This window comes from Bombus pascuorum, unplaced genomic scaffold (genome assembly GCF_905332965.1).
Source record: "Bombus pascuorum unplaced genomic scaffold, iyBomPasc1.1, whole genome shotgun sequence".
NCBI lineage: Eukaryota > Metazoa > Arthropoda > Insecta > Hymenoptera > Apidae > Bombus > Bombus pascuorum.
This window is the reverse complement of record NW_026869772.1, coordinates 3,721-75,809: the sequence shown is the minus strand read 5'-3', so window position 1 is coordinate 75,809 and position 72,089 is coordinate 3,721. Positions and strand designations below refer to the sequence as shown.

The following is a 72,089-nucleotide window of genomic DNA, read 5'->3' as shown; positions in this document are numbered from 1 at the left end:
AGAATCAAAAATGTACAGTATTGGGGACTAACCATGCTCCAGACATTAGGGTACATAGCATTAGGCATACTAGGTATATATGGATTAAACAAAATAGGGGTAACCGAATGCATCAGGAAATGTATACCGAACAAATTATGTGTCAATCTATTGTGCTGCCGAAATGAAACCGTAATCAATAGCCACAGCCCCACCAGTACCGAGCACCCTGGCCTCGACACCCAACATCCATATTCCAACCGATACATACCACCTCGAGGAAGAGGAGGAACCAGCTGTAATTTTCAAGCCACGTCAAGTCCGATTCCACGAAAGTCTTCTGAAGACAACTTGAGGGACCAAGTTCAATCTAGGAAAGGGGGAATGTCACAGGTGAAATTCGAGCAGCTATATGATAAACCAAAATTCCGAGCGCCTTATTACGTGTGACCGTCCGGTCAGCATCCTTTCTCAGCCGCCTGGGTGGCATTCGGTCACTCTAGCCCTTCTCCGAAATATATGATAAGTAAGACCAAAGCCTTCTCCCACTCCAACGAATAAAGGAATATAAATGCTCCCTTCCAAATCATCCAGCTCAGTCTAAAAGAAAATTTCTTAACTAACTTAAGTACTGAAAAAAATTGTATCATCGCGAACCGAAAACGATATTGTATAAATTGAAAAAAAAAAAAATAAAGAACTCGATCTCCTCTTCAGAAAAAAACAAGTTTCTTGTTTTTTTTCTTAATTTTTACGTGACACTCTGATTGTAAAGGCAGCCATTTGATTTTCTTATGAAAATAAATCCTTTATGATTATCGAATAAGATATTGATTTGTTAATGCCATTATCACGATCGACCAGCTCATCGAAAACGAAAGGACCGAGGAAAAACTGGAGCAAGAAGGAAGAAAGGATAATCCGAACTTATTTAGTAATTAAGCTCAATTATGTGGCTCAATGTAACAGAATCTTTTATTTTGTTCTTTATTTTTTAAAATACTTCTAATTTCACAAATAAATTCAAAAGACGTACAGAACAACTATATTTAAAATAATATAAGTTGATAGTCTCGTGATTATCACGTTCTCACTTTAGTTTTCGATATGTTATAATATATCGATTTCTCCAAAATCTGTACTTTAATGCGGGCAAACTTCACTTTAGGGCAAATAAAATTATTGTCATATAATTACTATTATTCTCATTTAATAGTCTTCGACTGTGGAGGAAAGGGGCCGCGCCTTCGGCAAGCTTAAGAAGAGCTATCCAGCGGATACTAAACGCATGCAAATGCCTCGATAGTTACAAAAGATGAGGTTAGAAAGGAGGTAAGAGTGAGGACTTCCCCCTGGGAGAGTGCGAGACGTAATACGGACAGAATGTTGTCGCAATAGGGACGGTCATCGTGGTGGTTTTATATTGATACTCCAAGGTAAAGCAACAACATGATTTGAATTGTCCTCTAGCTCATGCGCCGCTACGTGTCCTTTTATTTTTTCGGCAGTTACGATACCATGATATGACTTTATAATTTACAGTTTTATTTAACTTTGAATGGGCCTAAGCCCCAAAATAATAACTACTTTAGGATAAAGATAACGCAGATACATAGATGTTTCGATGATAAACGATAGCGATATGAGTATTTAGTGTTTTGGAAAGTAAATGCGCCAGGGAATTTCTTAGATTAGAAATTAACAGTACAAACTTAAAGATTGTCTTTATGAGATCAAAACCGTATTACATGTTATGGACATTTCTTTTCATTACTTTCTATCGTACATTAAAATAAATATAAGAAATAATAAAAACAAACATTGACAGTGAAGCGATATTTCATACACGGTTCTTACAAGAATTATTGTTATTTGAGACTTAGGAAAACGTATATACAGCAACGTTTCCATTCAGTGACGGTACGTCGGTGGACTGGACTGCCGAAGCGAAAGGGTTAATAGCGCTTCAACGCATAGACTGGTGTTTCGTATCTGATATACATTGTGATTATATTTGTGAAATAATATAAAATATTAATTTGACATTTTATAAAAACTGTTGAAGAGCCGGCTATAAATTTTTCGATAAATATTCACTTTTCACCACAAAATGTCAAATTAATATTTTACATTACTCCACAAATATATATAGTGAAAATGTTTACTTAAAAATAAATAATGAATGCGATAATCGTGCTTCTAATCTATGTTAGAGTTATCTCAGAGTATTCACGTTACCATTATAAAAACTAAAAACCATATCTCAATATTTTTATTGTTTTATTGGCTATTAATTAAGGCTCGAAGAAATGATATATTTCGGAAACCCACCTGGTAAGTAGAAAGTCCACTTTTCCAATGATCATCTGGTAAATATGAAATATGAATAAATCTCTAATTACGTAAAGTTTGAAGATTATACCAAATAGGTTTGTGCGTTTTTAAACACATCGGATTGCCTGCCTATTCGCTTTCTCAATACCATACACTTGCTTTCGACTGTTGCTAGATAATTTCGAGTTATACAAAAAAGGTGAAAGCATTGGTAATGAGTATCGTAAATTTTTCTTTTTAAATGAACTCTCCATCACTATATTGCCGTATTTTAACTGTTTTCAAGCAAGAGGCTAGAACAGTTTTTGAGTAACAGAATCATTCCAATAGTCGAAGAAGAGCTTTCAAAGAACTGGAAATATTCAGTTAAAGCGTTACTTGGGTGTATTTTGTGTATACAGTACACGCACTGCGTGGTGTGCGTTTTTACTAGTCACATTTATTATAAAATGTGATTATACTGTATAATATTATAAAATATTATACATTTGCAGAACTTTCGGACATGCACTTTTGCTGTGATACGGCGGTCGACAATAACGCAAAAGTTTATACGCCGAAAAATATCCCAATAGGACTATACCCATCGCAAAGGTATTTTGCAAAACGTCGCGTGGGGTTATTCACGTTTCTGAATACCTAGATCTTTTCTACGGCTTGTAAGAAGTAAGCTACCGCTAATGTATCGTTCGGATTGAGGATCACTGTGCGTCCCGCTGCATAGGTTGACCACTCTTCGTTGGTATAAGGAGGATTACTCACGTGCAGGGTATTTTTAACTGTCAAAATAAAAAAAAAAAACAAAGTCGAAAACGCAATTCTTTTATTCTTGATTTTCGTCTTATCTCGGTGTCAAGAATCATCTCTTAAATTTTCGAAAACATGTAACCGGATACCCTGTATACAAAGGTTGGTATTATCTTTTTTCAGGGTCGGGCTTGCTAGCTAGGATCGAGCTAAGAATAATATTTTGTTTACAAGAATCATTTGTTATAGCACTAAGGACATTCTCAAGGAGGGAAAGTGTTAAGGGAATGCTTTTCGTTCTTATCGAATGTCAGCGAGATATGCATACCTAACACAAATATCAAGGCCTAAAATTCCGCAGTCTATTGAATAAGGAACAAGGAATAAAATTTTATCAACTATGTTATAACTACTCGATTTTTATTCCTTATGCGTTTTTATTTCCTTAGAAAAATCATCTAATCATCCATTTTTATTTAAATTTATTGTTTGCAATACACCTTAGTGAAAAACTTTTTATTAGTCTATTTGTAATAAAAAATTTTTCCCTCTTATAAATCGATTTTCAATTGACAACAAAATATTAATAAGAACGATTATTAATAACGAACGATTAAAATTACATTCATAATGTAAAATATTGTACAAATATTACATATTTTGAATGTGTAACAGTTTGAATATTATATTTTGCATAGGCATATAGCGTCTTTGAGATTATTTGAACGCTCAATACTGAAAATGCTAAAAATACATAATCTTCACTTTCGACAGGATATAGATCCGAAACATTGAACCTGAGTTGTGAAAAAATGGATACTGTACAACACACGCCATCACAGAGCCAATATATAAACCCAATATGATATTTATGGGATGGAATAGGTAGAAGACTAAATAATTGTAAAATAAGTAAGGAAACGATATGAAAACAGATAATTACTTAAATATGGAATAACATTGACATAAATGTCACAATGTCCTAGAGATGTTATTCGAGGCAAAAGCGATCGAACTAAATATTAAAATGAGGTAAGAAATAGAAATAGAGAAACTTTTATAACTCTGTTTTTGCGTGTTACTGTAACGAGTATTCTCTAACTTTTACAAATATTATCCAATTCAAATTTTACACGCATAATGTTGATATCTGTATCTTACTGTAGTTATGAGAATACTTTGAAATATCAAGAGCATCAGACACACACACATATATGTCTTTAATATTTCAGTAGCGAGCTTTCAAATACCTTCGTGTGCCGTTGTACATAACACATACATGTATTTCATATATTTTGCTATACTATAACCATATAAAAATTCGGAGTATAATAATCGTTATTTTCGGTATTAAAATCGTTATTAAACATTTATTTAATTAATCTTCAAATTGAAATACAACCATGGAAAATTAACAAAAGAATAACATCTAGATTTTACAAGTGTGCCACAAGGTGACTTCTGCGCAATGATTGTGTACATATTCCACCGGTAGTCCTAAAGCGTAGCCAATCAGCAAGTAGCACCACTCCTTTGTCTTCACTGATATTATAGACATCGGTGCTGTTCAATCGTCTTTCGTATTCGAGTCAAGGTAGAATGTACATGGTATAAAAATTTACTGAACGTTATAATTTGTTAATTTACCAAGCATTACTTGGTAATGAGTATTAAGTGGAGAATTGAATTTGATTAGAAACTTGAGCTGCAAAGTTTCTATATAAAGAGATTTAGCGAAGGTAAATATTTTGTACATACAATTTTATAAAATGAAAAGATTCGTATACATATTAGTTTTGTATAAATAATTTTAACCTAAAAATTTGTTCCAGGATGAATGGGGTAGTACAGTAACCGGATAGGAAATTATTCTACATGTAAAAGTAAGTCGTAATAACAAATACAGTTTTCTTCTTTTGTTTTTTGTATTTTCAATACATTGTTGATTTTCATATACATAACCATCTTTCCTTTAAAGAAAAATTTACTTTCTCCTAATCCTAGCTATATGTCCATAGATATATATATGTCGGAGATGAAAGGACACCGGGCCCCCCCGTTGGAATTATTTAGAAAAGCCCGAATACTGTAGCATTTACGAAATAACCCAGACACAGTCATTCGAAACTTGAGACAATGAGTTTAGGCTCGAGGCGACAACCGGTCGCCGAGCGTAGCCACGGTCACGGGATGAACGTTTCACATAACAGAGACATAAAGTAACATAGCTTTCCTTTAAAGAATTGGCAGTACAGACACTTGACAATAAGACATTCCAACAGCCCCGCAGCTCGCCACACACAGACCCCATTCTTTGGGCCAGATGATCGCCAGATGCCGATGCATCGTTTACAGTTTATGTTCAGATAACCTGAGGAACCGTTACAAATCTTAGGACTTAGTTAACTAAAGTCCTTCAGATTGACAAACAGTCTTTGTTCCATCAGCCTGTAAATCTGTCACCTATTGCGGGAAGTTACGGGAAAGCCTGATTTGGTCACGTACGACGTTGCCTGCTAGGAACTCTCTCTCTAGGGCGGCTAGCATCCTTTTCCAACCGCCAACATAGAAATTGACCAATTAACAGCAGCGTCTATTTCCCTCACCCTCCGAGTGGAGGCATTCTTTGACGAATCCGATGATCTCGTGCCCTTAGGCACACCCCATCATAGTTTTCCTCTGCAGCGTCGTCGCGACGGAAAGTCATTCTTTTCTGGCAATCTGATTAGCTAAGAGTCAATCAAGCGTTCCTAGTATCGCGAGTAGTAAGTTGAGTCCGACTTAGACTTTGAAGCAAAGTATATTCGTTATCCCGTTGACCGTGGATTCGCTATATCGAACCTAGGGCCATTGTCATTAGCGTCCAGTTACCGCGTCCGATTGTCAATCTTGTATCAGCCATACTTGTGTAATAAATATCTGTGCGACAACCATGAACAACACTGGTGAAGGTTCATTATACGCCCCTGCCGTCAACCCGACATATATATATATATATGTCCTGTATATGTGTGTATGTGATTTACTTTGTTATTACTTGGAATGTGTCTGTTTTTGTAAATATAGCTACGCCCTAGATATATCTTCATTGAATTTCATTTATTTCATTCTTATTTCTCTATTTTCTTCCTTTTTGCTCTATATTAATATTTTTAGCTTATCTATCTTTTCAAGGAGGTTTTGCATACAATAACTTTAAAATATGCCGCCTTTACCATGTAAATGTATTAAGTTTCCTGACCTTCTCATTACATTGTCTGCAAAATACACATCTATAAAGTATTGAGTCCAATAATAGTGTGCTTTCCTTTCACCATTATTCCTGTTATATTAATCTCCGACACTAGAAATATTGTAGTCGCAGAATTTGTTAGTTTCGAATCATGCTTGATCCTCTGGCAGTATATTGTTATACACTTCTAGAATGTTATACCACTATACTTGGTTAATAGCTTAAAAGTATCTCTTCCTTCTGTAGAACTGTATTCAAGAGTTGCAAGATTATTCTCTTCGTATTTTCCATTAAAGATTTAAGTATTCGTTGAGTAAAACTATAATTCGAGCTTAACAGTGTTAAAAGCCATTTTGAAAAGTCCACATATTAAAAAGAACCAAAAACAGAAAGGGGTTATATTCGTACTATTTATACTTAACGACGAATATAATACAATAGCGATATTGGTTTCGTTACTACAGGATATCCTACGTAAAATCGGTTATTGAAACATTGCTCACTTAAGGAATGTTTTAGATTCTACTTCCGTATTATACAGATTTACACTTGGTAGCGTGCAGTGCAATATCGCTTTCAGAACATCGCCTTCTTGCAAACATTTATGTGTTTTTTGGTAGTACTTGATGGATAAAGACTTCTATGTTTAGGAATCCATTGGTTCAAAAGCATGCATTGGTTGTGTATTTTTGAAGTCTGACATAACTTGCATAAAGTTTAGTTACTAGTTAGTAGTTACTAAAGTTTAGTTTAACGTGAGAAAGATTTAGGCGGTACACTGTTTTGTTTATTTAAATACATACAGTGTTTAACGTATCGTAATATTGCTTTAAGACGGTTATATTAGTAACGTTTATATAGGCAAAGTTCAATGTACACTATCGAAAGTATTTTTAATAATATTTCGGAAACTACCTTCAAAGATTTCCACTTTACTGATTTCGATGATTTCTGAATATGTTATAGAAATTAACTTTTTGTATAACTTTTGTCTATATATATAATTGCCGTTTGGCCATAGTTTCCCCAATATGCGCAAAAAGTTGTCGAGACCGCTTCAGTGAATTCTGCCTATAATTGTGCGTCTGTGACAACGTACGCGTCGGAATTAATTGCCGGCAGCCTTATAGCGACAGGTACAATGATTCAAATGAAATCTAACTCTTATCTTTTGTTTATAGTATATTACTACACACACAATTACACGCGCGCGCACACACACAAAAGTAACTTATACATACCAATCGTTTAAGAGAAATAATTAAAAATAAAGAATATCTAACGAAATACTAAAGAATTATACCGGAGGCATAACTTTTACTTTGTAACAAAGTAATAAAATGCCTCAAATTTTTGTGATATAAAATTTTGCATTTTTCTGATGTTTCTTGAAACATATGTAATAAATCAGTCGTTTTGGTATTCATAGATTTTCTATATTATACTCTAGCATACTTCAATACATTTTTCTATATAATTGTACACTTACTCAAAATATAGAGCTTAAAAGACAAAATTATGCTGGTGACCCAACATCTTTGTAATCGACTTTATATATGTCATCGTCACATAAAATTAAGAGGAAAGGGAGACATTCAATGGATACTTCAGTTCATACAGAAACAATTAGATGAAAAATCCCGCATTTATGCCCCTGACATGAACGGGACGATATTTTTTTCTCACTTTTTAATTATATTATCAGTTAATTTGATTTTTGTCAATGAACACTTACGCATCCTTTCGCATGCAAATCTTCCCTTATTTCTGTTTCTTTTAATATTAGTTTTCTTCAAGCTCTTACTTCGACAGTTACTTCATTCTTCTAATTGACTATAATATTTTAGGAAATTATTTGAAGAGTCTACTGATTGAAATTGATTTCTGAGCAAGTCAAGACTTTATAAATTCTTCGCCATGCTGCCACGGTAAGTCCGTTTCTTTTATCCACTCTTAATTGTAGAATGCGCTATTCCATTTAAAAAAGGTGATGAATTCCATTTATTCATTACCTTTCCTAATTATTATTTACAAATTTCAAATGCAAAAGACAAATTTCATGCTTGTTTAATTTTATATATAAATACTTCAGTATTTATATTAATTAACTAGATTCTATTGTGTTCAGTATTGTGCATGATGTTAATACTATACCAAGTGTTATAAGAACAAAATTATCTAAAATCTCTCAATTTTTTTATATTGCTATATATTTCTATATATCAATGTGATATGGAGCAAGGTATACCATGTTTGAAATCATATTAACAGTTTAACCTTTTCAAAAGGAATAGATGATATTCATTATTGAAAAGGAAAGCAGTAGAAAACCATTACAATGGTATTTGATACCGAACAGCCGGCATAATTCGTCGAATAGTTTTGATTCAAATTGACGTCCTTGATCGGTTCTTATTTTCGAGGGTACGCCAAAACGCGGTATTGCATCAAGATAATGACTCTGTGTATATTGTTGATTGGTTAATATGTTTTTTGAATGTTACAACGGGCGTGGATATGTGCCTGGTGACCTTACATCGCTGGCACGGGATACATTGCCGTGTCCTATTTCGACAATCCTTGTTTATCGACTGCCAAACGAAACGCGTCGTCAACAGATTTTGCGTGGTGCGTATCCCTGGATGGGAAAGCCCGTGCAAGGAATCAAATACATTGCATTGGCTTGGTCGGGAAATTGTATCTTTTTTAGCTGAAATGCGCGTGTGGCGGAGTTGACGATTCCGCGTAATTCGGTATCGTTCTCTTGCACGGCTGCTAAAGTGTGGTGGTCGACTGATTTCCCTATCGCCTACATTGTTATCTAACCCCTTCATAAACCGGATATCGGTTGTAAATTGACCAATATAGTCTAATCGAAACTGTTGTGGTGGCACTTTTCTAGATTTTGGTTGGACGCATATGTCAAGGTCTTATGATCGGTATATATTGCAGAATATTTGCCTTCTAACTTTATTACTTCTAACTATACTATAACTTTAGTATAACTACAGTATAACTTTAAGTACAACTTTCATTTAATACTATTGTGATAATTAAAGTTTACTCATTATTGTACAGATAGAATTATATTAAATTAAAAATTATATTCAAAAAATTACCTCAATAGCATCTGTAGTCGTCGTTGTACTGAATGGCTGTATTCCGTTATTCTGGTAATTCTACTAATTCTGGTAATTCTGGTTATTCTGAACGTCGTTTTGCACCAACTGAACATGATTAAGAACATTATTTGTGAACTTCTGAAGCATTCGTAAGCATTGTTCTTGACCAATTAAGCGGTCTTTTATGACGTTCACGCCTACTGATAACTAAGGGTTTCAATTTTGATAATAATTTAAATAAAAATTTATTCAATACTGCTCAATATTACTCGCAACGGAATAAATGCCGTTCGTAACATTTTCGGAAAGATAAATTTTATTAATAAAATAAATAAATTTTAATAATAAAATGAAAATAAAAATGAGTACGCATTGCAATATTTGCTCGTAACCTTATGCTTGTATTCGCAGTATTTTGGAGATAAAAATTAAAAATATTTTTCGTATTGCTCTGATTTTAAGTGAAGCTCGCTATATAAATTATTCTGGACGTAATTATTTCATCGTAATCGCCTGTAATTAATTTTAAATGATACTGACATGTGAAAACGCGGCGACTGAGATTACGTATAGAGCTTGTATTTTCTTCACAATAGATGTTTCACTCATTTTCCATTATTTAATTGCATTTCCCCTTTTTTTGCTTAATATTGATTATAGTATAAGTTGTCACTTCATTTGATGCAAAGTTCAAGAAGAAATGAGAATGCACTTAATATTTATACAAATTTCACGAGTTTGTATTTTCTAAATTTTACATTTTGTAAATTATATATCTTCTATCATACGTAAACATACGGAAAATCGTCGTCGTAAATTGTGAAAAATCTAGAAAAATTTACCGAATGTCCAGCTGGACAAATTGTTAAGTACAAATTAAGTAATAAAAAAAAAAATAAGTTATGAAAGTTATAAAAGGAAATCTGAGTAAAATCTTGCTATATTTCTTACTAATTTGTGTCAAAATGTTTTAAAAGCAAAGTAATAGAGTACAGGTCTACTCATTTTTTTTGTTTTATTTTTTACTAAATTTTGGAAATCAAAAAAGTGTTAAATATTAATCACGAAATTGACAGAATTCTGCTATTGCAAAGAACAAATAATTATATCGTCATAGAAATTACAAAATTTTTTAATAAAAATCGGAAGATAGCAATATAATCATGAGAAAGTTTTGCAAAATATAACGCAAGAATGAATAGAGAGCGATCGCCGGTATTAACAAAGCAGGATTTGCTAAAATAGTAGGTCTTGCAATAAAATGTTCCACGTTTCTTACTACATGTACATAATGTAAACATCTGAGACATCCAATTCTGAAACCTTGCATATTATTCACGTCTTATCATAGAGAAAAACGTATAGAATTGGCGAAGATACGAGTACCGTGTACGGTGTAGAAATCGAAGAAAAGTTGTATTTAGTGATGAAAAAAAATTCGATTCCAATGCGTTAGTTGGGCGGAATTGCAGAATATCCAAGAAGTTCTTATTTCATAATGTTCTATGAATTATATAATATTTGCACCGCATCAACATATGTCGAAAATATTTGTAACATATCTGAAAATATGAATATTGGCCACCATATTGTCGAAAATTTGGCGCAGATTGGTCACTGCCACCATAACGTTTAGAATTTGTAATATCTGCTTACATGATGGGAAAACTGAATAATTTAAAAGACTTGTACTCATAATGATCAAATAATAAAAATGAGTGGTGTAATACAGAATAATTATTGACAAAAAAGAAGAAAAGGGGAAGTAGAAACGGAAACATGGAAAGATTAGAAACGATGAACTTCATTTCGAAGTTGCAGTCGAAGAAGCGGAAATCGGAAGAAGATCCATGCGATGCCAGTGTTAGAAAAATGAAAATGAAAATGAGAAATATATAGATATATAAGAAGAAGAAGAAATTATAACGATTCCATTCTTTCCTTCGTGTATTAAGTATGATGACCACGTGATTAATTTGTAACTACGTTACTGAAAGTATTAGACTCCAATCTAATTCTAATCTAATTCTATTGGATTGTAATGCTAATTATTCCTACACAATGTGTAATGCAGTACGGTTAATTTTCTGATAGTTGAGATGAGGTTGTCTTCATTTCACAGACGAATACATTTGTATACTTCGAATACAGAACATATGCTTCATATGTAAAAAAAACTGTATCGAAAATTTTAACTTCAAATTTTTAAAATTTAATTATTAAAATTAAAATTTTAACTTTAACTTAAAATTTCTCTTCACATAAAGATTTGGCAATGTGATGAAGTAACGATGATAGATAGATTTCATTATGATTCCAATACAGAAGTGCTACTATTTGAGTAGAGCTATTTCATAATCTTGTAATGTAGCTATTACAGACAATCTGAATTTATACAACTATTCACCTTCTATACTACAGCTCACAACTCATAACTGACGACTAACTTACTTTCTCCACGTCCTTTTATACCACAGGCTTCGGCTACCAAGCAGGAACCGTTTTGCAGCTGTTGTCGGACTATGATGGCCACGTACACGTTTTTCGATCACTTATTGTCCTAGAGGGCCTATTGCGGGCATATTGCTGGGTCCACACAGCCCATTTTGATTTCCCATCCTTCCCGACCCGTCAGCACATTCACTTTTCTTTACCTTAGTTCAGTAGGATTTCCTCAAATGGCTTTTCCACGATACTACAATATGAAATAATATCAACTTTTAGTTTAACTGAACGAACGGATGAAACATCTTTTGTATACTCATAAATAAAATTATGCAATAGTGAGATCGTTGTTGGAAGGAAGGAGCGTCTAAGTCACGTAGCGTTATGCTAGACTTCACAGCATCGACTCTACTGTTTTTTTAGATCCTTCATGAGCAGTACAGAATCAGACGAAGAAAGAATCTCGACGCGTCTTCTAAACGAGAAAAGGCAACTAAACCTGAACGCATATCACAAGTCGTCATCCGGGATTTGCTGGAAATGTTATCCAATTGAATCTGTGCTGCATTGCGCTTCATTTTCCAGATAGTGTGATAATTTATAGATTCGTTCAATTTTACAAGTATATCCAGATAATATGTACAATATTGGTATTATGTTCTGAAATAGATGCAATTACCCTCTGTTTATGTGCCCACCGGTTACAACGAAATAGCTTGTCCTTATAGGTGATTGGGTCAATCCGCAATTCACCTACGTCGTAATACTTCATAGTGAATGCGCAAGGAAAATCTGTATTTACATACTTATAGTGTACAAAATGTAGAATGAAATCAAAATAATCAAATGAATTGTCTGGGGAGATATCCTGCATATAAACGCATGAAACGCATTTATGAAGAAGTGTGATTTTTATTATATAATTTCTGCAGATGCATTTGCGTTTTCCTGCAAAGAAGAGGGTAATTCAAGTAAATGGATCTCCAGTTCCAAGATCTCCAGATCATCAGCACGAAGCTTCTCCGTTTTGGCAACGCACTCTTCGTACCATTGACTGCCAATCATAGTCACAGAATAGTGGACAATAAAATCAATACAATACAGTGCAGCCATACGTACTACTGTCATAAAAAGAAGACTGAAGAGAGAACACCCCACTGATCTCACTAGAGAAATAAAATCATACAGACTCGAAAAAAATAGACAAACTCGAAGATGGTATCCAGCTAGGAGTAGCCATCCTCATGTTATTTAGCAACTAAGTTAGAAAAATTTGTCATATGTCCAGCTGGACAAATTTAAAGTACAAAATAAATAATAATAATAAAAAAATACGTACTGTCAACAGCTGCTTTTCTCCCTAGAGCATAAGTGTCGAGCTTACTCAAATTTTATAGCCAATAGCAACGTTATTTCAGAAATAGTATAAGTAAACAGTATAAAAACTTTTTAATACTAGTAATCATACAATGGAAGACTTGAAGACACTCAGTTAAAAAGGTTTTAAACGAAAGCATGTAGTGTTTTCACCCAAGATTGAAATCCTTCAAGAAGTTATTTTTGTAAGAAAATTGCAACTGCTCATGAATGCATTTTTGACACGGATTTCAAAATCTTACAAGATATTCTTTTTAAGATTTGAGTCTATTGGAACAACCGTCTCAAATAAACTCCCTTCAAATACATGGAGTATATTGTTCCGTATATCGAGAACGTTTTTGTGAAGAGGGAGTGCCGCCAAATATTAAGCACAGACGTTTTGTGGAACTAAGTTTTTGGACTAAGTAATCAAACAAAATTAAAAAATAAGAATTGGAAGTCAGGGAACAATTGTGGCCAAACATTTTGAATCTGTAACTAACACCACAAAAGAAACCGCGAAACCGAGAAGCAGGGATCGTGTACCAGTAACAAGCGCATCCGAAATGATATTTGACTCTGACAGCGATAACGATGAAGAATACCAAGGCTACGATGAACCGCGACAACACCAGACTATGTTATCAGCGAAAGACGCGATAAGTTACATTCCATTTTAAACGGTGACGATGATGTTGGAGTGGAAGATTTCATAAAAGAAGTACATGCTATGCGAATGCGTTGTTCACAAAATGATTTGTTATTGAAAGTCATTAAAATCGATAAAATAATTGGTAAATCCAAGTATTCGGAACATACCTATTGAAAATTATGCAGATTTTCATGACGCTTCGAGATCCAACGTAACAGTTTAAGTAACATCTGACGAATACGGTGAACAATTACGCGATTTGAAACAAGGACGCGGCGAATCTGTTCAAAGTTTCAATATCCGATTCCGCCGCATATTAAATAAACTTGCGTATGCCATAGCTAATGTAAATCCACAACCACTTACACGACGAATAGTGATTGAAGCCACCATGAGAAAAGTAGGTCGAATTCATTTGAAAGGACTTCGACACGACATAGGACGCATACTGTTAGCAAACGAACTAGTTTCATTGAGTGAAACAAAAGAAAGCTGCCTACATTGAAAAATACCTACGAGAAGAACAAAAGGAATGGAATAGGACAGCTACTCGACCAACAGCAACGTATGTATAACCGACTTAGTAACAAACCAATGCAGACAAACAACCGACCACTACCGGTCACGCGTAATAATCCAATCAACAAAAATGTTTTATCATTTTATAAAACGGTACGTATACCATTTGCTGAGCGACAAGTAAAATGTTTTAAATGTGGTAAACGGCTGGAACATGTTGCACCGCAATGTCAAAATTTTCAATTAACCAGCCAAAGAAACCTTTCTTTTTTTGTACTTGGAGAAATCCTCGTGGACACTCCGCCGCTGTAAGCAGCAGCAGAGCAGTGTCGGACTCTTACCGATTAAAACTGCACGATGGCCTGTCTCGGTCTCTTGTGAATTACTACCGGTGCACTCCCTGCGTCCTCTTGATCGAGCCGGTTCTAAAATCTGCTAACTGATGAATTGGCGCCAGAGGAGGTCATTGCCCCTGGCGCCACCCTCCCCCCTGCTAGTCACAACCCGTCGTGGGTGAGCCAGAGAAACCTACCGCCTCCACGAGTAAACCAGGTCGGAACAAAACGAGAACGAGAATCAACAGCAGCAGAAAGAAACGACAACGGAATACCAGAAATACCAAGGGTATTATTAACACAACAACCAGACGACTACTTACAATACCATTCAGAGGAATTGCAGGAGAACGAGCTCATCTAATTGATACCGGAGCAGGGATAAATTTGATTAAAGAAAATAAATCGGACACTAAGATATTCAAATCAGATGAACCTCACACTTTTTATATGGGACAAGAGAAATATTTCACTGATAGATTTGTTAGAATCATTATTTTTGGTAAACCTCATAAATTTTACGCAGTACCTAACGATTTTCCTCTGATTGAAGACGAAATTATAGGATTACCATGCCTTGAACATCAATATGAAATTTCAAATGATAAAATCAAATTGGGCAATAATATCTTGTAGTATCAAAAACCTAGGGTTGTACAACCAGAAGAAAAAAGTGTTCAAACCATCTACCTCGAAGGCAAACCGACGCGAGTATGCTTCCTCAATTCTAGTGAGACAAATCAAGAAATCTTTAACGAAATTGGTAATAGTAAAGACCTAGAACAAATTGCTAAATTGAAAACCATAGTGAGAACAGAACATATGGAACTCGAATTCCGTATACCGATTGAAAATATTTTGATTCATTATATCGATGTATTCAATTTAGAGACTGATTTTTTACCTTGTACAAATTTAACACAACACACGATAACTTTGAAATAAGACAAAATCATAAATACTAAATCATATAAGTACCCGGAATGCCATAAAGCTCAAATCGAGAAACAAATGGAAGAAATGTTAAGTAAAAATATTATTGAAGAATCAAATTCGCCTTACAATTCACTTGTTTGAGTAGTACCTAAGAAATCAGACGCTTCAGGTAAACAGAAAGGGAGAATCGTAGTAGATTTCAGAAAATTAAAAGAAACTAACCGATCAAGACGCATATCCTTCACTAGATATTATTATCAAGACATTCTTAATCAGTTAGGAAACACGAAATTCTTCTCAGCGTTAAATCTGTCAGCAGCATTCCACCAAATTCCTATAAATTCCAACTCAAAGAAATACACTGCATTTTCCACACCACAAGGCCATTTCCATTATAATCGCATGCCATTCGGATTGAAAAACGCACCCGCAACTTTTCAACGAATGATGGACACAGCATTAAGAGGGTTAGTCAATGTTAATTGTTTCGTATATTTAGACGACTTAATTTTCGGAGACACAATTCAGAAACATAATCAAAATTTAGCAATAGTTTTACAAAGACTTAAAGAATTAGGATTCAGGATACAGCCAGACAAATGTGAATTCCTCAAACGTGAGCTTGAATATTTAGTAACAGTCGATGGAGTTAAACCGAACCCAGAGAAAATCAAAGCAATGAAAGATTTTAGGACGCATAAGAACCTAACCGAGGTTCAATCATTTTTAGGACTGACAGGATATTATAAAAAATGTATACGTAACTTTTCAAAGATAGCCAAACCATTGATCGAATTAAATAAGAAAGATATTAGCTTTTACTGGACGAACAAACAACAAGACAGTTTTGAAACGTTGAAACAAAAATTATGTGAAGCACCGATTTTAACTTATCGAGATTTTACAAAGACCTTTACGCTAACAACCAACCAAGGAGTAGAAGCAGTTCTTTCACAAAAATGACACCCATGTTGTTTTATTTCAAGAACTCTCAACCCATCTGAGAGCAACTACATGACAACTGAAAAAGAACTTTTAGCAATCGTGTGAGCAATAAAAAGGCTAAGACAATATCTGTTAAGACGTCAATTCATAATTAGGACAGACCATCAGGCTTTGAAATGGTTGAACAGTTGTAAAGATCATCACGTTTAATGAAATGGAGATTAAAATTAGAAGAATACGAATACAAGATTGAATACGTAAAATTTACGTAAAGGTAAAGATAACACGGTAGCCGATAGTTAATCCAGAGTTCACACGATCACAAAAATAAAAATCCTCAAGAATTAGGTGAATACAATGAAACAATTTAGCTCAAGAAGACCCATTCGATTATTCAAAATCATACCAAACTTGGAATAGGTGACAACACATTTTCAGAACTAGAAAAAATTTTACGGAGGCGCGTAAAGCCGCCAGCGACCTTCGAAGAGGAAGAAAGTTAGGTGCTGAACCTCTTCTTCCAGCACCCGGGAGGCAGCATGCAGTCCGGTTGGGGATCCGGACGACGGCCCCTGGGAGAGGGCGAAAGAGACATAGTATGGACGGAATAGTGTGTGGGGGGGGGGTGTCGCCATAGCGGTTCCCGGGCATCCCTCGGTCGTAATGGGACCGGTCATAGTGGAGGTTTTAGTCGATTGGAGTCCGACACTACCACGCCGCTCTTCCCCCTAGAGGCGGCGGGTGTCCGTGCGAATTTCCTCCACGTTAAAATAAAAAAAAAAGGACACCTGGGAGTACAAAAAACTTATCAAAGAATTAAAGAAAAATAGAAAATACCAGGTTTAATGGAAAGGGTAGAGACTTTTATAAAAAATTGCGATGCGTGTCAGAAGGTAAAGCTAACGCGAATTGGACTCAAGGAAATGCCAGTCATTTCAGATACACCTTTGCAAACAAACGATAAAATAGCAATGGATATCATTAGATCAATGACGAAAATGAAAACGGGAAATTAATTCATATTTTCCATTCACGACGGACTGACGAAATATTTAATATTAGTACCTTTAAAGACCCAACAGAGAGAGTCAATTATTAACGCTCTTTTGGAACACTGCATTTATATTTTCTCAGCACCAAGAACAATTTTGACGGATCAAGGACAGAATTTTGTAAGCGAATTACTGATTAAGTTTGACGAAGCTTTTAAAACCACATGCTTTCATACTTAATCCAACGGATCCTTAGAAAGAACACATGCTGTAGTAAAAGATTTGATACGAAGTAGTTTACACGATAAGAATAGAGAATGGGATGAAGTTTTGAATTTTATTTCTTTAAGATATAATACATCGATTCACGAAGCCACAGACTTCTCGCCATTTGAATTAACTTTCGGTAGAAAAGCTAATTTGCCCTCCATGATAGCCAAAGCTATGGGTTTAAGCTATAACGACATGTTTTCACTTTCACTGCAGAAACAATTGAATAAATATTAGAGAAATCGCGAGAGATGCCTTGATGTAAAAAGAGATATCTTCGAGATCAGAAACGAAAGATTGTTCGAACTCAAACTGTGTTTAAAGAGGGAGATTATGTTCTTATTCATAACGATCATAAGAAAGATAAGTTGGACACTGAATGGTTAGGACCATACAGATTCCACCAAATTAAAACTCCATATTATGAAATTCTGATTGACAATGTTATTAAGAAAGTAACGGTAACCGTTCGAAAAATTATTTTTCAGGACGATCACCGCAATGTTAGATCTAGGAGTAAGTTTACAAGTTATACCATTAGAAGTCAATTTCCAACAGTAAAGGAATCAAATTATAAAGTTAAAACTATTAAACTGAGTACGTCAAAACATTATAAATATTTTACAAGGGAAATAAGATATGAAATATTATAAATAATGAATCATTTATTCACTGCACGACATATTTTGCATGATATTTCGCATTGTCTTTTATTTATATTTTCTTACATAATTTTCATAACACATTCATGAATTAAAATGTGTTTTCGTAACTTATGTTCTACTAACGATTTTCCATATGTTGAATGAGATGTGCTGTATATAATATATATGTTTCTTATTTATCTCCAGCTATAAACCAGAATATTGAGTGTACTCCAATTCCAATTGATAAATTGATAAATTGTAGAACCATCGTAACTCATTTTATTAGCGAAGAAACTATACAAAACTTGTCTATCTATATTGCGTAGTGCAAGGCGCAAACGGTTACGGGCTTTAGAAGCTAAGCTTAGCTGGGGTCCTCGGAGCATGATATATTATATATTTTATACGTAATATGTAATATAAAAATTGATATATTATATATATTCTATATTTTATGCAAAGCAATTTTTAAAATGATACCAGTATACGTAGAGTAAAAATATTTCCCAAAGGATTGTGCAACGTAAGTGACGTACGAACAAGATATTAGAAACAAATAATTAAATGGCGCGTGTATAGCAAGGGAAAGTAGACATACTTGGGATGCGTATTTGATTTCCACTACAATAGAATCTACGTTTGAATATAATTTTGTATACACATGTATTACTTCGATAATTATTCCAAGATTTCTTAAATTAATAATAAAATTAAGTAGACAATAAATTTAATAAACATATATATTATTCATTACTGTTAGATTATCATTAAAGAGAAGCTTGTTATTTTCTACAAAAATGTTAAATTTCCTTCGTTGTATTATATGCAAATTTTACATTAGAAAACTAAATATTTAATTTTATCAGCAATAAAGTAATAGCTTTTTCTTTTATCAACAGCTCCGTCTCAAGTTCTCAAATAAATTTCTGCAATTATTAACCATTTAGACAAGATAATATTGCTTAGAAAGTTAATTAGACGTTTATAAATAATGTTAACATCAAAATTGATTAAAAAACGAATAATTGATTCTATATTACATACAATATACTATAAAATAAAGTACAATTATCAATCTTCTTTAACAAATCTAATTTTCAACAACGACATATTATTTGCGTATTATTTACATACTTGAATAATAACAAGATAACTTCGATAACCGAAAACCGATTAAAATCCGGATGACAGGAAGAACCTGTTTCATCGGAATTAATCCAATTATGTAATAACATTACAAATTCACAGCAAACGTGTTTGCCAGCCGTTTCAATATCGACAAATAGCGCATTCCAGATTAATTAAACTAACGTCATCATTGATCAGTGATCAGTTATTTAATTTCATGTAAATACACATGTAAGTACAGATTCATTTGTTATTCGTCATCCTTTATGATATATAATAATCCGTATTGATTGCTACGAAATGAGGAGAAAAGATATCTAGATCAAAGAGTCTGAATATTTTAATGAATGAAATGCAAATAGAGAGAGAGAGAGAGAGAGAGAGAGAAGGAAAGAGAGAAAGAGGATCAAAAACAAAATTATAAAAATACAGTACAAGATACAGTTATAAAATTAGTTTAACACGTACTCTACTTAATTTTTAGTTTAATGATACATATTTATATCATTCAATTAGGGAATAATTTGCTGGAAAATCTAGTTCTCAAAATCGTTCATATCACAAAAATTACAGCAAAATTGCTGTAACATACTAAATATGATATTTCTTTTACAATTAATACTTTATTTTGCAAATATCAAACACGGTAATTATTTTAAGTAGTTTATCTAATTATTAGGAGGAATATTTTAAAATGTCTCAATCAGATTTTTACATTAATTTTTATTCGTCAGCAGCATTTAGTTCTCTTAATAATTACTATATGTTACAAATATGACAAAAATTAAACAACAGATATTACAATATTTATTTCTTCCTTATGTAATTCTGTACTTATTTAAATAATAATGTAACCTTTAGTTTATTTAAATATGAACAATTTATTACATACAATCACAAAAGATCTATATTTTTATCAAGCCTAGGACTTTGGTTATCCGAATTGATCACGATCTGCTGTCGAATTGAATTTTTCCGAAATATTATCTATTCCATATATTTCATCACTTTTTCTTATTGTAAATAAAAGACAGAAGGTAATTTAGTTTGAACTATTTTATAAATATTAGTATTAAGGAGCGCCAAAGCTTTTCAATAAGAATGTAATAATTTCTTTAACATTCTGTTCTTGTTTCTCAATGTCTTTCAATGTTTCTCAAATCTTTTCTTGCAAGGGAGCATCTTTAAATTTTTGATTACTTGATGTTCTGATCATCGAGTCCGTAATAATATTAGAAAACATTTACTTACGATAAGAAAGGAAAAATATTTTTGAAATTATCACATAGTACATGAACAAGTAACACGAGCATGCTTAGTATCTTGATTGGTTTGGATTTCTATACATGAAAAATACACGAATTCCATTGACCGGCCGAGCATACATTTCTCCAAACTGCATAGAAATCGGCGTAAAAGTGAAAACATTTCACTTAGAAGGTCATACTTGTGTAACTCTTTCCGCGGGTTTGCAAACCGTAGAGAATTGCAGCGCTGCAATTCATTGTTATTCGATGTTTTCTGGCGACACTCTAATGAATACAATTATTTCAATGTTCATGTGTACTCTGTTATTTGTATAAGAGACAAAAGTGAGTCTCATTGTAGAATAAGAGAGTTCTTAAACCAATTTCATATATTTTAAGAAGACACACGTTTTATCTTTCACATTGCATTGTGAATCACAATTGATTTAAAAATGTTTCAAAAAGTTGATTACTATGTTTTAGAAGGATTAAGTTCTAAAGTGAAAGTAAACTAAGATAACCATGTATATGTATAATTCTTTGCAATAAAAGGTTTCCCAAGCTTTTTAAATATCCTAATAATATAGATTGCTTTCTAATTTTGAAGACTGTTTAAAATTTTACACATTTAAAAAATTAAAGAAAATTTTCAAATCAGAGTATCTCATATAGTTTGTGCTTTTTAATTGGTATTTTAAACTTATGTAATTGTAATCTTATTATACTTATATAACTCTATATACGATTTACATTTATATATTAAAACTTAATTGAATCATATTTTAATTGTTATCATGCTAAAACACATTATAATATAAATCGATTTTAATGTTTCTCAGGTTTGATTACCTTGGTCTTTACAGTTCTACTGACGCCCTATAAGTCTCTCGGCCAGAGTTTGCAGATGTGCGCAGACGGAGTTGCCAGTTTGACAGGACTTGCTGGTATTGTTGATGCGTTGATGACGCCGCGCAACAGATTTTCCGGCTTTACCATGGCTTTCCTTGTATTCGACCTCGCTGCCTTTGGCCTTTCGTTTACATCTCTATCTGTGATCGTCGTTCGTATTTCCACAAACGTAGGGATGCCACTGGATGGTGACAAGTCTAATTCGGTACGTATTGTCTGTACTTTCACCGGTACTGTCCTTTCCTATTTCTTTTTCTCTGCTGAACACTATGTTGCACTACTGAAATGTTAATTACTATTTTTCTACGTTACTTTTGTTTTCTTTTCCTTCAGTTAAATTCTTCATTATTTAATAATCTATACAATTATTTATATAGTAAATAACAAGTATTGAAGTAACGATCAAATAAATGTTGGAGAGGACATACATATTTTTATTGAAAACTTTCAATAATTGTGCTGAACTATAGATGATACAATTATAATAATATTTTGTATTACGATTTGAATTATAAGATAACATTCATGTAAGCCAAATCTCACATTGTTGCCAGGACAATGCTAAATTAAATTTCATCCGGATAAAAATTGTATATATTTAAAAATGCTTTTTCATTAAACTAAAATTTATCTATCAAAATAGCTTCGCCTTAGATAAAGTATTCAATGCTTTATTACATTAATTAAATGTTTTTTTTAAAAAGTATTACGAATATTAAAAAAGTAGCTAAAATTGTTATCGAAAATGTACTAATATTTATTACTTACTAATAATAAGTTATTATTGCCTCTACCAGAAGAATTTTAACTAGCTGATGCATATGCACTATTTCATTTGCGAGAAGAGCATAATTCCAGAAAAAATGTCATTTCAGAGCTGTACTGAAAAATTGTTGATCGATCGTATAGAAAAATTCTTAAAGTGAAAACAGAAAGCGATTAACATAGCAAACGTTATATTATATTTCATGCTTAAGCTTGTAGTGCAACGATCGATTCATACGCTAATTAGTAAGCCATAAAAGATATAACTTGCAAGAAACGAAGCTGGCACCCCGCTGGGGGTAGCCACCCACACGCTATACTTATTTTTATTTTAATTTTTTTTTTCACCAATAAGATATAACACTTTACCAAATGTCCTTCAGGACAAATTGTAAAAAAACCAAAATAAAAGAAAAAAGAAAAAAAAGAAAAATTAGTAAGCAACGTCGGTGGCGCAAATTCGTTTCCGATCGTTTTCTCATTCATCGGTCGGGTCGATGAGTTTCGGCGTCGCAAATCAACCAGAACAGGGCTTAAAACCGCTGAAACCGTTCGATCGCCGGAGAAAGTTTCCAATGCCAAGGCTAAAACGCGGTCAGGGCACGCACCATCGTGAAATTTCACAAAATTACTTCGCCTCTAGACCCCGATGGAACGCGTCGCGCCTCTTCCGCTCAATGATCTATTTTTCGAGATACATTTTTCGAGATGCAGTAACCTGAATTTTAAAGGAGGGAATCGATGGATCGGAACTGCAATGTTTTAAAGATTAAGAAATCGTTATAGCGTAATTGGAATGTAAAGAAGCTTGATGAAATTTTCGTATTTTAAATATTTTCTTATTTAATAGATTTTTATTTTCCAATGTGTATATCAGTATATCTTTTCCTGTTTCTTTTAAGAATTTGATGCAGTTTATATGTAAAAAAGCACGATATCTTATTGAAATAGAAACTCAACGATTCAAAATATTTCAATTTCATAAAATTTTAGAAGATCGTACGATGGAAAGAAATGGTAATGAGAAAAATATCGAGGAAATTCCAACTAAATTGGCTGAAATGATATATGAAGGTCTGAGATGAAAACCATGATAATCCATATTATCTATCATTTATGGAAGAGTAATTTAAAAATACGCTGTCAAGCAATTCTATATGAAAATTATACTGTCATTTTATTTTCGAGTTAAATGAGCTTCTAAATCTTGGCTTCTTGGGTAGTTAAAACTTCTTGGACAGTTAAAACTTCTTGGATAATTAAAGCTTCTTGGATAGTTAAAAAATATTAACAAGATCATTTTACAAATAATGTTAATCGTTCCTTACAAATTACTGTGTTTTTGTCATCTATTTTTGAAAGATTCATATCTTTGAATCTGTCAGGTTATTCCCTTTTAACTGTTTCATACTAAACTGTTTCATACTAAAATATTTCTTAAAAAAAAAAAAAAAAAAAAAGAGAGAAGAACAAAAATTAGAGAATCTTTTCATGTTTTATATGAACTATATAGTTTTATATTATTCTCCAATTCGACATTTATACCTTGAATGTAATATTTTGAAAACGACCACTGTTACTAAATTTGTTAATTTTACCGAAAATTGATACATATCAGCAATTATTCACCTATTCAATTACTATACTTGTATAAATGTCTGTTATTATTTGTGAAACTCAGTTTTCTATTGTAAAAACTTGTTCGTAAAAAGTTAAACTTTAATAATATGTACGTGTGTATTCGTAGAGATCAAAGATGTACTATCTTAAGAATTCATAAATTCTTGTTATGTAATAAGAATCTAAATGTAAAGTTTCGCGAAAGAGCGGATTACGGAATTAATGATGGATCGAAGGTGTACGATCTGAAAGATTCATAAGTTCTTTTAATATAATTTGAGTCTGAGAAACTTTTTAAAAAGCTAGAGCATTGCAAAAGTAATAATTCATCGAAGGATTTATAAATCTTTGGATTTAACTTGAGTTTAAACAGCACTGGAAGAGAGGATTGTCGAAGTAACGATGACTTCAAAGTACACCGTTTTAAAGATGCATAAATCCTTATAAGAGGACTCGAAGCTAGGAAATTTTTCACGAAAGCAGGATTATAAAAATAACAATGGATTAAAAGATTTATAAATCTTCTAAATTTAATTCCAATCTATACAAATGTATACAGGTGAAAGGTGAAAAGGTGAAAAGGTGAAAAGGTTAAAAGGAATTAGAGAATTAATGATGGATCGAAAGTATGTTATGTTAAGAAAGTTAAGAAAATTTTTGTTGATTTCAAAAATGGTAATTTGAAAGATAAATGCACTTATCCTTTCTAGTGAAATGATCAAAATATGGTAATAAATGAACAATATTAATATTAAACGATAAGAGTTTTGTGATAATACTAGTATAACAGCACTAATATGAATTTTCAGTAAAACTAATAAATTTAGGGGCAATGTAAATTCTGTAAATGTTATTCAAAGTGTAAACATTAAATAAGAAGGTGGTACAAACATATTTCAACTCGTTTATAAAATAAACACTTTTGACAATAGAAAATACTCAAAGATCCACATTGTCTTAAATTGAAGAAATTCTTTGAATAGAAAATCGTTGATTCTAAAAAATAATGATGCAAAAAACATTCTAAAAAGGATAATAAAATAAATGGAAAAGTTTCTTTAGTTTAGACACGTTTTAACATCGCATCAACTCCATCACGTGGTTATTAGCGATAGCTAATAATAACAATATTAGCAGAAAGGAATTTATTATTATTAGGATATTCTAGTTAAATATCGCTAAATAAGGACATGCCTTTCAGGAAGGATAAGACGCGTGAAACTTGAGTTTTACCATTGAGATTTCCACCTAAAGCTCCTTTGATCTGGTATTTGTTACGAGAGTAATTGTATTTAAGACAATTTACAGAACATGTGTTTGATGGTAATTTGACAATTACAGATATCGTACGTTGGTTAGTGTTAGGTTTTGACGAATTAGATTTTGAGAATTAGATTTGTATGTGCAAGTTTAGTCTGACCAATTCTAAGTCTGTTTAATACAACTTCGTGTCGATGATCGAGATTCCTGAGACCTACGTTCTTGTTAAAAAATTCTTTATTTATTAATTCGACTGCATTCGAGACTGCTGAGTTTGTCCATTTCATTCGTTTGGTGATTCAAATTAAACATAGCTGTTCCAGTTGAATCGGAGATTTTTCAAACTTTTTTGTTAAAAATAAGGTAGGAACGTCCTTTGCTATCTTCTCCGCCAATTCATTGGAATATTCATCTATGCAAAAATAACTGTTTCACCTTCATTAATTACGGAGTGATTTGTTTCCAATATATCAAATGCGATATCATCAGATCTCTATACTTGATAAATGTGATAGCATCCCTGTTATCGGTGAGAATAGTGTGGTTTTTGATTGGTCAATTATAAGAAGTTGAATTGCTATTAATTCTGCTGATTTAATGCCAATATTGTTAGGTAATATAAATTTTAATATGTCATCTCCATAGATATAATTTTCCATAATTTTCCAGATCGGAATTTATCGAAACATGTTTGAATGACCAAAAAAGAATTTTGGAGAATCTATGCCAATAAATTTAAGTAAATTTAACGTCCAATAATCGAACTCTATTCCCCTTTCAATTCTCGAAGATGCTCCAGGCGTAATTCGTGGTTGCGGTCTGAATGCCTACGAGATTCTTGCGATGAATAATTGCAATAAGTGCCTTGTGTATATAAGGGTTATAAGGTGGTTTATTTTGTGATTAAATATGACAACTCTACTGTATTAATTTATTGATGTGTTTAATATAGATTCCATAAAGCTTAATAGTATAATTCTATTTTAATATAAAGATAAAGAATAATAAATTCTATGCCTTTTTCTATGCTACAGAAATGATTGACCTACTCGTCAATCGCACAGTCCAAACCAGTGTGCCTAGAAACCAGTGTGGCTAAAATTTGCACAGTATACTTCTTTTATGATGTAGACATGAAATAAAGAATAATTTATGGAAACTACAGATCCCAAAGGGGCAAAAAGAGGTCTAATTTTTTACAGGGTAACCGTATCTCTATGTCCACTAAGTTTAGAAACCTGAAATTCGACGTACAAACTTTCCACTAGAAATAAACGAACACGTGTTTGGGCGTTTTTCGAAATTGAACCCCTAGAAACTGTTTAAAAAGAGTTTAAAAAAATAAATATAAATTCAAATACTGTTATATTATAAAGTAAATTTAATAAGATCCAAACTCATGTTCGTGAATCACTGTACATGTCAACTATTGTCAAAGCTAACCCTAACAAATGCAACCACATCACATTCACATTGAGAAAACAGATAACACCAAACATCTTCCTGAACGGCACGCAAATAACACAAACAAGGCAAGTCAAACACCTTGGACTTTACATAGATACACACTTCACATGGGGAGCACGAGGCGGGTATGGGTTCTCAGTGCGTAGCATCATGCCTTGAGAAACCCCGATGTATCTGATGTTCACCTATAGTCGGGTGGCGGCTGGTCGGCGCTGTGGCGCCCGTCAGATCGCTGATCCGGTGCGGAGAACTTCGGAGAAGTTGGTGGGCCCATATCTGTCAAGACCACTCACCTCACCTTCACGTGGGGCTCCCCGTCGCCCTGCATCGGTCCCGACCGGGGTAGAGTGCGAAAGAGTGAGTGGCACCAAGACGAGAAGACGATAAAACAAACCCTTGATGATGAAGATAATGATGATATGTCGGAAAATATAAATAATGAAGTTTACGGTGCAGGGGAGGGATACCCCAGTACCGGCGCAGACGTGGGTGGACAAGCGGGCTCCGCTGTGTCGTTAGCTTGTGACCGTGGCCGGATGGGGGTGGACCACCAGGCCCCCATTCATGTTATCACGACTGGTGAGGAGGAAGAAGGAGACATTGAAATGGAAGAGGCTCCGATAGTGTAAGCTACATCAAAATTGATAAATGACAAATTGATAAATGACAAATTGATAAATGATAAATTGATAAATGACTACGAATTATTATCTTTTTACAGAATACAGCGAGGTGCCGGGTATTCAACCGCCTTGCTTGGAACGTATATATAATCAACAAATAAAGGACACGAAATACAGCACACTCTTCTCTTAATACTGAACATTTTACTAATGAATTATAAATAGCCTATATGCAAGTATTATTTACATATTTAATTCGCCACAAACTGCATACAATTATATGTAATCACATATAATTATATATAATCACATATAAAATAAATACAATTGTTTGATGAGATAAGCTACAAATACCACTTCCCAGTGACAATTAATCTAGAACTTATATTTGTCACCAAAAATTATGAACATTATAATGTAATGTGCGCTTTCCCTTTAATTAAAATTATAATACTATAATAACAGATAGACTGCACTGTTGCTCGTTGCAAAATGAATATCTTAAAATATCAACCCTGTTTCTACATACAACTCATTAATATCTATGTACAACTATTATGATATACTTTATACATTTCTCAAGTATGAATTACCACTACGTTCACGAGTGCTTAGAGGAAAACAAGATAAATATAATTTGTGTTTAATTAATTTGTTGTTGTTGGTGTTAAACGAGTCTGAAATGTAACGTTGTTGGGTCAAAGTAAATAGACTTTGACGAATATAAATTTGCTATAGTAGTTTCGTTCAACCGCCTGACAAGAGAACAAGAGTTCTTCCGAAGTAGGTACCCTGTACCTGTATATTTATCTTTACTTTTCAGTCGAACAAGTACCAGCTTACCATTCTTCTACAGTAACGTACCTCGTTAATTATTCCGAATATTTCATACGTCTTTATGCCTCATTTGTCTTTCATCGAGATAATATTAAACTTTATGACCCACCTTTTTTTACCAAAAGATTTTTTAAAAATCAATCAAACCTCACACTTTTATCAAACGAAGAAAATTGAAACTTGCTGTTTATATTACTATATAACAATAGTTATATAGTTCAAGTTAGTACATTAAATTACATCATATTTTCGTGTGACACTCAATGCAGTGAGGTTGCAGAAATAATAGGAGAGGAAACAAATTCAGCTCGGCTGAATATCGATTGACAAAAGTTTCAAGATAGACATTTTTTTTTCTTTTTTTTTTCTTTAATGTTGTTTTTTTTTACAATTTGTCCTGAAGGACATTTGGTAAAGTGTTATATCTCATTGGTAAATAAAAAAAAAAAAAATAAAATAAATATAGCATGTGGGTGGCCACCCCCAGCGGGGTGCCAGCCTCGTGTTTTCCAAGTTATATCTTTTATGAAGATAGACATTTATACTAATGTGTTTTTAAATACTAATACATTAGTTAAATTACATATTCCATAAACAAATGTAATCGTACGTGTAATAAAACTACTTATTATTTATCTGTTGAAAAATATATAATAAACGTAAACATATTGAGTAATAAATATATAATTTTATTATACCATATAATAAAAATTATTCTATATTAATTATTACAATAAATTATTCCATATTTTATATTCTAGTGATAATAAAGATTATATATCTATAAATCGTAAATATATATTTTACAATATAATATGCACTAAAATTCGTTGTTGAAGATAATTACCATATTTAAAGTCGAAAAAGGTTCATAAAATGCCAAAATTTATAGAAAGTCTAAGGTGATTAATAACCCAGATTAATGTAAATAATCAAATGTAATTGTCGCTAATGACCTCGTAATTAAAGTAACATCAATCATTAATAAAATGAAAGTACCGTATGCCATTACAAATTGCAAAGACCATCATTTATAATATACTTCTAGTATGTTATAATTTTTTTTTGTTTATGATTGTCCAGTGAATCTTCTTTTTCTCCTTTTTCTCCTTTTTCAATCTATTTAAGAATAATCGTGATATATCTTTGTTCTCTAACACTAATATCTTCTTTCTAATTCTTCCGAGAATTTTACGCAGTTTACATGTCTTTTACATCTCTTGTTATTTATCAAAATTGATAAATGACAAATTGATAAATGATAAATTGATAAATGACTACGAACTATTGTCTTTTTACAGAATACAGACTCTGTAAGCTATAACTGGATCGTGTTACTCCTTAACATCAGTGAGGTATTGGCAGACTTCATCCTGGTACTGCTTAACTGCCACTTTTATTCAACTTTGTATCCGAGGGTGCACAGCTGTTTCCAAATAGAGACAATCGACGACGTAGGAAACAATGATGAAATCGAGATGCGTGACATGGTCCAGCAGTGGGTCGCCCGACACAGCGAGATGCCGGGTATTCAACCGCCTTGCTTGGAACGTATATATTATCAACAAATAAAGGACGCGAAATATAGCACACTCTTCAACAACAAAACAAGATAAATATAATTAAAGTAAGTACAGGCGAAAATACTGCGGATATTTTTACGAAGGCACTGTGTAGAGAGAAATTTGAAAGGTTTAGGTCATGGATGAATGTAAACTAAGAGGAATGTAAATAAAGTAATAAGGTTTAAAGGTTCTATTAAGTAATTCGACAAATCATGTAAATCCGATAAGCAGTCGTTAAGAAGCATCTGGAAGAGTCGGTTGACAACAAGCGAGCGTGCGAGTAGGTTTACGAGGTCTTCAGAGTATAACATATGTGTATAACTGTTGTGTGTTGAACAAAGTGAACTATTTGAATTTCCGAATCCCTTCTATATCTTTACACTAAGTTATTAAATTCATAGTTTAATAAACAGGATATATACAAGGCACTTGTTCAGTTCAGCCTCACAATCTTCAATTTTGATGCACAAAGGAAATATTAATTGTTCATAAAGTACGACCTGCACTTTTTCTGGCAAACTATTGCCTATATAAAAATTACATTAAATTTGGAATAATATTGCTTTGCGTAGGTTCTGATAATAAAACAATTGAACTATTTTTAACTGGCATTTGATATATCTATATCAACTGTTTCTTCTTTCAGCAATGCCCGTTTGTCTTCTTTACTAGTAGACTTTTATGAGGGGTCGAAGCAAATATGGTAAGCTAGGTGCTCCAATTTTATCTGAAGATCATGAACTTCCAACTGCTGAATGGTTTACACAGTTTCTAGATCACTTTGATCCAACTGATGCGCGTGTTTGGCAACAGGTAATAAGAATATATTAAATATTTCTTAATTTTTATTTTATAATATAAATCTTTTTATTATTTTTTCAGAGATATTTCGTAAACGTTAGGTTGGGGTTAGGTTGGAGAGCACTATAAGAAAGGTGGTCCAGTATTTTTGATGATAAGTGGTGAAGCTGCAGCAAATGCTAAATGGATGGCAGAAGGTCAAAGGATCGAATATGCTAAGCAATTTGGAGCGCTATGTTTTCAAGTGGAACACCGCTTTTATGGACAAAGTCATCCTACTTCGTATGTAACATTGTTTATAAAATATATAATTGATACATTTTAAGTTATAATGTTACGTTTTTGTTATCTGCAGGGATCTCGGCGTGAAAAATTTAATGTATCTTTCATCGCAACAGGCACTTGCAGATTTGGCTTACTTTATAGAATTCATGAATATTAATTACAAGTTACCAGTTGGTACTAAATGGATTGCATTTGGAGGATCATATGCTGGATCATTAGCTGCTTGGTTGCGTAATAAATATCCTCATTTAGTACACGGGGCTGTTTCTGCTAGTGGTCCTTTATTAGCAGAAATTGATTTTCAGGGTAAATATAAGATACACTTAAATATAAAAAATATTTTATTTAAAACAGAAGTGTTTTATATTAATAATTATACTTTATAGAATACTTTGTTGTTGTTGAAAATGCCCTCAAAGAATATTCTGAAGCATGTGTAAATGCAATACTAAAAGCAAACAAACAATTTCATATAATGTTACATCGTCCTATCGGTCAACAAGGAATAGCTAAAAAATTTATGTAAGTAAAAGTAAAATTCTTCATTTACAAATCAAATATATCATTATTGAAAAATTATTTTTACTTATAGTTTATGTGATCCAATCAACGAACATACCAAACGTAATGATATTTCGAATTTGTATGAAACAATAGCAAGCATCTTTGCTGGTATTGTACAGTACAATAAAGACAATCGTAATAATTCCGCAATGGCTAATTTAACTATCGATAGTGCCTGCGACATATTAACGAACGAAACATTGGGTATTGCTATTGACAGACTTGCAATTTTGAGCACTAAAATATTACAGGCATCAGAAAAAAAGTGTTTGGATTATATGTATAATAAAATGATTCATAAACTTCGGAACATAACATGGGCTAGCGAAGAAGCAGAAGGGGGTTTACTTATACTATTGCTGTTTTAATTTTTATTTATTGTATTTTAAAATATATTTCTTGTAGGACGTCAATGGACGTACCAAACGTGTACAGAATTTGGATTCTTTCAAACTTCGACAGCACGCGGGGAGACGCGTTCGCGAGGAAGCACGTTAACTGGAGTCGTAAATTCCCGTTACGATTACAATAATCGACACCACGAACTGGTCGATCCCCTTATTTCTTTTGGGATAATAGGGGGGTGGTATAACACTGCAATTGACGGCTTATATTAACTTTATTTCCAACAACTTAATGCAATCAAATATTACGTCGTTGCGTAAGATATACGTGTTATAGACGATTGTTGGATGGGTGAAGGCCCGGTAGCGTGACACTGACTGTTCTCAAGTCAGAAAATCAGTGTTGAGAAGCGGAATGATCTATGAAGAAGATCGAGTCCGTATGTTGATCTTGCTCGAATGTAGTAGAAGCAGCTGATTGATCCGTCGATGACTTGGTAGTTGTTAACTTGGTTCCGGAGTATTGACTGAACTAAAGTCGTAGAAACAGTTGAGATGACTGGCAATCTGCTCTCATACAATTACGGAGGAAAGCTCAGTGCGAGTGTGTCTTTAAAACTAAGAACGCGGATTCGTTGCTCACACTTTTCGTTAGGAAAGTGAGATAATAATTAGGTAATGATCCATATGCACCACCCATAAACCGAAAATACTTGCAAGATTAGAAATTACGTTGGAAAGATTCTGTTTATGCAGATTCCTTAAGTTTATCGAGGGTCTGTGTAACCGTTCGTGGGCCTTGGCGGCCAGACCACGAGGGACGTCGCACGGACCATCTCACGCGACGTAACAGACAGTTTATCTTGGAAGAAAATGGATTTTTCTTTAAAACAATATATTCATAATTTCTGCATAAAAGATATAAGCGTATTTAATGGGTATAAATTTGACCTATTTTTATTTGATTTAAAATTTGATCTATTAATTTCAGTTGAAATTTCGCAATTGATATTGTTTTGTTGACTTTCAATTTGTACAGACAATATGAATTCCATAAACACATATCAATCATATGGAAGAAATATTTTTTGTATCATTTCCTTGTTTTGCAAGTAGAGTTTATAGTGCTGATGACCGTGTCTACAGCACCCATCAATTTATTATAGTCGTATATACAAGATGATTTCTGTAAAATTTCTTATGCATGATAGTCTTTTGGTACATCCACAAATTCTTCTGTACGTATTGTTGAAATTATGAAAATCTCTTTTTTATCTTGCCATTTTATGGTTAATACATTTGCAGACGAGCGAAGGCACGCTTCTCCTTTTTGTAATTTTTCGTTCATTTCTGGTATTCCTTTTCTCCTCTTTTTTACGGTGCCACACGCGTTTATAAAATTTTTGTTATAAAAATTATTGATATTTCAATATCATCCAAATCGTAGAGAAATTAGCTTCCAGACAAGTTAGCCAAAATGGTGAATATTCTTAAAATTTCCAACAATTCTTGTACTTTCGCGAGGATCCATCAGACTGCATATAACGAAGTGCAGGTGTTCTCAGTAGCATATAAAAATACATTATAGTTGCAGTCGTAAATTATTTATCATTGTTTGTGCATGTGCGCAGTTTTATTGAAATATTAATCCTGAAAAGGGAAATAGATGGCGCATACTCTACTTTGAATTCATTTAAAAAAATGATATAAGTAATGATTTGGATCAGACAAATCTCCACCAAAGTTGATCGACGATTACACGTACTTCGGCTCTATGATTCTTCGCTAATTCTGACATAAACAGGTCAACTGAGAGTCCATAACACTCTCATCGCGTCCTACAGACACAAGGAATTTAAAAGCTATGTGTAATTCGTATATAGTACATACAATTATATAAAATATATGTATTGGCATGTAAAATAGCTCGAGCGATATAGCCTCATGCAATGCCTCGGGCATTTCCGTTTGAAACGTCTGAGCTGGTCTATATGGCTCGTTGTGAGATTGAGCTAAATCGGACAGGCATAAGTCGGGATAGGATTATTGCCAGCAATTTGTACAATAGAAGACTACACTTCGCACAGAGATGCTTCGAGAAGAACGAAACATTCTTTGCAATAAAAGTCTTTTCTGACTTATTTTACATTTGCGTCTTAATGTGCCGTGTAATCTGTAATTTGCAATACAAATATGTACCGAGATATTTGACCATCTTCTTAGGCGGAACGGATAGGGGCTATTGTCGATGATAAGATATCAGAGTGAATGTCGGGTCACATCACGGTTGAAATTAAAATGTCTAGACATGCACAGCCCGAAAGGGATAGACTCCCACTTTGTAGTATTTATACGGAACTTTCAGTTACCACAGTAAACCATAGTTCGATCGAAAACTTTCTGTAGCGTGGAATTAATTTTTGACGAATACATTTAAGCCGTGAAAATTAGGTCATCAGCAAATACCAACGCGCAAAGGTTAAGGTCGCTATTGAGATGGAAGAGGTTCAAAGCATGACTAAAATACAAATTAAACAGAATGGAGGTGTTGAATGTTCCCTGTTGCACCCATCATTCACCCCGAAGACGACATTCGAGCTTGCGCCATCGTATGAAACGCCTTCCGGAGATTATGGACAAAATCATCGGAACTACATGTTTAAGGAAACCGTATCGTATCAGCTGTTATAGCAAACCGCTGCATCGAAACATGTCAAAAGCTCTTTCCAGGTCTATAAAGAGAGTTTTGCTACTAGCAGATGTCTGACACGAATTCTATTGTTGCGTGGACCTTACTGTATTTAATCCGGAAGTCAAATTGTTGATGGGGAAGAATGGAAGCCTCTTTAAAAAGAAACAGTATGAGTCTCTGTATCAGCCTCTCTAAAACCTTATTAATGGATATTCTGCATACAGCAAACTCATTGATCCGTACTTGGCTGGATTTGGTTTATTCTTATCCTTCCCCAGCAAGAGAACTACTTTCCCATCTTCCATATCTTAGAAAAGTATGCAAGTTCAAGAGATCATTGAAGATTAAGGTGAAGAGGAATGTGTACCTTTGCGGGAGCTATATTGGAACTGCGTTGAAAATATCGAAGTCAGATTACCTTGTGGCGACACATGAGTCATAGGACGAGGCGAAGCGAGAGCGATGCATGTTGTGCCTCGAATCACGGGTAGCGCTTCGACACACGAAATCTAGCCAAAAACATTGTCGCCGTTGAGGGCAACCTTCGTTCCAAACCGCATCTAAATCATCTGACTCCTCCCGACCAGTATAAATAAGCGGATACGATCGCGAACGAGATAATTGTCGAGCGATTACCAAGTTCTTTTCCGAGTTGCACGAATTATTATTAGAGAGCTATTATCGAGTCATCCTCGCGGTCCATTCTATCTTGGGGAATACGTTGTACGAATGTCTATTGACGGTATCAATTATACTCATATTTAAATTATTTATGCTAAATAAACTTGACAGTTGCAGCAGAAATCATTCTCGTATTAGAGATATCGATCCATTCCTCATCTGCCATAATCTTTTCTCATTCAGAAACTTAAATTGAATCGTTAATGAATCTACCGATGTGAAATAATTTTCTGAGAGATCGGAGCCGAAGCGGTTACTAGCAGCGATTACTACTGTTTCCTCGGGTGAAGATACAGACCTTGTTTCAGCGGCCCCGACTTAACGAAGATCCGAATTTTCCAGGTTATGAAATTTGGAAATCTTAGAAGACCATCATACACATTTTGGTGTACAATTCCAAAATTTGCTCCTAGTAGTCTTGTGGGATTCACGAAGTTTATCGCGCGGTAGAAAGGAGATCGGACAAACAATACCTCGCTACATACAAATAATAGGTGCTAAGTAATAGAAGTAACGAGCGATAGAAGTTTAATAAATTTAAAGTGATAAAATAGCACGCGAGCACAATAGTAATTAAAGACCTGTTCGAAGAACAGTTTATAACTTGAAAGGAAGTCACGGCACACGATCGTGAGTAACAGAAGCACGTGTTGCGTAAACGTTTATTCTTGGCATGTAATCGCATTACTAGTAAGTTCTGGGGAGCCGGCAGCACCGGAGACCGCACGATCTTGACTCATTTGTCAGTTTGGTACCAATAACGACGCATCCTCTGCTTTGTCAAACTAAGTTATTCAACTGTGAAAGACGGTAAGAATCGTCTGAAGAAAATTTGAGGGCGCCGATCAAGAGGTTAGCCCTGTTGCCTAGCACTCGTCTAACTTGCGGAAACATGCTTTTGGAATCTTTAATTCTCTGGATCCAGAGAACTCAGGGATCTATCAGAATCCTTTCTGATACGTCTTTTTATGGTTGCATAGCACTTGTCGTGTTCAGTGAATGATGGGATACAGTAACATAGTTTGCAGAAGCGCTTCTTCAGATATTTGGTGTTTGTCTTGTAGCAAACCTCCGAAGTGGGAATCCAGATATCTCTCAACGTAACTGAAATCCCATGCGAGAGCTGAAATGGAGGCTCCTAGGACCGAAAGAATTTTATTATTTGTGGTCTGTAGGACGATCTCTATTTTGTGACTGTTGTCTCAGTGTTTTTATCCTCGTGGACAAAGGTATCAAATTCTGACAGCTCGGTGCAGAAAAACATCCATCTTTTCCGCGGGTACCAAATCCAAGAACGACTGCGCCTTGACAAATCAAATACCATCAAAATCAGTGTCAGTGAACTGGAGGACCATGTCCATCTATTACTCGTTACATCCATGTCACAGGTTCTCGTTTCTGTTATTATTTAACTTGCTGCTCCAGGGAACGTGTCTCGCGTTATAATCACCATCAAGCATGAAAAAATTTTATCGCACAGATAGAGTTTTTCGAAAAGCGTGTCTCATTCCGCGGCAAAGACGTAATAAGACATGTAATAAGACACAAGCTTAAGAGCCTGCAACGTAAATAGAGTAAACATAATATATGAAAAGCCGCGTTTTGTTTGCTAGGTTTATCATGACAACTGAAAGATCCATTTTCCCTTTGTCTGTATGACTAGTGATTATTACTTCAAAGTTAAATGATATCGAAATGAATTAAATGATAAAGCGGTTCCGTCCCCGAACTTCGAGTTCAGATGGTCACATTCTTTCGAAATGAAAACCCTTGAACTGCACCTTATGCCTCTCCGTAATCTTAGTTTTTGCCAGCAGGGCCACCTCAAACGAGTGAACTTGCAAGGGCTGCAGCAGTAGTAACCTACGATTCTTATATTACGAGACAATTAGTTTCAGCGCTTAGGGTCTGGCTACTGGCCGACCGTGCCATACCTAGAGTGGAAACTCATACTGACTGTTTACTACTTTCTAGCGTCCATCGCCTCGGGTACGGCGCGCTGATGGTCTTTGCGCGGCTTGGAAAAACCCGGCCCTCCCCTTGCAGGTCACTGGACAAGTTGAACCTACCCTTACGGGCGACAGCTCGCTTAACCGGCGCTTCGCGACGCGTGCAGACGGCAACGTTGGAAGACCAGAAAAATAAAGCTCTTCTGTCTCACAAAAGAAAGATACGTACATATGTGTTTCCTTATTCTTTCAAATTTTGGCGCTGCTGCGCCCATTTACGGCTATTAAAATATGGAGAGGACTTGGAGAGGTATTATAAGGAACTTTATTCTAATATTCACGTAATTGCTCGCCACGTGTGATACTCGCCAGAGATCTAGGGCATAAGATTTTCACACTGCGCTTCTCTCTTTTCTCTCAACGGAGTCCTAGGCCATCGTACAACGCTCGCATACATACTACGAAGGGGATACATACTTGTGTGTGGTTGTGCTATACGTTACCTCCCTCTCGCACGTACAATAAAAATGTACCGTATGCCGCTCTTAGTTTGAAAAACCTGACTATGAAGCGGGAAAGGTGATAAATAATGAACTTTTGACAATACTGATAACGAGTCAACAGTTCAGTACTTTCCTCAGAATCTTGAGGGAGAAAAATTACCTAGAGAAAATAATAACAAATTTGTTAAGTTTATTAATATATTCACATCGTAGACCGTAGGCGATACATTATATGTCCCATGAGACATGCGACATGCCGCGAGACCAAGCGCCGATTTTCAAATTTTATAGCTGGACATGGATACACAACTATCTTGCGACTATACTATTATTATCAGTACCAGAAATGCGTTCGGTTGCCGTCGATCGTTTGGTAGTCGACATATTATCTTTGAAGAGAACGCTTTGTATATAGTAAGTATCTATACTAATAAATTACATGTATGCCTTTAACATTATTATTTTGTATAGGAAGAAAATTATTGTATTAGGAAGAAAATTACTCTGTACGTGCACATATCTTAAGTTGCTAAAAGTTAAATTACAACAAGACATGTAATGGATTAATAGTGTACGATAATTAAAAAGAGTGTCATTTTTTATAAATTACGAAAAAGTTACTTATATCTGAACTAAGAATTGTCATAAATATCATAAAACGGAAGCAGAAGAAATAAAATTGAAAGAGAGAATGAGAAAGTGTAATATTTTAAACGTGAAGGTTAGGTGTTAAATTCTACTCAAATCAAATAAAATATTTAATTAAATATAAAAAAAAGTTAAAGTATTTACTTAGTTATGTTTATTCCAAATTGTTTGTTTCGATATAATTTTTGCAAAATATTAAAGAATATATACTTATGTAAATAAGAATATTACTTTCAAAGTCGAAACAATCATATAAACATTGATGTACGTGCATTATAAATTCATAATTTTATTTTATATAGTTTGTTTCAGATAAATCAGATGTTAAATCATGTGACGTAATTTGATATGCTAGTTCCCTTAGATGGGAACACTATCATGCATGTATACAACTTTCCAGTGAAGCAAATAAGAAGAGAAACCTTTGTTTGAGTTAATGAATTAAAAACTATTTGAAAGTGGTCTGTAGAACAGTATAAATCAGAGAGATGACAACCGAAGTTACATAGTCACAACCTTTCGAAAACTTAAAAGAATTATTCGATAACGTGGGTAATTTGAAACCATGACCGGAAATTGAATAACTACGAGATTCAACTGATTATGTGTACAGTGGTTTAGAAATAAGCGCAGAAAGAACGCAGTTAGAAAAATTGGATAGAGAAGTACATCCTAAAACGTTGCTTCGTCATGATATGAAAGGTGGCTGCCTAGAAGACAGGTAATATAAATCGCTATATTTATTAATTCATATATTATACATAATATAGCCGTGATTTTTCAGATTTATATATGGATCAGAATCTTATGATTCTTACCTATTTTATCACTGGAGTGTTATTGACACGTTTGTGTATTCTAGTCATCATTTCATAACTGCGCCACCTTTTGTTATTTGTATGTAGCGAAGCATTCTTTATCCGGTCTCCTTTCTACCGCGCGAAAAGTTGCGTGAATCCCACAAGACTACTCGGGACAAATTTTGGAAGTGTGCGCCGAAATGTGTATGATGATCTTCTCAGATTCCCAAATTTCATAATCTTGAAAATGCAGATTTTCGTTGAGCCGCTGGAACAGGGATTAATGTAGCACATAATCATGGTGTAAAAGTTCTTGGTATTGTAATTACGGAAAGAGAAGGTATCTGGGATGTAATACTTGAATCTCAGGAAGAAGTAAGAAGATTTGCAGATGCACTAATACTAATTTACACTAATTTATTATGTAAAATATCTAACAGAAAATATTCATGAAGCAATTAGAAATTCTGAAATTATATGGTACGACAGCGTAACCAATGAAGGAAAATTAAATTGGCAAAATGAGCTTAATTACAATTGTTTCTGTTTGTAAATTTTATTTAATGTTCTGAATACAATGTTTCAGAGATTTCTTTTTAAACTGCGATGGCATTTACTTGAATTATAACTGGACGAAATCAAAACTGGAAAACGGTTTGGCACTTGCAAAAAATCACAGCAGAGATATTCATGATATTTATGTAGGACTTGATATTTGGGGAAGATGTTGTCCTGGTTGTGGTGGATTTAATTCAACATATGTAATTACAATATTACTTATTTTATTGTAGCATATAGTCATTTAATATTTCATTAAACCATTATAATCTACAGGCTTTACAAAAAATACGACACGAAGGACTTTCTGTCGCGCTTTTTGGTCCAGGTTGGACTCACGAATTTTTCGGATCTAAGACATTCGAAGAAATAGAAGATCTATTTTGGGCACAGTTGTTTCCTTGTTTATAGCAAACGGAAGTCAACACGAACCAATACTAGTTCTCGGCAATAATACCGGCTTAAAATTCATCGTTCATTATAAATCAAGGGAGTTGGTTGCCAACTGGAAAAGATGGTAAGTCTACAAAATATAAATTGAAATATTTGTAACATAAAAAACAAAAAATAATTAAACCTAAAAAACATTTTATTAGAAGAATAAAATAATTGTAGGGATATGTAATGTCATTACATTACATTATTATATTAAATATTTATATAGCATGAGTTATGATTATACTCTAAATAAATGTACCTCACACAGATATATTTTTCTTGTTTAGAAAGCAGATATATATGTGTCTGGTTGACATTATGATTAGCTGCCTGTAAGGAATCTTCATTTGGACTAGACCAACCACAGTAGCCATACGGACGACGATGCGCTAGCCACTAGCACTGCAATCGACAAGGAATACACCATACCCAAAACAACAGCACAAGAAATTAGAAATATAATCGAAAAAACAAAAAACAACAAAGCACCAGGAATCGATCTAATCAATGGCAAAATATTGAAAAACCTCCCTCCAAAAGCGATACGACTAATCACTATAATATTCAATGCAATACTAAGAATACAATATTATCCTACATTATGGAAACAGGCACAAATCATAATGTTACCCAAACCAGGCAAAGACCCACATGAAGCAACATCCTACGGACCAATATCACTACTCCCCGTGCTCTCCAAAATACTAGAAAAAGTAATATACGCGCAACTGAAACCAATAATAGAGAAGGAAAAACTAATACCAGACCATCAATTTGGATTCAGAAATAAACACTACACCATAGAACAAATGCACAGGCTTGTCAACAAAATAATACACAAAATAGAAAACAAACAATATTGTACAGCCCTATTCATGGCCATAGAGAAAGCTTTCGACAAAATAAACCACGAAAGCCTAATACAAACAATCAAGAAACAATTCCCGGAAAAAATATACCAAATAATAAAATCATACATAAGCAACAGAACCTTCACAGTAAAAATCAAGGACGCACACTCCGAAGCCAAAGACATCAAAGCAGGTGTTCCACAAGGAAGCGTCCTAGGACCCATACTATACACATTATACACGGCCAACATTCCAACAACTACCAATAGCAAAATACTGACATTCGCGGACGACACAGCCGTGCTAGTCAGGCACACTAACCCTGTAACAGCAGCCACAATACTACAAGAGCACATCACAAAAATAGAAAAGCGGCTACAAGACAAACAAATCAAAACTAACCCTAACAAATGCAACCAAATTACATTCACATAGAGAAAACAGATAACACCAAACATCTTCCTGAACGGCACGCAAATAACTCAAACAAGGCAAGTCAAATACCTTGGACTTCACATAGATACACACTTCACATGGAAACAGCACATCAAATCAATAATAGACAAGATACAGATAGCAAGGAGACAAATGCACTGGTTAACAAGCCGAAAATCCAAACTAAGCACAGAAAACAAACTGAAAATATACAAAATAATCATAAAGCCAATCTGGACATACGGAATTCCACTATGGGGAACAGCAGCAATGAGCCACATAAACAAAATAGAAACAATCCAAGCCAAAATCCTTAGAACAATGGTAAACGCCCTGTGGTACGTTAGAAACGAGGACATACGGAAAGACCTGGGAATACCAACGGTGAAGGAAGAGATTACCAGATTCGCAACAAGATGCAGAATAAGAACAGAAACACACCCGAACCAGCTGGCAGCTGAAACGTGCAACACAACAAACATCGCAAGGAGACTAAAAAGGAAACACCCAATAGACCTCGTGAAAGATATAACTTAGAAAACACGAAGCTGGCACCCCGCTGGGGGCAGCCACCCACATGCTATATTTATTTTATTTTTTTTTTTTTTTATTTACCAATGAGATATAACACTTTACCAAATGTCCTTCAGGACAAATTGTCAAAACCAAAATAAAATAAAAAAAAAAGAAAAACTCATCGGAGCGCCAAGGTCTGGAGCTCGAACGGAGGGGACGCCGCCAGGACAGTCGCCGACGCATATTATATCGTCCGGTGTCCCCTTATGATCCTGATAGCTGTCGTCCTAGGAAGCCTCCTCAGCAAGATTAGACTGCGACGACTTGTCATCAGATCCCCTGTCCAAAGCAATAGGACTATATACCTATCACAAAGACATTTAGCAAAATAGATTATCGATTTTCAGGATATAGGTAATGTTACGCCACGAGGCGTAGTATAGGCCGTATTTCTAACCGTCGCCCGCGGTCCTACAGTGTCGCAGACTGATCGTCTTATCTGCCTGACGGAAAATATAAAATTTATCGACGAGCGCATAGTTATCACCAAGCAGCGAGTTCCAGAAACGTTGATTTCGGTACGTTATTTTATTCTCACAAAGAAGGTGGCATACGTGATCATAGGCGCGAACGGTGGCGTGATCCGAGCGTAGTGAGGGTCGTCTCCCCGAGAAGACAAAGAAATCATCGGAGGGAAGTCAGTCTCCTTTGAAGATTCTAACTGCATACATCGAGAGGTCTGACGAATAAAATCGCTAAGTCTAACGAATATCGAGAAATATCAAAAGTTGAGTCTAATTTCTGTAACGAATTAACCGTATTTATCACTAAATAATTTGCGTCATTTTTATTATTATATAATTTATTGTTAAAAATACAAGCTATATTAACTTGTTAGCACAGTGTTAAATTCATTGAACCACCTCTGTTATCTTAACCTAAACAGGGGAACGACTAATTCGCGGCGTCGATTATACGAATCGTAGCGAGAATTTACGCCTCTCGCTGCCGCGTTTTCCCCGCGACCGCGTCTCTCCGCGAACGGTCGTAACAGGTACATTAAAACATGGTGGACGAATTCAGCACGACGATTCGGATCTGGAGACGCACTGTATTGAAAGAAGAAATCGCAGGTTCAGTACGAGGGTTATTGCTGCTGAGGAAGGTGCCAGCAGCAACACCGTATAGTCTGTATTGAAGGGAAATATCTACACCTGTATAACTCTCAGTAAGTTTGCGAGTTAAAAACAGAAGGAAAACTTTTTCAAATGGATGAGTCGGAAAATCAAACGCAATTCCAATTTCCCGCGAGGATATTATTTACTAATGAGGCAATATTTAATAAACGTGACACTGGAATAACAAATACACGTAACGAACATTTTTAAGCACGTGAAAATCCACGCGCATTAAGAAATGGTTCTGCAGGATAGTACACCACTACATTCTACCAACGCAGAGCAGGAGCACTTGTCTAACTGTTTTGGAAATCGATGGATTGGTGGAAGGGGACCTGTGCTTTGGTCTGCTCGGTCCCCACGTTTAAATCCTCTCGACTTTTACTTCTGGGGACACATGAGGAGGTTTGTGTACACATCGCCGGTGTTCAACTGCAATAGAACTGCAACACTGCATTCTCAATACGGCAAAATTTTAAGAGAAACGTCAGGCTCTGTTAACAACGAAACGGAAATCATATCGAACATATATCGTCATTCGTTGTATTTTTTGCGGACACTCGTTTTAGGGACAATCATGGTGCGTGTGCAAGCCTTTTATGAACATTGATAATACGGTTTTATATTTATGAATTATGGTAGGCAACGCTTTAGACGAAACATTAATTCTCTGCGCTCGTAAATTTCATAGAGCGGTTTTCGATGTGATCTTATGGATTTGCATGAGTAAGTGGGTTTAATGTTCAATCCAACATTTCCTTGCACAACGTCGCGCGAGATCATTTACGTCTCTGAATCTTCTTCTCTACGACTTGTACGAGGTGCATTAGAAACTCCGACTCGCGCGGGAGCTCATTTTTCTTCGATCTGCCGTATCGTGTAGATCAAAATAAAACTTATACTCGCTTATTAATAATTTAATTATTAATTTGTAACAATTAAACTAATAATTTACAACATTTAAGCAATTAACTTACAACGTTCAATCTATTAATTTCTCACGTTCAACTATTAATTTATAACAATATATTATTAATCTGAAACAATCACGCCATTAATTTTTAACAATTATACCAATAATTTATAGTAATATCCTCCCATTAATTTCAAATAATTATGCTCTTAATTTATAATAGTCATACCATTAATCGGAAGCAATTCAGTAGAATAGTAATTCATTTAAATCAATACCACCAACTCATAGCGATTAAATGAATGATTTATTTTGTTTTATTTAGTATCAACGAAATCTTTCTAGTCCTTGAAATGGTATTTTGTTTCCATTTAGTTTTATTTTTTAATTTTAAACGCAGTACTTAATTTCTCACTTAACTATTTCGTATAAAATCAGTGCCAATGCAAAGTGTAACTGTAGAGCGTTTGTGGATGAAATGTAATTCTTTGTGCTCGTTCAAAGCCAAAATATCAAACCGCATTCATGGAATCGAAGAACCAAATGCAATGTAATCGATGGCAACGAGGTATGGTTTCTTCGATGGTAAGTTCAATGTTCAAATATGATTATATGGGTCCACATACTATAACTATTCTAATTAATAAATTTCAATACACGCTACTTCTTTGCTATCAAATAATTTTACATCTTCTGCTTCGGATGCTTAAAAACTCTTTACGTAAATAGAACCTGAGAAATAATGATACACGAAGTACTATTCTAAAAGTGTAACGTTATTTTTAATATTAGGATTAGATTGCTATTGGTAAACAACATATAAGGTTGTGCGAGGTAAGCCGCGCTAGACTGTCACGGCAATCCTACATCAGCTCAGATTTCACTGCCATTACCATGTTCTGAAGAAGTCCAAATGTAACAAAGCTGTTTTAACTTATTATCGTAAGTATTTGATGAAACGCCGACTCAGAGCCGCCTTCTCTCCGTCCAGTATAGATTGTCCGTGGCACTCCCTACCGGTTGGAGAAATGTAACGTGGCTCTGTCTATCTTATAAATGAGACGTATAGTTCAACAGGCTCTCATCTTCCTCATCAGATGTTCAAGGTCAAAATCGAAAAAAACACTATTGTTAGTCTAGACATTATCGAGAAAACACCAGTTTTGATTTTCCTTAGAATAGAAAACCTGTTTCACTTTCAATAGAGTATTGTTGTGTTCCAGTCCATCCTTTTGTATCACTTGGTTACCAGGATCATTTTTGGGCAGTACTTCTTTGGAACTGCAGCGTCCCATGCCAGAAATTGAGATGGTTTTAAAGATAGAGCACCACCTCTTAGAAAGCCCGATATTTCCTTCTATTTTTATTACTATTGGGACAAGACTCTGAGAACGCCCGCTGGCCGATCAAATGTTCAGCTCGATTGATCTCGTTGGAGTACAAGTAAATATCTCCGGACCTGCGATTGCCACAAAAGCTTGTTATTCGAGATGTGATATGGAAAGGAGATACCTATATATTTAACAATGTGCTGGACTGGATAATGTGCTGAAGAGAAAATATTATCGAGACGCTAAGTCGGTAACATTTGGAATAATACTAAAATGTTAAAGGTTCCCAAAGTCTCGAGACGTGCGACAAACGTGTTTATTCTACTTCTCGTTTATGTATACTGATATAAATGTTTATTCTATATTTCGTTCCATCTGTGGCATTGTATTGTCACGGTGATCTTGGAATATAGAATAATCATATTCTACATACCAGTTCGCATACCATAGCCATCAAAACTACAATTAAGCAGTAACAGCATACCCGTGTGCCGGCATCCAGCGATAATCCCTCCACAGCAGCCAAAACCTTGATATAAAAATCCTCCCAAGTCAGCACTCGACATTCCACTCCTATTTCTGTTCTGTCAATGTAACATTCTGTACCGTTACTCTGTCAGTTTTATAATAAACTTTGAAACAACTATTAGTTGTTATTAATTGGAGTACGAATCACTCACCTTACGTGCGGAACGTGAAATAATCTCGAACCGACGCGACAGTATCACAGATAATAATACATATAAATATGTTGTCGGTAATTTACCGACCGCAAAAGTTGACGGTCCATCGGATTCAGATAATCATTTCTTTAACCACACTTTAATTTCTTGAGCAATAAGGTGCTCGTCCTGAACGCTAGAGTATAAAACAGATATTTTGATAGATATTTCAACAACCAGTGGTATTTCATAAGCCTATGACAGAGCCAACAGTAAGTACGTGTGCGTGTGTGTGTGTGTATACGCGCGCACGCATGTGTATGTATGTACGTATTTGCCATGTTCGTAAACACAAATTTAAGAATTCCATTCAAGTGTGTAAGACTCCTACGGGCCAGAAAATATTTCTCGAGTAAGGGACCTCAATCGATTTGCTAGACTTCGCCGTGCAGCGCTTCTTGTGTCTGCAGCACGATCGTGTTTATAATTAAACTCTATTGTATTATGTAAAACTACATTTAGTTAAACAACATTCTTTTGTATCACATGTACTACCGTATGTCTACTTTAAGTATATTGATGAAAATTATGAAAAGCAGTTTAGTTTATATTCTTTACCTTCAGTGATAATGTCGACAAAGGTGTTAACAAATCGATGCCAGTGCTGCGACTAGCGGCCGATTTGTAAAGCACATTGCCGGATATTAAAAGCATTATCCTCTCTACTGGAGTTTCCAAACTTGTGTATATGAATGCGACAATACTTACAATACTTATGATGCAAGAATAATCAGATATTCATTGACGTTGGAGTTGCTTCTTAGATGCACAAATGTGCATACATATATAATGTGAGTTTTTATAGAAACGTTTTTTTTTTTTTTTAGTTTATTTTGGTTTTTACAATTTGTCCTGAAGGACATTTGGTAAAGTATTATATCTTATTGGTAAAAAATAAAAATAAAATATAGCATGTGGGTGGCTACCCCCAGCGGGGTGCCATCTTCGTGTTTGCTAGGTTATATCTTTTATGTTTATAGAAACGTGAACATGAAAATTGTATTGGACATAACGTGAAGTTAGTCAGAAAATCTACTTAGTAATACGCGTGCGTTGTAGTTCCACGAATCAATTTTTGATTTACCGTTACGTGTGAACGTACTATATGATACTGTTTCGTAATTGAAATGCAATTTATAAAATGGATTAGGTAAAATTAGATGAAACTAATGTTAAACTAATAAAATAATATTAAACTGCTGAAGAATGATGTATTATAAATACTATAGGATTCTTTATTGTACACTTTCCATCCATAAATATATTTTCAAGGTTACTTCCTTACCGATAATGATCTGAACCTGTCTGAACTGAGCGGAATATTTGTTACTAGTGGAGGATTCCATTTTAATGCCCGTAGTGCTGCTCATAGTGGTGTCGGAGTTTGAACGGTATTTTCTCTCTCTCTCTCTCTCTCTCTCTCTCTCTGTGCATGTTTATATGTGTATAAATAAAATTTACATTTTATTTTGACGCAAATTATTAACAAAGAAAAACATGTTCTGGATGCAAGTGAATAATAAGAGAGTGTAAACAACCTTTAAGATCATGTATGACACGCTAACCTAAAATATCTTCCATTGTCTTCTGCTTTTCATTGATTTTACGACTTTTTATCAAATAATTACAGTTTTGTTAAATATATTTGAGAACTGCATTTCATACAATTTCTATATTCATTTACAAATTGCTACTGTTATTGTGCAGTTATGACATATTTTAAGAAAAACGCGAATTGTTCTTTGAGGATATTATTAAAGTCTACTATCCACGTATCATAGATTTTCTTTGTACACAGATAAGCAGTTTGTGTAATAATAATAATAATTTCATAAAGTAAGTAGCTCGAGCGTTAGTTTACGTAGGACCTGTTGATACAATCTTCATGGATATAAAATTGGACAGCAAAATGTATGTAAGTACCTTTTGAAACATCATTCGATAAGAGCTCTTTGACCGTACTGAATAATATATTTTGTTTTTATAAATCTTGGTTAATATAGTATATTAAGCTAATGTTTAATGTTCAACTATTTCAATATGACAAAGTAAGATTTGCTTCTTTGGCCGTTGTGACGCAAACTTGTGATTTGTAATACAAATAAAATTTAATTGTTGAATTAGAAGGAATTTCCACCATGGTACATAAAATTTTGTATAATGTACCTGTCAATTGTAAGATTGGTTTGGCCAACGCGCTATGATCTCTTGCGCGTCTATGCTTTATATATTATGACTCAATAATAATACATGGATTAAAAATACTAAAGTAATGCAAAATGTCTAGCATCGATGCAGCCTTGCTTATTATTATTATCAATATAATATTTAATTTTTCCGTTGTAGAGTAATAAGTTTATACGAATGTGATTATTTTAGAGTTAAATTTCATTTACATATTTTATTTTATTGAAATGGAAATATTGAATTATAAATGACTTTCATTAATATGTTATTATTTAGTATACTGCATATGTTTACCATTTGTATTATTATTATTTGTTATTAATTTTCCTGGGCTTGTAGAATATAAAATTGATATTCATACATATATAAATATGTTCCATGCAATATTAATGTATATCACTGATGTATCGTGATGTTATCTATTTATTCGTATGAATTAATAAAAAAGATGCATGTTACAAATAAGATTTTTATCATATTAATGCGTTGAAGCATACGAGCGTTGAAACAACGTATGTTGTAAAAAATATATTGCCGTATAATAGATTAAAACTCACACATGTACCAGGAACGTTCATCACTAACAACGTACGTTACCTTTTCACTGATGTATTTATGTTAGTACGGGCATTGAATTCGGCTGAGGCACTTTTTGTATTGTATAACCTTAAATAGAGCAGGTCACACGAACGTATCGTTAGATATTCGTTATCAGTTCGATGAGTATGTATTTTTTTATGTATGTCCAGCGACTATTCTATAGTGAATAGTTGGATCGGAATGAAAACTTTTCTATTTTGTGGAAAGATTTTTCGATTTGTTTATTATAAATCATTTGTTATTGCAAAAAAGTTCCATTGTTGTATATTTGTATAAATCAAATTATTTACAGTTTTTAACGCACTTCGATGTTGATTCAGATTAAAAAGAAATATTCTTTGAGTTTTACAACACAATGTCCCGAAGGTTCCATTAAGCATGGTTTACGTCACAGTCCAGAACAATCGCTACTTTTGAGAAATAGAAATTTAACGCTTCGACCATCTGCGTGCCAGCGCTCTGATAGTACGTGAGTAATTCTTCCGCCAACTCTGCAAAACAGGCAACGCTCGTATGCTGTGACTTCTACGTACTTCTACGTACGAAATGACTGTGAAACGTATGCCCGTTTTAACGTCGTGTATCCTGATGCCCAGGTTTAAATTTGCGCATGCGTTATGAAAAATATTGCTGCTATGAGTTCATATACAAAATTTTTCCGCACACATTTTATTATGACGAGGCACAGATACACGTTTACATTCGCCCACGTGTATATATATTCTTTTTTGCATATATCCCTAACTGCCCGAACAGCATTGGAACAGCAGTTCTAATATAGCCTAGCGTAGAAAATTCCTTGAGCAGCCTGTACAAGCTGAAACGTATTGTAATGACGCTACGCATCGACTCCAAAGTCTCATGAAGTGACATCAGTATACCAGTATATACCTAATATATATCCAATGGCTTTGCTTACCAATTAAGAAAATATATTACTTTCTGTATTGATGCAAGCCAACATACTTCATAAAAGAACAGAAAACTGTTCTGTTTGACCAAATACTACCATTAACTGTGTCTTACACCGGTTACTGATCGCAATTGATTCTACAATATTTTCCACCCAATTGGATACAAATATTTCTATTTTAGACAATTCATGGTGACTTTTGTAAATACTTTGAGCTGTTTTTTTATATTCTCATATTATATGGATTTTTTAGAGTTTTGCATAGTGTTTGTTACTCTGTCATACATTTTATTTATCATTTATAATATACAATTTGCTAAACATGTAGAAGGACTGCTCGTTGCTTTGTACTAATTTGTTACCTGGAAGAATACAACAACCATGCTAAAAGAATTGTTTGCGAATCTGATTTTTCTTACGTTTGAATGTAGTTGAGAGTTGAATATAGTCGAATTCACTACATAACAGTTTGAAAATATCGACCGGCCCTGCCCTATGGTAAATGTTAGGAGTTGAGGAAATGTTTCTTAACAATTCTAATGGAACCGTAAATTTATATAAAATTTACACCTCTCTTGTTATGTATGTAGTATTCTGGATTTGTGCAGTTACGTATTTCATGCTTTTAATGGTGGAGTCTGGCTGACTCATAAATATGGCGTCATAAACCGTTCATTCTAGTATCTAATTCAGTAGCTCTATACGTAGCATTCTGTTCTACTCGTAATATTTATGGCACGATTGACTTCGATTACTAGACTAGAATGGTTTCATAGGTTTTTCGTTTCTTAGGATGTTACATTAGGTTTGTATTTTTTTTTTTGCAGCCTTCTGAATATGCAATAACCATAAAGGAAGAGCCAATCCATCCAGAGGTTTGCGATGACTCGTCGCCAGTTGATACGAATACAGGAAATGAAAATGAAACAGCGACGTTTGAAGGTGAATCTTCGGATGACGTTTATCGTAGAAATGGAGAATCCGCGTGTCCTCAAGAAAGTACTTATTTAGAAAATAACAAATCGGAACCTGATAAACGAACAAGTAAGCATAAAGTACCTTCAAACAACGGAATAAGTTGCAACGTTTGTTTGTTAACTTTTCAAACTAAAAATTTATTGGAACTGCATAATAAATTATATAGCTGTAACATACTTAAGTGTAATAATTGCACTGCGATCTTCACTACGCATATTTCGTTGATACGTCATTTGAAGACGCGATGTTACACGAAAAAATCGCATGGATATTGATGTAATTTTTGTAACCGAATGTTTTCCTATAGAAAACATGTCCAATCTCACTTATTCCATGTGCATGAGAATGCAATATGTTCTGGTGAAAGCAAAATTACGAAAACATCTCCTGAATCGTTAGAAAAGTCGAAGCATTCGAATGGTATAGTAAAGGCAGAATCAAATACATCACACAGTCCCTCCCCCAAACATGTAATTAGCTCAATAAATATATCTTTAAAACCACCTAATAGTTCAAACGATACACCCACCAAGGGTTCGAGCAGCAAGATCAAGTCTACGCATCCGAAACGGTTAAACGATTCGCATGGTACACTTTCGAAAAGGATGACGCAGACCGTCCTTACAGACTTAATATCGCTGGACAAAGACAAACCGAATGACGAATGGGTTAGCCGGAAAGTTATCGATACGGAGAATATACCTGGTACTGCGACTATTATTCCAACTTCGACGCTCGAGACATTTAGTAACAAGACATCAACGGCTTCAGAAGTTATTCAGATGTCCACTTCTGTTAAGCGAATCGAATCTCCTGTTAGGAAAAGACTGTTTGTTCAAACTCATGTGAATTTAGAAACAATGACATCTTTATTAAGCAACGAAATAAAAGCTGAATCTGAAAGCTCCAATACCTCGCACAATATGTCTTACAACCTTAGGCCAGTGAAAAGATGTTCTTCTCCTTCATATGATTTTTACGATTTATTGGAGTTTAAGACCTCTGAAAGATCAAGACCATCTTCTACAAAAAACAAGTCTCACTACATCTTTAATCAAAGTACAAGATCTGCGCCTGAGTCTAAGCGTAAAGAATGTGTGGTCCTTTTGGAGAACTGCGACAAATTCTTGGAGCCTACTAGTTTTGTGTCAAACGAAAACGAAGACGAAAACGAAGACGAAAACGAAGACGAAAACGAAAAGGAAAACGAAAAAGAACACAATGAAGTTTTCAAACAAGCAGTATTGCAAAATGTGAATGAGGAATTTGAAGGTTTTCGTGAAACAAGCTCGGCAGATAACTTGCCTTTGACAGCTGACACGATTGCGTCAAAGCGATTCAATGAATTTGCAAAATCTTTCGCTCATAGATTAATCGTACCTCAACAAGAATCGGTCGAGTTTAAGAAGAACTTTAAGGTCAATCGGCAGAAAAGATTTTAATGTCATATTTGTAAAAAATCGTTTTCTTTGAAGGAGAACCTGCGCGAGCACATGAAATTGTTCCATACGATTTACATGTCGAGCATATGCAACGCGCGTTACACGTCCATGAATAAGTTACTATCTCACTATCTACGTCAGCATATTGTGTTTAAACGAAGGGAATGTTGCGTGTGTTATGAGAAGTTTGACACGTCGGCATTGTTGAAGTGACACATGATTTTGCATTGTGTGAAGACCATAAGATCAAAAAAAGACTCTCTACCGGTCGATGTTGAAATAAATTGCAATGTATCGAAAAAACAACACAAATGCAAAGGTTGTCGCAAACGATTTTGGCTATACTCGTGTTTGAAACAACATGAGAATGTATGTCGTCGAATGAAGGTCTTAATACATAAACAACGTGTACGTCGTGTAAACCATTTGTCTCGGTCCTTGAAAGAACCAAGTGACATGGAACTCGACATATTACAGTCACCTGATTTGAAACAAATGTTGGATGTTCCGGGTAGGACGGCGAGGTCTTTGAAAAATTATTCGGCTCCTAGTACGCTTATTACGGGTGATATTTTCTCTTCGTCATTCGATACAGCTGTAAAGAACGAAAGGTTACTTAATGGGATTGCATGCGTAGAGGGTTACCAAGCGGACAAGATGAACGGAACAAAGTTTCCTTAGTTTCCTCGCCTAAATGTTCTAGTTCCTTTTGCAACAGTCGGCACTGTTTCCACTTGTCTTCGATCCATGCCTGGTAACCCCGTAAAATGGACTTGTTCTTTTGACTGCATCGTTAGTATTCGTCGAGTCGTTTGGATGTGCAAGCAAATCGACTAATTTGCAAACCTTGTCTCCGATGCAAGGAGATAATTCTGTCTTTCTTTTCCATTTGTATAGCGGTTTGTAAAGATAATGCAATGAACGAGCTTACCTTGTAGCTGTGAGTTCAACTGTTGCTAGTCACTGTGCAGCGGAATATGGTGATGTTCGCGAAGAAGGCATTTTTCCCGAAGATCACTCGTGTTGTAGTGAAACTGGAGTTGTTCCGACTACAGGTTGTCGCTTGTCCCTGTGCAGCGGAATGTCGGTGACGTACGTTTCGTGAGGAAGGTAATCCTTCGCGAAATTGGCGCGTTTTGTCGTGAGATCGAAGTTGTTGAATATCGTTTTGTTGACGATTGTCCAGTTGCGACGAGAGGCTGCGTGGTTGCGTTCTTCATCCATCGAATTATGCCTCTTCCAGGTGACGGCCCTTGACGTTACTGACTTCCCTGGAGTGGTAACGCTTCCGCTGCTGATTATGTTGGATCCACGTGGCGCTGTATGATAGTGGGTGTCACTGGTATGCATTTTTCACTTACCACTGTATCCGGCTCGAAGGACGAAACGTTACGATCGTTCGCGGAGAGACGCGGTCGGGAGGAAAACGCGTCAGCGAGAGGCGCAACTTCTCGCTACGATTCGTCTAATCGACGCCGCGAAGTAGTCGTTCTCCTTGTTTCGATTAAGATAACAGTGGTGGTTCAATGAAGATAACACTGTGTTGACAGGTTAACATATCGTCTATATTCAACAATCAATCATACAATAATATGAGCGTCACAATGTATTTGGCGATACGTACAGTTAATGTGTCACAGAGAAGTTCTACCCGACTTTTCGATGTCTCTCGATGAATTCGTTGGATTAATCGACCTTATTCGTCAGAGCTCTCGATGTATGCAGTCACACGGAATGATTTTAGAGTGGTACCGTTATAGACTGGTTGACTGCTCTGACGACGACCACGAACTCACTTGAAAGTGACGATGCTGTGTCGGAGGAGACCTAAAGAGGGGTGCGTCTAACGCACGGAATCATCGGATTTGTTGATGACAGTTTTTGGCCGGAAAGTGAGGGTAATAGACATTGTTTCTATTGGTTACTAAGACTGTCGATGGACTAGGAAGGGTCTTAGCCGCCGTCGATGGAGAGTTGACAGTAGGAAGCATCGCACATGTGCAAAACTAACTTTCACGTGTTTTCCAGACAGAAACCGTAAACCTTAGAAAACGCTCTCATAGAAAGAATTTTGTTTGAACTGAAAGACTTTAGCTAGAGTTTTCTAAGATTTATGTTCGGTCGTTGAAAATCTTAAGGGTATGCAATAAAGATGTGCGGACATCTGGCTCCCATCCCGTCAGCGATGTGAGGCTCGATTCAGGTAGAGAGTCGGCCCACGTAACAAATCTTATGCAATAATAGAAAGTAATAAAAAATAAAATCGTGCTTAGATATAATTCCAAACCTTTCGTGAGGATTGAAATCTTCTATGAATAAGCGTTCTTTGTAATAGTTTTATATTTTTGATAACGAATAACACTCTCCGTAACGACACATTTAATTCGAATATTACAGAAAGAAATAAAATATTTGTACAATATACAACGTGTTCAGATTTGATTAATAATGACAGATATAACTCTGATAGGAAAATTAGAACATACCACGGCAGATCAGAATCGAACAAAGTACTCAAACATTAACAGACATTAACAGATATTGATACTGAAAACGATATTTTCAATTCGATTTATCGTAATGATGTGTGTGTGTGTCCTCTTTTATTTTTTGTTATTATCTCATACGATCAAATACGATCAATTATATGAAATATAAAGTATACAATTTTATATTTGCGATAAATGCATTACACGTTTCTGAGTATTAAATATCGCTCTTTATTTTGGATCATTCAATATCCATGACTTGACATGTATTCGAAAAAGAATCCGATATAATTATGATTTATTATGATTCAAATAATATAAATTAACAATGACATTAAACTGAGAAACATTATAATATATAGAAACGGACTATTACATTTTAACTAATGTTATCAAAATTTATTGTATAATTTTTTCATGATTGAATTATTACAAATTCAGTTTTGTCGTTTACATTGAGATACACGTGCGCCTGTATATGTTATATTACGTGAAGGAAAAAATAAATCGGGCAATGTTTTACTAAATTATTGTTATTAATCCTATTATTCTTTCGTTAAGCTTCTGCTGTCGTCTCTGTTTTCGTTTTTGTGTTTGTTTATCTTTATCTTTATTGCTTTTTTTATATGTCAAAGTTGTACGAATGAAAGTGGAGACCATAAACATTTCCAAACAAATGATAAAATTCTTTTTTAACGAGATTGTACCGAAGAAAAATACGCTTTATTGGCAGCTCAGGTACAGATCCTCCCTGGCGCCGGCTCTGTTTCGGTTTAGACTCTCCAATACCATTCTTTTCGATCATCGCGAACGGTAAGTTTTTCACATCGGTATAAAACGATGGGAACTTACGAAGTAACGAAACTGAAGGAACCGAGCAAGGTATCTTAGTATTAAATAGCAAATTACTGCTCGAATAATGAGAAAGATTGTCGGCGACAAAAAGTGGGTAAGTGTCGCAGACAAGATACCGATTAATGGACTACCGGTCGATAAGCGTCGGCGACAATAAACCGATTAATCAGTTATCGGTCGGTACAGTGTTAACCGTGTTACAAATAGAAGACGGTATACGTACGACAATAATAACCGTAATGCCTCTGTTTAATTAAGGAATTCATCCGTTGCGATACTGATGACAAAAACAGAACTTTACCCTAGTTTTGTCGCGTGCTAAGCTGTATTTTATGATACAATAAAATGATCGATTTTCCTATATCAAATAATTTAATCTGATAAAATGTAATAATTTATCATCTGATACACCCATGCACGAAAACGGATACTCCGACCAAGATCCCGCGGCGGCCGGGATTATGAATGTGATGGAAGTGGTCGAAAGGATCGCCTCCCTCTCCAGTAACACGAGGGGCGCACTCGTGAGGCGGTTAAGGTAGGCCTCGCGGAGGACGAAATCGTCAGGCGCTGATCTCCAGCAGCGTACAGTGGACACCTCCGCTGCCGCCACGACGGTGGACGGTCTCTGCCGCCTCCGCAACCGCGACGGCGGTGTTGGCGATGACGACATGTATATGGATGTATCCGTGGGAACCGAGACTAGCGACAAGGACGTGAGATCGAACAACGGTCAAGAACACGCGGATGCTGCGTATCTTGAGGATAGGGTGCGCTCTCTGGAGAGTGAGATCAGTCGTCTCCAGAAGACGATGGTACGACTGACCGCGGTGGTGCAAGGGGGTGGGGCGAGCGGGAGCGATCGTCACAACGAGGGAGGCAAAAGGAAAGTTCCCAGCGAGGGGGACTATGGGACCCCCACACCTACCTCCGCCGCACTCGCGGCTGGAGTCACGCCGTCTCTGCCGTTCCGTTCGGACGGGGAGCGATGAAACAGCAATAGGAAAGGGACCGATAGAACGCGGAGATCTTCTCGAGGACCTCAACGCTATATTCCTCCGCAATTCAGAGGAATAGTGGCGTGAGATAGCACGTAAGCATGCGATCCCCCCGGCTGCTGACACTGCCACGAAGCGTGTCATCCGGTCTGCGGCCTGCGAGTGGCACCTCGCGCTCAACTGCCGAGTCGTCGAGCGACGAGACAGAAGGCTACGTCACTGACGCGAGAAGAGGAATGGCAGGAATAAGACGAAAGGGCAGAAGGCCAGAAGCGCAATTCCTTCAGGCGATCCTCGCGCCATCGAGTAACGTGAGATTCGTGGAACGGAAGTCGCCATCGTGGCAAACAGGGATGTCGGCATCCGGAACTGTGAATTGCAACAACAATAATTGTAAGTGACTAAAGGGGAGGACGTTCGCCGAGGTGGCCACCCTGCCTCCAGCCCCCCTAGGCACGGGGAAAGAAACCGCGTAGGGAACGGGAGTAAAGAACAACGACAGGAGCGAAAAGGGGCGAAACGCTTGCGAGCGGGCCGCGCGTAAAAGAAATATGCGTGGCCGTTCCCGTCGCCCCCCCCAGGACGCCGGGGTTGCGCTCACCGTGAGGGATAGCTGCGGTTTTACATATAGAAACACAATATCGATGGTCAGGAGGGAGATCAATCTCTCCGACCTTCGCATCGCAAAGATGATACAGAGGAGAGCGGTTAGGGATGCCCTCACATTCGAGATCGCGGGCCAGGACGGTAGCAGCAAAGCGTCGCGACTGGCCCAAAAGATGGCGGATGCACTTCGAGGCTTCCCCGCCAAGGTGACCGTACCGCGGAAGATGCCGGAATTCCATCCGCGCCCTGCACCGGTATGCCAGATCTCGGCGTAGGCGACGAGGGGATGAGTCTTCGGTGGCTTCTTTGTACGACACCTACCTTGAAGCGCGGAGGACTCTGCAGCAAGCCATCAAAGAGGCGAAGAGACGAGCCTGGGATGAGATTCTGGCCACCCTCGACTCCGATCCCTGGGGACGCCCGTATAGAATAGTGCTGAACAAGCTCCGTCCTTGGTTGCCCCCTACGACGGAGAACATGAACACTCAGTTCCTGGAGGAAGTCGTCGGGGCCTTGTTCCCGGGTGCGGAGAACGGGGAGGAGGGCAGGACAAACGAAGAGCGGGAGCTACCGCTGCCGGGGAAGGAACCACGGGACACCGCAGGTGGCTGTAGCCCGGAATCCGCGATCACTGAGGATGAGCTGGCCGGAGCTGTCGGGAAGATCGGAGAGCGCAAGACCTCGGTTCCCGACGGGATTCCGGCCCGCGTATGGAAGGAGGTCACCGGAGTCTTGGCCCCAAGGCTGAGAACCCTGTTTGACAGATGCCTGTCACGGGGCGAGTACCCTGTCCTATGGAAGGAGGGACGGATGGTCCTTTTGCCGCTCGCTGGGACTCGCCTTCCGCATTCTGGCCTGTGTGCCTGCTGGATCAGGCTGGCAAGCTGTTGGAGAGGATTGTGGCTGCCCGACTCGAGTCACATCTGTATCGACGTGCTCCGGGGCTGCACGACAGCCAGTTTGGCTTCCCGAGGGGCGGTCTACGGCCGATGCCTTAGTCCGTGTCCGCAACTTCGTCGAGGGGGCCGTGCGGCAGGGTTACGTAGCGTTGGCTGTGTCTCTAGATGTGGTCAACGCCATCAACTGCAACCCCTGGTACAGGATAGGCCTCGAGTTCTATCGGGTGCCCGCTTACCTGCAGGTTGTAGTCTGGGCCTTCCTCCGGGTCAGTAGCATCGTCCACACAGAGTGGGGCGGAAGGATGATGGGGAGGGTGGTGTGCCGTGGTGTCCCGCTGAGTTCGATACTGGGCCCGTTGCTGTGGGACATCGCGTACGACACGGTACATCGCGCACCGATGCCCCCGGACTCGGTGCTGACATGCTACGCAGCCGAGACGTTGCCACTGGTATGACGATCGCCCGTCTGGCGTAAATGGCGGTGTCCTGCGCGGACGCCGCGATCAAAGGCTTGGGGCTGGAGGTAACCCCCGAGAATTCCGGGACGATGTGGCTTTGCCGGAAGGCCCATTACTGGTCGCCTCCTGAAGTAGGCAAGCTCTTCGATAGAGTCATTGTCGCCCGTCCGGAGACTCACTTGTCAGAGCGAGTGCACGGTTGGCACGAAAGCCGGTACGGCTTTCTCTCGACGGCGGCTAAGACCCTTTTTAGTCCACCAATCTTCTTATTATCCAATTATAAGCAACATCTATTGCCCTCACTTACCTACGTACCTCCTCCTGTTGCGTGGCCTACATACCTTTCGATATACCTCCAATAGCAGCAGACATACGTTGAGTTGAATGGAACCAGTGTTCATGTTGAAGTGATCGTCACTTCTGAGAAAACTCAACATCTGGTCTTCGGTTTCTCAACCGCCTAAGGTCTTCGAAGGCGCATAAACAAAAGAGTGCGTTTAGGAAAGGCCATAAGCGGTACACGTCCGACCTTGGTTGAGGCAGTTACCTTTAGTCTCAGGGTAACGTTGCTAGAGAGAGGATCTGGATAGGCTTACATAGTACCACATATTTTGTAATTTACTATTCACAAAATATACACTTTCAATACCTTGCAGTTTGCTCACGCATTTATTTAATTCCATCCACTGAATAATCTTAACAGGTTATGGGCACAGGGCTGTAAATTGTAAGGTAGCAACGCGAAGTGAATAAAGTGTTAAAGAATTGTGCTTAGTAAAGTAAGTGATAGTGCTAAAATGGAATCAGCAAGTGCGAAGATCGAGATGTTACGTGGCGAAGAAAATTGGCTCCAGTGGCGTTTTATTATGCGTACACTTTTGGAGGAAGATGACGACCTGATCAACGTGTGTGAAGGGAATCTGTGTCATCCAGGTAACAGTACAGAAAAGGAAATCGCCCGTGAAAGATTTTTGAAGGCAGATCGGTTAGCGAGGAAATTAATTGTGACCTCGGTAGGAAGAAAACCGTTGGATCTTCTTTTATGCTGCACAACAGCACATGAAATGTGGAAAAAATTAAACGCAGTATATGATATGAAGTCGAATGAGAATCTAAATATGGTCCAGAAGCAGTTCTTCAATTTTAAATGGGAGGAATCTGAAAATGTGTCCCACAACTTGTCGAAGTTGGAACTAATAGCAGCGAAGATGAAAGCCCTTGGAAGTGAAATTGCCGAGAAAATGCTGATAACACGCATTTTATCGGCGTTACCGAGTAAATTTGATCACTTTCACAGTGCATGGGATTCAATGGAAGAAGAAAAGATGACCCTAGACAGGCTTAGTACCAGACTGATGACAGAAGAAAGCAGATGGAAGAAAGACGACCAGAAAACATCGGTGGCGCTGGTAACAAAAAGTAATAATTGTAAAAGGGAACAGCAGAAGCGATCAAATAAAATTGAATACGAGAAACAAGGACGAAGCTGTTTCAACTGTGAAAAGTTGGACATCTAAAAAGAGATTGTTTTAGATGCTATATATGTAAAAGGAAAGGCCACATCAGCAAAAATTGTCTCAAGAATAATAAAGGAAACAACAGTAGAGACAACCAGGAACCCAGAAATCAAAATCGTGATGACAACGGAATTAGCCTATTAGGAAGCACCTCAACGATGCATGCGGCAAACCACGATGTTTGGATAATCGACTCAGGAGCTACGGATCACATGACAGGACGAAAAGAATGGTTCAGCGTTTTCGAAAAATTCGATAACACGGTGAAGATAGAGATCGGCGATGGTACATTCATGGAAGCATGCGGCAGAGGAAAAATCAAAGTAGAGACTTTTGTGGATGGCAAAGGGGTAGCATGTACAATGAACGATGTATTATATGTACCAGGTATGAAAAGAAATCTGTTTTCCATTAGATCTGTCGCAAGGAGGGGTATAGACTTCTGTATTTTAAAGGATGGGGAAAATTGTATATTTCTACAAAACAAGAAGGTAATAGCAAGAGGTTCGGTTATCGGAAATTTATATAAGGTCGATATGCGAGTTATCGTACCGTCAGTTTGCAATCTTAGCAATAGAGCGGAATCAAACGCGGATACGTTGCAATTATGGCACGAACGGCTATGTCATCAAAACATCAGACACGTTAAGGATTTCTTAAAGAATTTAAAGATAAAAGTTGTTGAGGATAGTAGCTTTTTCTGTGAAGGTTGCGCATACGGGAAACATCATAGATCGAGTTTTCACGAGAAAATCAAGCGTGCGACTAAACCTCGCGAAATTATCTATACGGATGTATGTGGACCTATGGAAGTCGAGTCATTAGGAAAGAAACTGTATTTTTTGATATTTAAGGACGATTTTTCGAAATTCACGAAGATTTACTTCTTACGACATAAGTCAGAAGTAATCGAAAAGATAAAAACTTTTTGTTTAGAAGTCGAAAACCAATTCAATAGTAAGATCAAAGAAATTCATAGTGATGGAGGGAAAGAATTCAAAAATAAAGAGGTTAAAGAATTTTTAAGAAGTCAGGGAATTAGGCACACGGTTAACGTCCCATACACTCCTGAACAGAATGGCGTTGCAGAAAGAGAAAATAGAACAATAGTAGAGGCAGGCCGGTCAATGCTACATTCGAAACCAATTCTACCGTTGTTTTTATGGGCCGAAGCCATGAACACAGCAGTGCATGTCATAAATAAGACAGGGCCAACAGGACAAGACAATAAAACACCATATGAACTATGGTACGGGAAATCCCCAGATGTAGAAAAGTTTAGAGTTTTCGGTACTGAATGCTTTGCACACATACCTGCGGAAAAGAGAAGTAAACTTGACAAAAAGGCTAACAAAGGATATTTGGTAGGCTATTTAGATGACGGACGAGGGTATCGAATATACGTGCCGACCGTAAGAAATGTAATATTAAGCCGTGACGTAATATTTAAGCCCGAACTAGAAACAGCAAAATTCGTTAGTATAAATTTACCGAAAATTGTCGAGCGCGAAGATGTGTGTACGCAGAACGATAGAGCATGTACGTATGAAAGCGCAGTGAGTGAACATGAAAAACAACCTCATGTAACCAACGAGAATGTGAGACAATTGAGAGATAGAGACAAAATAAAACGAACCGATTTTTATGGTAGTCCAGTAACGTACGTAGCGGAAAAATTACCGGTGGATTTTAACGAAGCGATGAGATCCGAAAAGAAAGAATTATGGAAAGCGGCTATGAATGATGAAATGAAATCGCACCATGAAAATAAGACGTGGATTCTTGTAGAAAAACCAAAAGATCAAAAGATACTTAGCAATAGGTGGGTTTTAACGATAAAGCAAAATCCGGACAATTCGGAACGATATAAAGCGCGACTTGTGATTAAAGGGTGTTCACAGAAAGAAGGCATAGACTATAAGGAAACCTATAGTCCTATTGCTCGGTTTGACACAATTAGATTAATGCTTAGTATGGCTGCCAAAAATAATTTACACCTTGGACAGTTTGACATTAAAACCGCATTTTTATATGGAAGTCTGAAAGAAGACATTTATATGAAACAACCTAAAGGTTTTGATGATGGTACAAATCGCGTTTGTAAATTGCTAAAATTAGAGAAATTTAATATGAATGAGGCAAACAGTGTTTCTACACCTATTGAGACTAATTGGAATGAAAGTAACATAGGCAATAATGATTGTAACGCACCATACAGAGAAGCTGTAGGAAACTTAATGTTTCTACAAACCGTAAGTAGGCCAGACATTAGCTTTGCAATAAATATAGCGTCGAGACATTTAGAAAATCCAAATAAGCATCAGTGGAAATTAGTCAAACGAATTTTACGCTACATAAAAGGGACCGCGGACATGGGACTCTTATATACAAAAGCAGGTAGTCTCGAAACCTTCAGCGATGCTGACTATGCAGGCGAAAAAAAGACACAAGAAAGTCGACATCAGGCGTTGTATGTAAGTATGCGAATGCGGCCATTACATGGCAATGTAAGCGACAACAATGTATAGCTTTATCTACGACAGAAGCTGAGTATGTCAGTGCAGCCTCAGGAGCGAAAGAAATTATGTGGCTGAAGAAAATATTTCTTGAATGTAAAATAGATATCCTCAAGTATACGCTATATGTAGACAATACTAGTGCCGCGAAATTAATTAAGAATCCGGAATTCCATCAAAGAAGTAATCATATTGATGTAAGATATCATTTCTTGCGAGATTTATACAATAGAGGCGAAATTGATGTAACGTATGTAATAAGCGAAGAACAACTGGCAGATATATGTACAAAGGCGTTGCCAAAACCAAGATTTGACTATTTGAGACAGAAATTAGGTTTGAAAAATAAAAGAGATATTAAGAGGTAATTTTTGTAAAGATGTAGAGTTTTTAGGGAGGGTATCGAAGTGGTTATTACATGTAAAAAAAAAAAAAAAAAAAGGGAAAAACTCTACATGATCTGTTAAGTCTTCTTGTAGTATTTTGAGTAATAAATTAATTTGAATAATAAAGAGAAAGGTATTGACGAAATTAAGCTTCGAATATTTACAAAGAGATAATTGTATATACCGATGTAGAGTTTTAGGGAGGGTGTTGAAGTGATCGTCACTTCTGAGAAAACTCAACATCTGGTCTTCGGTTTCTCAACCGCCTAAGGTCTTCGAAGGCGCATAGACAAAAGAGTGCGTTTAGGAAAGGCCATAAGCGGTACACGTCCGACCTTGGTTGAGGCAGTTACCTTTAGTCTCAGGGTAACGTTGCTAGAGAGAGGATCTGGATAGGCTTACATAGTACCACATATTTTGTAATTTACTATTCACAAAATATACACTTTCAATACCTTGCAGTTTGCTCACGCATTTATTTAATTCCATCCACTGAATAATCTTAACAGTTCATATTGTATAAACCGACAGATGTGCCCTGTAGGCTGCGCAAATAGGGAGAATATCGCGCATCGAGGTTTCGCTTTATATCAAATAGCAAGGTAGATACTTCCTTTTAATATTTCCACAAGATTATGCAAAATAAATCCGGTTAAAATTGGTGCGGCACTCGACAGTAACCTTACCTACGGTTTCTGTCCCGTGGTTGGCTACACAAAGATCCTATTCTTCGGACAAGATGTTTGCCAGATGTCGATACATCGTCACGGAATATTTTCAGCTAGTGGAAGGACCTGTGCCGCGTTTACGGACGGCTGTTCTTGTTTCCCTGTTTCCAAATGCACGGGGATCGGCATTTTTGCCCGCAATCCCGAAATGTTTGACGGTAATAGCACTGGCCGGAGTTGTACGTTCTCTCTCACGACCTCGAGCTACTTCTACCTCTCGATCGCCATCGCCGACGTGGGCGATGATTAACACTCACGGCACTCACCTGAGCCCCCATTTGTCTGGATTTGAGTCGTCGACGGCGGCCAGGATGCGTCTGATGAGGACAGAGAGTCCATTCCTCCACAACGAGAGGACGAAATTATCTGACGTGGAGGGGCCAGCGAGTTCTCTTAAGTGCTGATAGAATTGAGGCAGCTTCATATCGCCCATCTCTACGCTTTCAACCAACTTCTATACCCTATTGCTATGGGAGTCCGTAAGAACGCGGATGATTCCGGCATTTAGTTTCGCGTACAGCCCGGTGGCAGGAGGGTCCGTCGTGTCGCCCCCAATTTGCTTGAGGAGTTGATCGCCGAGACATTTAGCGAAGGTCGCGAATATTAGCTTGTCGTACGTGATATACGCAGCGTCGATTTGCGTCTCTGATAAGGCGAACCGTACGGTAATGTTCGCGGGTTGCAACGGAGGCGAAGTCATCGAAACACTATGCGTGCCTTTTATACCGTCGTTAGCGTTTGTCATGCTTCGTTTCAGATCACGTCGGAGTCACCAATATGGCGGACTGTGTGACGATCAATATCATAAAATAACAAGACCGATTTCTGCTGTAACCAGTCAAATATATTTGGACTAAATTAAATATATATAAGTATATAAATACCGTAACGGGAATTTACGACTCTCGCTGAAGCGCTATGTCGCGATATCGTCTCTACGCGATTGATTCTATGACACAGTTGATTTCGTTTAAATAAAAGTTATGTTTTCGCCGGAGTATGGACAGAAAGAACACACGTCATACACGAATCATTTATAAACAACTTAAGGAATATGGGCGAAATGATTTGAAATAGTATTTCTGCGTTCAGATTGCCTTATATTCACATTGCTATTACAATATAAATGTCATAGTACAAACCAGGACGATAAATAAATGGCTTATATCGTTAGAAAAGATTATTGCTATTATGAATTAAATGAGAAACTTCCAATAATTCTCAGCTACGAAATTTACATGTGTTATTCTATCATAAATTGTACATCTCTGTCAGATGGATATTATAAGAACGACAAGTTTTCCACTGAAACGTTAAAATTTCTACAAAGTATTTGAAACGTGGCCGTCATTGTGTGGGGACGCCTTTGCGTGTTGCCGTCAACCGGATGTAGGGTTATTACCGCATCGGCGGCACTGGTCGCCATCTTTACCTTTCTCAAATTCCGTTCGTCAGAAAATTAATGTAATTTACATGTTAATATAAACTGTATTATAAATTATAATAAATTGTTGTACATTATATATATATTGTTGACGTACATAAATTCTACATTTGGGGAAGAACGAATTCAAGTATTATCCTGTGCTGTCGGGTTAATATAGATGACGGGGCAGTAAAAAAATAAAGAAGGCTACGGTCTTGGAAAAGATAAACAAGGCCGTTCAGAGCCAGTTCAAGCACCTAAACAGCATGGTCGTAGACAGCAACCTGTTTCTGGACATGAAGCTTCAGGTCATAAATGGAATCCTGAAGAGGAAGTAATAATGTGTGTGGAAGTCATGAAATGAGTAAGGAATCCAAATTCCAATACGCCTACGTTGGAAGAAATGCAGGACTGGTTACATCAGGGACCTAAAAAGTTGATCATAGATGATGAAATTGATTTCCGTTGTGAAGATAGAGTGCAAAATATTATCAATGCAAAAACAGTACTCGGTCATTTGGATAACGTTGAAGTGCGTCGAGCAAGGACACGTTGTAATTCTTATGAATCAATTCGTGGTGCATTATTCTTAAGTCGTGCTGCTGTTAAAATGGCGAATATATATAGGGCATGTAACTTTATGTTTATTAAACCAGAAGGTTTGGGGGAGAATGAGCTGCTATAGTTTGCAGATGTTTGTGCTGGACCAGGTGGTTTTAGTGAATATGTTCTATGGCGAAAGAAACGACGTGCTAAAGGATTTGGTCTTACTTTAAAGAATGAAAATGATTTCAAATTAGCAGATTTTAATGCGGGTCCTTGTGAAACATTTCATCCATAATATGGACTAAAAGAAAATGGTGATGTTTTTGACCCAGATAATCAAGAGGCATTTACGAATCTTATAAAGCAGCATACCCATGGCAAAGGAGTACATTTTATGATGTCTGATGGGGGATTTTCTGTAGAAGGACAAGATAATGTACAAGAAATTCTTTCAAAACAACTGTATCTTTGTCAATGTGTAATAGCATTGATGATTGTAAGAGGGTGGTTATTTTGTGACAAAATTATTTGACCATCTTACACCCTTTAGTGCTGGTTTAGTTAATTTAATGTATCGCTGCTTTGAAGAAGTTTGTATTTTTACACCAAACTCTTCTGGTCCAGCAAGTTCAGAACGTTACTTAATATGTTAGACGAAACGAAGTGGGACACAAGATGTTGTGGAATATCTGAAGCATGTTAATCGTCTGCTTTTAAAAGGTGGTGGAAATGACAACGTTTTACAATTAGTATCATATAATGAATTAAAAAGCGAGAAACAATTTGTTCAATATCTACGTGCTTCTAACAAAGATTTGAGCAGAAAACAGATAACAGGCTGCATTTTGCGAGGATAATACTCTTGTTGAGACAAAACAAGCTGATGTGCGCAAACAATGTCAGGAGTATTGGAAACTTCCTGATGAAACTAGAACAACCCCAAGACACATGAAACCAAAAGATAAATAGAATACTCTTTTGAAAGATACTTCATTCCTTACCATTAGTCAAGCACAATTGATGGAATTTAACATTCAAAATGCATTATTGTTCACCAAATGACTGGTTTTGTATTCCATGTTGTACAAAGCCAAGGCCCCATGATGACAAGAATAACGCTACATTTTATATGGGCATGGGAAGGAATAACGTATATAGATATATAAAGAATTCTTGGGTTCGAGACGATGACATTGGCATAAAATTACCACCAAATACACATGTATACGCAGAAGTTGTATATGGTATGACTAAGGAGTTTATACATCAGCAAAAAGTACCTGCATTGCATATTATAGATGCATCCTATTTAGGAGGAGGAGGTGACAATAGTACAAAATATTCGAGGAGCAGGTAAGCAAGTGAATCTTATTGAATTCAATAATAAACGTATAGATTTCCAGAAATGAAATGTCTTTTGAAGGGGTACTTTTATGTAATACTAACGTGTGACTTTTTTTTAAAGGAACGAGGATACGAAGTTGTTCTGCGAAGCTTTGTGGGAACCAGAAGGAAGCAATTGTACTCGAATACGTGCCAAAGAATTATTTCCAGTTGGTTCATATATATATGAGAACTTGCGAGCAACACAGCGTAAAATGAAAAATAATTGCGATGCCTTAGTATAAGAAATTCCAGAAAAGGCTCTAGATGTTAATGGTTATAACAAGGACAAATTATATTTCATACCACAAAGTGTAATATTTCTAAGAAGCACGGTAAATCCTTGGAATCGGTATGCCAGTAAACCACATTCAATTACGTATGTATTTAATTGCAAAATAAACGGGAAGATGTTCGACCTTCATAGTCCATGTTCAGCAGAAGCAAGTTTCATTGCATCTTTTAAAAGTCGCCTTATTTTTCTTTGGCCTAATGATCCCTCACTTACTATAAACAGATTTGCAAAATTTATTGAAGACAATTGTCCTGTGCACAATGCACGCTTAAAATATTAAAACTACAGAATAATGTACATATATTGATACGTGACTTGAGCCGCATAGAAGTCAAACAGATTAATTCCGTTCGGTTTACTGTTGTTTCAAATATGAAATACTTATGATATATTTTAGTATTTAGTATTATATTTCTATATAAGTACAGGTAATATCGGAAGATGGAATTAATAAGTTTGTCTTCCGAGTGGCACAATTGCAATACTACTTGGTATAAAATATACATTTGCAAATGATATGCGGTATTGTATGAATATAGAAATTAATGATGACATTAAACTATACTATATGATTGTATAATTTATATTATAATTACATACTAAATATTTCGTCGATAGAATTTGTCTTTAGTTAGAATGATTAGATTCCTATTTGTGGCAGTTGCTCCCATTATAGAATAAGTTTCAGTACTTAAGGCTACAAACCATTACCTCTTAAATTCAATACTTGATTCAGGGCTTCTATAATGAAATATATATCTCGCGCATACGTACTTGTGAACTATCCAAGATATAGAATGAGTCGAAGTTCTGTGGGAAAGTAATTTATAGTTATAGTGGGTTTGGTAACGTTATTACATATTTGAATAACGTTCACGCCATCACAAAATCGAGTATGACGCTCCGTCAGTCTATAAACATGCGGGGAGATGCAGGACGACGAGGATAGCCTCCCGTGACGTAGCGCCTGGTACGGACGGTATCTCCGGACGGGTATGAGCGGAGAGGACGCGGATAATTGCCCCCAAGCTACGACACTTATTTCACGGTGTCAGTGGGAGGGAGCCTCTCGTCGGATAAAGCGCATGGTGAGGCTGGTACAGCTTCTGAAGGGCGGCACGACCGACGTTCTCGTCGTCCTCGTATCGCCCGATGCTCTTATGTAATGAAGTGGGCAAGCTCTTCGAAGGAAACTTTGCCGCCCGTCCTGAAACCCACTTGTCAGAGCGAGTGCACCGTTAACACGAAAGACGGTACGGCTTTCTCACGAAGGCGGCCAAGACCCTTTCTAGTCCACAGATAGAGTGTAACGCGGTACACGACTGAGCGTCAATGTGAGTTACATTGTCGATATTTCTGTAGAAAACTGCCGCGGCTGAAACAAATTGCCGTCTCAATGGCACCATTTTATTTCAAGCTTTGCGCTACAGTTCTGAATCATTTTCGTAGGACAAGGCAGTTTCGTGTTCTCGCAAAATCAAACTGTCGAATTAAGGTACATACTATCAATTACAGTCTAATACATTTTAGCGGTTCAACATCGATAGGACGATTTCGCATCGAAATTTTCGGAGGACCACGTAACCTTCCAATGATGACCGTCGTACGAGCAGTGGATAAGCCTACTTCGTGTCGTAGGTTCCTCGCACCTCGTACTCTACTCCTTGATTGTTGTTCGGCAGCTTTAGCGGCTGTGGTTCCGAGGAACCCCATCCTGAACCCCTTTCTCGTACGCCGAATGTGACTTCTTGCTGTCCGCCGAAGACACTTGTCGGATCTGCATATGTTCAACCATTTGCGCGAGACAAGCGCGGCGCTCTGCAGGGAGGAGGGATCCAATTTTCGAAGTAACAAGTGCGAAACCTCCAGTGGTAGTTCGGAAATGATATCTACCTTGCTTGGCATCAGTAAACCACCTCTAAATCATTCTAATCAACGTACCACGTAAACACGAATCCAACGCGTTCCAGGAATAGAATCAACTGCCTGTAGTTGTTTAACTGTACACGACGAGTAAAATTATTTCGGGTACTCCTGTAGTACAGAACAGACACCGAAACGACAATATTTCAACACAAAAATATTTAAAACAATAGTTATGAAAGCATGATACTTAATACCGCACTTGACATCACGTATAAGTAAAAGTAAATTTCTTCGAACAAATTTCAAGTTAAATCTTTAGGTTGTGTAATTATATCAAACTTGTTCAATTAACAATGAGCTATTTCCATCATGTTTTGACAACCGACTCATCGATGATGCAATTCCTTGGAATTGAAAAAGGAATGTGCATAATTTTGTCCTCCATCAACACTCAAAATATTATCTACATGCTATACTTAGGCATTCAATTTTAAAATACGTTGCTTCATTTTCCATCTCTGCTTTCCTACAATCAGTATGTGAAAGATTTTTCACAGTATCCATCCATCCGCAATTTGTATAAATAGTATTTCAGTCTCTCGCGTCACTTGAACTGTAATATACACCTGTCTTTTATTTTCATTACTCCTCTGCATACCATTTGTGAGGAACAATACATTTTATTTGTTAATCCAATAACATGTAAAGTTCTTCATTTGTTCTAAGATCAATCTATGAATTAGTGAAGAGAATATTGCAATCTGTAAAAATAAGTATCTAGTAATATTACTTCCGAACCAACATATTTATTGCAATGCTTGTCAAATTTCAAAGTAATTTCCTATCCATATGAAACATATTTCATATATGTGTATGTCTATTACTTTGATTAGTTGTTCTACTTGTAACAATTCGCCATTCTGGATCATCTAGATTCAACAAAGACGCATTCAATTTACTCCATACCTCATAAAGCTCCTATTATCATAATTACATGGGAAGATAGAGAGCTGTGACAGTATCCAGCTCTCAACTTTGAACAAGGCATATTGACAAGCCAGAGTAACTCACATACAACTTGGTGGTACAAGCGTTGAAAAAACTTTTCTGGACCTGAGAAAACACATGTGCACAGGTAACGAACAAAAGAGATTAGAGCTCACCAAATAAAACTTGCTATAATTTGCTGTAGCTTGTCACAATAAGCCTATGTGTATCGCGCGTCAGACGATTTTGGAATTAGTTGATGCTTGGATGTTCAAGATACGGAAACACGGAGTGATGAGACGTTTATGTACAAAGTGATTATGGTGCGACTCATCGTCAGTCAGAAAACTTCATGCACGATTTGCTAAAAACAAACAATTTTCCCCTTTGTTTATCCCCTACCAATCGTCTGTCGTCACTCCTTATCTCATACACAGACAGGCGAAATAATGTCGCCGATGACGGCCAACAGCCTGGACACATGTGCGGATCTCTTGCCTGCGACAGAATTTTGTTATGTGTAGTATGCTGGACTGAAAAGGACTAATATGGCGAATTAGAAGATCGCAGGAAAATTGTAGACATTTTCCAAATTTTATCAATTCCTTTTTATTTATTCAAAAGTCTACAAAACTGTTAATTAACATTAAGGAAATATATACAAAATCTCGACGTTCAGAATAATGGAGAGAATATTCGAAACGGTACTATTAAATCTATAAGTTACCATGCAATACAAATTTTCTTTAAACGCTAAGACATACAAAATACGTAATGTTTTGTGTAAATTGCCATACTTTTGAAAATAAAAAATATCGAATCAAACATTCTTCAAATATATTTCGAACGCTCATTAATACTACAAAATTATATTACTACAAAATTATATTACTACAAAACTATATTACTACAAAATTATATTACTACAAAATTATATTACTACAAAATTATATTACTACAAAATTATATTACTACAAAATTATATTACTACAAAATTATATTACTACAAAATTATATTACCACAAAAAATTGTAAAGGTCCCGAATGCATCGGTCACGATACAGTTTACAAACCAAACCAATGAAAGGTGCAGAGACTAGAGAACATGGGGTCCCCAATCGTGTGGTACGCTTCAGCATCGTTGACAACACCAACTCCCTCCCTCCGTCTGTCCAAATGTCATCTCAAACGGTGAAGCTGTAAATTAAAAAAATCCTTATATACATCAGAATAGTAATGCGATTTCTATTCCTGCAGCACCGACGTGATACACGGTGCTCCATAATCGCTCCAGATTGCATATAGTTGTTGTTGAAATCTCTATGCATTTGGTGGATAAAACGTTGCGAGAAATTATCCTCTTGTAAAAGTAGTCACATAAGCTTCCAGGTCTTCATAACCTTTTTTTTTTTTTGCATGAGGAGGGGAAAATGCTGTTACGCATGCCCAGTGACCCGAATCACTGGGTTATGTGGGACTCGCGCGGATGTTGTTGCCATACCCACTAAAAAAACCACTCCTCCTTCTTCCTCTGCTTTGAGGGCAGACAACCCCGGTAATACCAGGCGGCAGTCATCAGGGTTGTCCTTTCATGCCCCGCTGTATCTTCCTCTTCGGGCAGTTACTGCTCGCGTCATCTTCTTAGACAGTTCAAATACTGGGCTGATCTCCTTCTGAAAAAAACCAACACCACGCGGAGTTCCCAAGCGGTCACCGATCTTAGTACTATCCGTGCCCGGCGTTGCTTAACTTTCGTGATCGGACGGGAACGAGTGCACTCAACGCGTCTTGGGCGTTGGCCGGTCTTCATAACCTGAAGGTTTGCATTTTTCCCACTACTTCAGCGTCGTACTGGTACTTTTACTTCTGA

The 72,089-nt window shown here is 36.3% G+C and overlaps 2 protein-coding genes and 2 pseudogenes across 2 annotated transcripts; 3 read left to right on the top strand and 1 right to left on the bottom strand.

Moving 5' to 3' along the window:
- The first annotated feature begins 21,862 nt into the window (after nt 1–21,862).
- LOC132915971 (uncharacterized) lies at nt 21,863–30,208 on the top strand. Its single transcript, XM_060975731.1, has 2 exons — nt 21,863–22,003; nt 29,672–30,208. Exons 1-2 carry the CDS (start codon nt 21,884–21,886, stop codon nt 29,984–29,986), a joined length of 435 nt encoding a protein of 144 aa, XP_060831714.1. The 5' UTR covers nt 21,863–21,883; the 3' UTR covers nt 29,987–30,208.
- A 408-nt stretch (nt 30,209–30,616) lies between these two features.
- On the top strand, nt 30,617–34,620 carry LOC132915970 (putative serine protease K12H4.7). Its single transcript, XM_060975730.1, has 7 exons — nt 30,617–30,748; nt 30,849–31,018; nt 31,092–31,327; nt 31,408–31,543; nt 31,614–31,927; nt 31,991–32,091; nt 34,381–34,620. The coding sequence occupies exons 1-7, from the start codon at nt 30,617–30,619 to the stop codon at nt 34,618–34,620; spliced, it is 1,329 nt and encodes a 442-aa protein (XP_060831713.1).
- A 24,668-nt stretch (nt 34,621–59,288) lies between these two features.
- LOC132915969 (cap-specific mRNA (nucleoside-2'-O-)-methyltransferase 1-like) lies at nt 59,289–67,316 on the top strand (annotated as a pseudogene).
- Nucleotides 67,317–71,900: 4,584 nt separating this feature from the next.
- LOC132915973 (5S ribosomal RNA) lies at nt 71,901–72,019 on the bottom strand (annotated as a pseudogene).
- Nucleotides 72,020–72,089: the final 70 nt, after the last annotated feature.

Bases quoted from the DNA above. Each gene is read 5' to 3' on its own strand.
- LOC132915971 (XM_060975731.1), top strand. From the start codon at position 21,884: ATGGCTTTCCTTGTATTCGACCTCGCTGCCTTTGGCCTTTCGTTTACA. The intron at 22,004-29,671 runs GTACGTATTGTC...GTCTTTTTACAG, and splicing joins ATGGTGACAAGTCTAATTCG to AATACAGACTCTGTAAGCTA.
- LOC132915970 (XM_060975730.1), top strand. From the start codon at position 30,617: ATGAGGGGTCGAAGCAAATATGGTAAGCTAGGTGCTCCAATTTTATCT. The intron at 30,749-30,848 runs GTAATAAGAATA...GGTTGGGGTTAG, and splicing joins ATGCGCGTGTTTGGCAACAG to GTTGGAGAGCACTATAAGAA. The intron at 31,544-31,613 runs GTAAGTAAAAGT...TTTTACTTATAG, and splicing joins GGAATAGCTAAAAAATTTAT to TTTATGTGATCCAATCAACG.